The 59,828-nt window shown below is 36.5% G+C and overlaps 2 protein-coding genes and 2 pseudogenes across 2 annotated transcripts; all 4 read left to right on the top strand.

Annotated features, from left to right (window-relative positions):
* The first annotated feature begins 16,532 nt into the window (after window positions 1–16,532).
* Window positions 16,533–19,940, top strand: LOC132170049 (cysteine-rich receptor-like protein kinase 10). The gene is made up of 7 exons (XM_088518549.1): window positions 16,533–17,346; window positions 17,873–18,007; window positions 18,104–18,228; window positions 18,533–18,743; window positions 19,002–19,239; window positions 19,333–19,486; window positions 19,608–19,940. The coding sequence occupies exons 1-7, from the start codon at window positions 16,542–16,544 to the stop codon at window positions 19,938–19,940; spliced, it is 2,001 nt and encodes a 666-aa protein (XP_088374675.1). The 5' UTR covers window positions 16,533–16,541.
* A 1,496-nt stretch (window positions 19,941–21,436) lies between these two features.
* LOC132170048 (cysteine-rich receptor-like protein kinase 25) lies at window positions 21,437–29,901 on the top strand (annotated as a pseudogene).
* Window positions 29,902–32,364: 2,463 nt separating this feature from the next.
* Window positions 32,365–59,201, top strand: LOC132170065 (cysteine-rich receptor-like protein kinase 10). The gene is made up of 7 exons (XM_088515815.1): window positions 32,365–33,109; window positions 33,211–33,334; window positions 57,621–57,744; window positions 57,871–58,081; window positions 58,192–58,429; window positions 58,628–58,778; window positions 58,890–59,201. Exons 1-7 carry the CDS (start codon window positions 32,365–32,367, stop codon window positions 59,199–59,201), a joined length of 1,905 nt encoding a protein of 634 aa, XP_088371941.1.
* LOC132170045 (cysteine-rich receptor-like protein kinase 25 pseudogene) lies at window positions 36,956–37,747 on the top strand (annotated as a pseudogene).
* Window positions 59,202–59,828: the final 627 nt, after the last annotated feature.

Genomic DNA, 59,828 nt, shown 5'->3' with positions numbered 1-59,828 from the left:
CTCTAGCAAACTCAGTTTATGATTATTATTTGGTTTTCTCAATAAGAATACTCAGAGTTGAGTTTCTTCATCACTTTTCCCTTAAATTTATAGATAGCATCTATTGATTTGAGAAGGTTTCTTTGGTGCTTGTGATAGTCTCACAATCTTAGAAATATTTATCCCTTCTACTTGCTGTTTTCTTGTTCATTACTATCCTTCGCTGCATCAGTTGGTATCAGAGCCCAAGTTTCTTTCCATGGCACCAAACACAAGAGGAGGAAGGGGTAACCGCTATGCAAATTTGGAGAATGTGTATGAACGTGAGGACTCAGTTCGTGGAGAACAAGCGGCAGCACAATGGCAACTTATGGAGGACACAATCGCAGAATTGAGGGCACAACTTGCAGCCGCCAATACTCGGTTGGCCAATCCGGAGTTCCACCGTGAGCGTCGCCACCAACCCCCACCGCCTGGCTCGGATGGGGAAGACGAACAAGGTACGGAGAATGAAGCTGGGAACCCTTTTACAGGGCACCGAGTACATGGCCATCAACCCCATGTACAAGCCCATGCCAATCGATGGGAGAGTGGTTTCAAACTCAATATTCTAGAATTCCACAGGGGCCTTCAACCAGAAGAATTTTTGGACTGGATAGCAGCAGTTGGAGAAATTCTTGATTTCAAAGGGGTGCCCGAGGATCGACGAGTTTCTTTGGTCGCAACCAAATTTCGAGGAAGAGCAGCGGCATGGTGGCAACAATTGAAACAAGCAAGGGAGCGGCAGGGCAAGAAGAAAATCAACAGTTGGGATAAATTGTTGAAGCATATGCGACCGGCCTTTTTACCATACAATTACACTCGAACCATGTATCAAAAGCTGCAAAATTTGAGCCAAGGTTCGAAGTCCGTGGATGAATATATGGAAGAATTTTACAAGTACCTCACTCGCGTGGATCTAGCCGAAACAAACGACCAATTAGTGTCACGATACATTGGAGGTTTGCGCCAACAAATTCAGGATTCCCTAAACCTCTTTGATCCCCCTAACGTGTCCGAGGCCCATCAAAGAGCACTATTGCTGGAAAGGACGGCATCTAGAGGGTCCTTTGGAGGATTTGGTCGAGGGACTGGGGGCAGCACAAACCGATCAAGTGGGCCTTTCACGGCACGCAGCACCACTCCCACCCCAAACCAAGGCCGTACCCCAACCACCATGGGGCCACCGACTCGAGCTGCAACATCCAATGGGCCTAAATGTTTTAAGTGTGGAGAACCGGGCTACCGGATGGCGGATTGCCGCAAAGGAGAAAGATATGGTAAGGGGCTACTCATTGACTCGAGAGACACCTTCGGAGAACAAGGAGAGGAGGATGAGCATGAAGCGGTGTTCGACGACTATGGTAGGGTGGATGAAGAATTTGTTACCGGGGATGACAGCCCTCTATTAATGCTTCGGAGGGTGTGTTTTACACCCCGGAAGGCGGAGAGCGACGATGGCCAACGCCATAATTTGTTTCAGACAACATGCACAATTGGGGGCAAAGGGTGCAAGCTTGTCATTGATGGGGGCAGTTGTGAGAACGTAGTAGCGGAGGAAGCGGTTCGGAAATTGGGCCTTGGGACCGAGCCACACCCGGCACCGTACCGCTTGGAGTGGCTTAAGAAAGGAAACGAGGTAATAGTATCCAAACGTTGCCTTGTGAATTTTTCAATTGGCAATAAGTATAAAAATGAAACATGGTGTGATGTGGTGGCCATGGATGCATGCCATTTATTACTCGGACGGCCATGGCAATATGATCGGAGTGCTCATCATGACGGGAGGAAGAATACCTATAGTTTTTTGGTGGATAATATCAAACTTACTCTCCTTCCAAACTCGAAAGAAGATTCCAAACCTTCTAAAGGGGCGGGTCAAACATTGCTAGCTAAGCATGAGTTCATTAAGGAGATGCTCGATTCGGATTGTGTGTATCTCTTATATGGCAAGGAGTGTGGCTCTACGGAGGTAGTTCCGACTGCGGTCACGGGTTTGTTAGACGAATTTTCCGATGTGTTCCCGGTAGAGTTACCCAAGGAGCTTCCACCCCTTCTTGACATTCAACACCAAATCGACTTGGTGCCCGGTTCTAGTCTTCCCAATCGCCCACATTACAGCATGAGTCCCAAGGAGCATGAAGAATTGAGGCGACAAGTGGAAGCACTTCTCGTCAAAGGGCATATTCGGGAGAGCTTAAACCCATGTGCAGTCCCCGCCTTACTCACGCCTAAGAAGGATGGCACATGGAGGATGTGCGTAGATAGCCGAGCCATCAATAAAATCACCGTGAGGTACCGATTTCCTATCCCTCGTTTGGATGATTTATTGGATCAACTGAGTGGGGCAAGGGTTTTCACAAAGCTGGATTTGAAGAGTGGGTACCACCAAATTCGGGTGCGGGTTGGCGATGAATGAAAGACTGCGTTCAAAACGCGCGAAGGGCTCTATGAATGGTTGGTGATGCCATTTGGGTTGTCCAATGCTCCTAGCACCTTCATGAGGGTGATGAACCAAGCATTCCGCCCCTTCATCGGGAAGTTTGTAGTCGTCTACTTTGATGACATCCTCATCTATAGCTCCACCGCGGAGGAACACATTCGACATATACGGGAGGTCCTCGATGTGTTGCGCAGAGAAAAATTTTATGCGGCACCGGCTAAGTGTTCTTTCATGGCCGATTCGGTTCTTTTCCTTGGCTACGTGGTGTCCAAAGAGGGGTTGGCGGTGGATGAATCCAAGGTCGCAGCAGTTCGGGATTGGCCTCTCCCAACAACACTTCATGAGGTACGTAGCTTCCATGGGTTAGTATCTTTTTATCGGCGTTTTATTCAAAATTTTAGTACCATCTTGGCACCTTTTACGGAGTGTATGAAGGCGGGAAAATTTGTGTGGAATGACGCTGCAACTACCGCCTTTGAGTTGATCAAGGTAAAATTGACTACAGCTCCATTACTAGTCCTTCCGGACTTTGACTTACCCTTTGAGTTACATTGTGATGCCTCAAAGATCGGCATTGGGGCGGTACTCAGCCAAAAGAGCCAGCCTGTGGCTTATTTCAGTGAGAAATTGAAGAATGCACAACTTAATTATAGCACATATGATATTGAGTTTTATGCATTGGTGCAAGCACTGAAACATTGGAGCTCATACCTTGCCTATAATGACTTCATCTTGTATTCGAACCATGAGGCCCTCAAACACCTCCATAGTCAAGATAAGTTATCATCCCGACATGCTAAATGGGCTGCCTTTGTCCAACAATTCTCATTTACAATCAAGCACAAGTCGGGCACCTTGAACAAAGTGGCCGATGCCCTCAGTCGGAAATCATCTCTGTTGACCGCCATGAGTTCGGAGGTACTAGGCTTTGACTTAATGAAAGATTCTTTGTCTATTGATCCGTTTTTTGGTCCTATTGTTGGAGAGGTCTCCTCGGGGGTCAGAGACGACTTTGGTTTGTACAATGGGTTCCTTTTCAAAGGTACTCAACTGTGCATTCCTGCGGGCAGCCTGCGCTTGAAGATTATCCAAGAACGCCACAATGAGGGGCACATGGGGCGGGATAAAACACTACAACTAGTGGCGGACCAGTTCTATTGGCCGAGCATGAGGAAAGAGGTGGAAAGATTGGTGAAAAATTGCCGAATTTGTCACGTGTCCAAGGGGTCGGCTACCAATGCTGGCTTGTATATGCCCCTTCCCATTCCAGAGGGGCCATGGACCAATGTGAGCATGGACTTCGTGTTGGGCTTACCAAAGACCCAAAGAGGTAACGACTCTATCTTTGTGGTTGTTGATCGATTCTCTAAAATGGTGCATTTCATTGCTTGTAAGAAAACAGCCGATGCGGTACATGTGGCACAATTGTATTTTCGAGAGGTCTACCGCCTACATGGGCTACCATTGTCCATTGTTTCTGACCGAGACACACAGTTCCTTAGCCACTTTTGGCGATGTTTGTGGCACTTGTCTCGTACTAAGCTTGACTTTAGCAGCGCCTACCATCCACAGACGGATGGGCAGACAGAGGTCGTCAACCGCTCACTAGGAGCCTTACTTCGGAGCTTGGTAGGGGAGCACCTCAAGTCGTGGGACCAGAAATTGTTCCAAGCCGAGTTCGCCTACAACCGTTCCACTAACCGGAGTACCGGCCTTAGCCCATTCACAATCATTTATGGGAGTAATCCTCGTGCCCCATTGGATTTGGCGCCTATTCCGGATTTGAAGCGACCTCATGGTAAGGCCGGAGATTTAGTAGCCCAGATCATAGAGGGTCACCAGTTCACCATTCACAATTTACAAGCCTCCACAGCAAAGTATAAGGCGGATGCGGATAGGAAGCGCCGGGCTGTCGAATTTGAGGAGGGAGATTTCGTGTGGGCCGTGTTAGCTAAAGATAGGTTTCCGGTGGGAGAATACAACAAGTTGGCGGCTCGCAAGATTGGTCCAGTCGAGGTTGTCGAGAAAATCAATTCAAATGCTTATCGCTTGAAGTTGCCTAGCCATATTAAGACGTCTGATGTCTTTAATGTCAAACACCTTGTCCCGTTGACTGAAGATTCTTCGGACGAGGATGCGAATTCGAGGGCGAATTCTCTCCAACCTGGGGAGGATGATGTAGACCGAAGTGTATGGGACTTCATGAAGAAGACGGGAATGGATAAGTGTGTGAAGACGCCCCAGAAGATGGTGACACGATCCCAGACTCGCGCAGCAAAAGAAGTAGTCCCTGGAAGTGCGATCGATCGCACCCTGATTGCGATCGATCGCAGTTCCCCTGTGTTGGAGAATGGAGTTCCTGGAACTGCGACCGATGGCCCCTGTTTCAGTGATCGATCGCATGATTGAGCGCACCTAGCCTCTGGAAGTGCGATCGATCGCAAGTTTACCTGCGATCGAGCGCACTCGGGGCGCCTATGTTACTTTTCCGCATTTATTTCGCTGTAAAACGACTTTCTTTCCTTATTTTGTTGGGATTAGGGTTTTGAAAGTCCCTATTCCGTATTTTAGTAGTATTAGGAGTATTAGGAGTATTGGAGGCTATAAATACATGCTTATAGCCTCTAGCAAACTCAATTTATGATTATTATTTGGTTTTCTCAATAAGAATACTCAGAGTTGAGTTTCTTCATCACTTTTCCCTTAAATTTATAGATAGCATCTATTGATTTGAGAAGGTTTCTTTGGTGCTTGTGATAGTCTCACAATCTTATAAATATTTATCCCTTCTACTTGCTGTTTTCTTGTTCATTACTATCCTTCGCTGCATCACCATGTCAGTGGTTTTGGGCATGCATTTAATATGGTAGAATATTGGAGTGAAAATCACCTAGCCAAAAGAAAAACAGATGGAGCAAAATTGGATCAACCTGATGTAATGATCTCAGCAACTGAATTCATCCGGAAACCCAGGTGGATAGTGTACTTCACCCTTCAAGTTATTTAATTTTATTGTAATCTCGCAATTGAAAGAAGAGGAGTCAAGGCTGTCTAAAATATATATCTTTGAACCATAATTTTGAACTATTGTACTGGTTAGCATGTTCACGAAATTTCTTTTGTTGTTTTTGCAGGAAAAAGTACTTCAATAAAATTTATCGCCATCATCATCATCGTGGCCTCAATTGCTGTCTCTCTGGTGCTATGCACTATGATCTACTACTTGCTAAGACGGAGAACAAGAAAGAAGTACAATGCTCTGCAGACTGAAAATGGTAAGGAAATATTTGATTGAAATTTATATAATGCAATACCCTAAAGGGCCTGCAAAACTACTGTGACTGATATTCCTCAACATGTCTATAATTATTTTTGATAAGTAACATGTCTATAATTTTTTTATTATTATTTTTTTTTAATTTTTTTTTTTTTTTATAAAAAAAACATAACACAACAAAACAGCTAATAACACAATATCCAATGACGCATATATCTTGTTCTCCAAACAAAACCAATATCCATAAAACCATCGCATAATATCAAATTAACCAAATGTCTAAATAACAATACTCCATAAAATCAAATACCACAATATTAATTATAAACCAACTTTTTTTTATAAGTATTTGATTTTATGGAGTGTTTAAACATGCGAAAGAAAATAAAAATATCTAAATATAACAATTAAAGTAGCCAACAATATAACCCAATTCTAAATCATATAAAATAATAAAATACCTTAGCAAATCCTCATGAATTTGAACTTTATGATTCTCAACCACTGAATTCTTTGACTAGAACGGTCCTGAACCACTGTATTATTTGAAAAATATTAAAGAGGTTTGATGTGTCATCTTAGTCAGTTGAAAAAGTTAATCTAGCTGTGAGATCGAGCAATGTAGGACTTACCTATTTTTCTTTCATTTCCAAAAACAATTCATAATAACTTAAAAGCAGGAAATATAACATGTAAAATAATACAGTACTTATTTTCTCATATAGGTTACAAGCTACAGCAATCAATAAACTGATTCATCATAGCTAACATCACAAAACACCAACCTCAGGCCTTGGCATATTCTCATGGTCTTTTTTTGAATTAGGATACTGATCTTCATATCAGACCCTAAAACATAATGCCCTTCAAATCAAAGCATCAGTGTTCGACTCAGGCCCAAATATGCATCTTTCAAATCAGAACATTGGTCTTCAAATTAGACTAATTGTCTTTAATTACATATTACCTATAAAATAAAACTTCCAATTTAAGCCTAATCTACCCAAGACTAGATTCACTTAATACATTAAATCACTAATTAACGATCCCAATTTCATTTTCAAACTACCAGTTTGGAAATTTGACATCTCTTCGAAATACCCCAATTTCACCATAATATGAAACCCTAATTGCCCATTTTTATCAAATTTTTCATATCCCACCTAAATTAAATAGAGAAATGGATATTCATGCAAGCAATTTAATCCTCTAATAACACAATGGAAATACCAAATTGAAACAATTAACTCCAAGAGCCGAAATCCTTACATTTCCTGCATAAACAACCCTAATTCAAAAAATTCCTCAAATTTATCATAACCCAATACAATGTGAATGATCAAACATATGATTCAAACATCTATTAACATAAATCAACCATCAATTCCGATAAATTAAAGCCGAATCATAAAAAGACTAAAATTTGACCTTTTAGAACCCTAAGTTCAAAGACTTTCAAATTCACAACAAACTAAATAAAAATTTCCTTAAATTGACACCACAAAATGAAAGAACAGATCAATTTTTTGTACCTCAACATAATCAATTGAAGAAAAACATGCAATTTGAATCGGGTTGGATCACGGGTCGCCATTGGGTTTGGTAGAAAAATCATTTTTTGGCGGTTTTGGGTCGAAAGACGACGGCTTCAAGGCTAGAGAAGGCGGGCCAAGGTGTTTGGGGATTGAATCCGGCCAAAATCCCAACAATTTTGTGAGATTTGGCCAAGGAAAGATCAATCTTCTTCCTCTTTGCCGGCAACGGCGAGGGAGAGGGGCAACGACAGCTCATTCTCCGCCTCTCGCATTCTCTCTTTCTTTACTTTCTTTGATGGTGTTGCAAGCAATACATACGGGTTCCACTTGGGGCTAAACTCTCGTGCTTCCCCCATTTTTTTTTTTCCCTCTAAAATAAATATTGTTGATATCCTTCCACACGTGCGATCGAAGATAACAATCAATGTTTTTACACCATTTGTGTGCATAGCAACCAGCGGAATTACAAGCATAGAGGCCTTGAAATTTGATTTGGCTACAATAGAAGCTGCCACACACAAATTCTCAGATGACAAAAAGCTGGGTGGAGGTGGATTTGGTGTGGTTTACAAGGTATGGAATTATTGATTTACAATGAATTGAAAATCAATGCAATCACATGGATTGATTTGCATTTTTCCCTTCATTATTATTTTTTCAAGAGAATTGTATATAAATCTAATGCATGCAAAATCCAAAGAATCCAAAATTCAAAAGCTTCAAATTTATACATAAAGTAATCTGTTCGGTTGAAATATCTTCTTAGGGTATGTTACCCGATGGACAAAAAATAGCTGTGAAAAGGCTCTTGATGAATTTGGAACAAGGTCCACACACAAAGGAATCTAAGAATGAGGTTATTTTGGCAGCCAAGCTTCAACATCGAAACCTTGTGAGGCTATTGGGATTTTGCTTTGAAGAACAGGAAAAAATACTCATCTATGAATTTGTGCCCAACAAAAGCCTTGACTATTTTCTATTTGGTCAGTCCTTTCTAAGTATATGTCCATTTCATTGTTTGTCATACTAGATTAATGCATGGATCCTATTTGCAGCTCAATTTTTAGTTAACTTTTATCTTCTCTTCAGCCATCAATTCCGATTCATTTATTCTAACTAGATATTGAATTTTGATGAATGTAGACTTTGAAAAGAAAAGACTATTAGATTGGTCAACACGGCACAAGATCATTGAAGGAATTGCACGTGGAATTCTTTATCTCCATGAAGATTCTCAGCTTAGAATTATACATCGTGATGTTAAAGCTAGCAACATACTACTAGATGAGGACATGAATCCAAAAATTTCAGACTTTGGCGTGGCAAGGATTTTTGGAGTTGATCAAACTGAAGGAAATACTAGTACAATTGTTGGGACATAGTAAGTATTGGACTATATAATATCTATATATCCGTAACTAAAATCTAGGAGAAACTTCACTTACCCCTCCTTAACTTTTATTTTTTATTTTTTGCAATCACTATCCTAAAGTTTAAAAACTCTCAATTTAGTGTATCAAACTTTAAAAAGTTTGAAATGTAACCCCATCCCCCCGGGGCAAGGGTTAGGAGTTAAATGAGACAAAAAAAGGGGTGAAATGACATTTATACCCCTGTAAAATTTATTAAATTGCAAAATTACCTTTTATATATATATATATATATATATTAAAAAATGAGTGTTTTGAGAATTTCTAGGGCCTTTGTTAGGATTTAATAGAAAATTCTAACAGATGGATGATATTGCAAAGTTTTTAAAGTTGGATACACTAAATTGGGAGTTTTTAACTTTAAGAGGATAATTGAAAAGACAATGAAAGTTTAAAGAGGTTTAGTGAAGTTTCCCCTAAAATCTTAGAAAAAATGTTGTCAAGGATTACTGATCTTATTAATTTCATATTAAAAATCTAATACTAGGAAAAGAAAGAAAAACAAATGTCATTCTAACCCGAAGAAATTAACATCTTGTCATTGATGGACATAATTAATTCTAAGGTTTCATAATCGTTTAGTGACATTGCTGAGTTAATAATGCTTCTTTGCAGTGGTTACATGTCTCCAGAATACGCAATGCATGGACACTTCTCTGTGAAGTCTGATGTATACAGTTTTGGTGTCCTAATACTAGAGATTTTAAGTGGTAACAGCAGCTCTTCTTTCGATCAGTCAAACACTGCTACGGACCTATTGACCTATGTGAGTTTGAAACATATTATGATTTATTTTTTTTGGGCATTACATTTTATTTCCTCAAACTACAACCTCACTTGCATTTACACTTCTATATACGACTTATTGCAAATCAGACTAACAAACTACCAAAATATTTTGAGTGACCTTTTGTGCCAAATTTGGCCATTAGTTTGGATGGAAAAGGTTACATGTGGCTAGCACATGTGTAACCTAGTTTTGGATGACTAATTTTTCTATTATTTTGTATAGAAACAGAGAGTATTTGCAATGCCCTGTGGCGTACTTATAATGTTTACAATATCCATGTGGCGCTACGACTATTTCTTTACTAAATCTAGCTGCTTGGCCACTCCCATTTGAACATATAGGTGGTCCACACAACTACTCACATCTATTCAAAGACTGTTATAGGTGGTCGTGCAGCTACCCTCATTTGTTTTTGTGGCACTACGAGTGGCCGCACGACCCTCCATTTTTTTTTTCTTTTTTAAATCATATTTATAATACAAAACATGAGCAAAGTTGTTAAAAAAAAAAAAAAAAAAAACAACAACAACAACAACAACTTAGGCGCACTTGTTAGTTACATGTGATGTTTTTCACCCAAACTAACATCAAATCTGACACAAATGATTGTTCAGAATACTTTGGTAATTTGTAGATCATAGTTTGAAAGTATAAATACAAAGTGGATAAGAGTTTGACATGATAAAGTATAATTTACCTTCTTTTTCTTTTGTAACATCACCTCCAAGTGAAACATGCATACAGAAGGGTGACACTATAAGAATATTGACCAATTGATGCAGGCTTGGAATCATTGGATCAATGGAACATTCTTGGAGTTGTTGGATCCGAGTTTGAGAGATTCTCACTCAATAAATGAAGTCATCCGCTGTATCCATATTGGCTTACTATGTGTTCAAGAAAATCCATCTGACAGACCAACAATGGCAGTAATAAATCTCATGCTTAACAGTGACACTGTTACTCTGTCATCACCTCAAAAGCCTGCATTTTTTTGTCATAGAGGAACAGAGCCAAACATGCCATAAAGAAGCAGGAGTCAGCTCAATCTACAAGTACGTCAATGCCATTGTCTGCCAATGAAGCATCAATTACTGAAGTATACCTTTGATAGTGTCAGTAGCAAGGGCTTCTTAAAAGTTAAGTATCTTTTTAATTTGTCATGAAACTCAAACGTTATGCTCTATACGACTGGTCGAAAATTTGTCATGCATGAACCAGACAAGAAAGAAAAATAATGGGGAAACTACACCCCAATGCATTCCATCATGAGCTTGGTTGTTGATACTCAAAAATTAAGTATCAATTTCAATTTCAATGCATTCATTGATATTGATCAATGGGACTTGCCGGATCTATCCTTGTACACGTCTCCAAATCATAACCGTATATGTGACAATCTAAACATTTTAAAGTTGGATACGATAAATTAAATTTTTTTAAAGTTTAAATGATGATTGTAAAAACACAGAAAGTTTAAGGGAGATATAAGGGACATTTCACCTATACTTTACCAAATATTTTTATATCAAAAACATAATTCTAGTTGTAAGATCTTGCCCATAACGTCTTTGTGTTTTTCTCCCACTCAACCCGCTTCTTATGTTGGGAATTGGATCCTCTCCAATTGATTTGAACTTAAGAATATCCAGTTAGTTATATTTGTTGGGTGGTTTTGGACATCTCTCAACCCCAAAAGCTAACTCAAGAGGTGAGACTTTTTTTTTTTTTTCACACTTATAAAGTGGCCACCAGCCATTTCCACAACCAATGTTGGATAATCCCAACAATCTCCCCCTCATACATCGGGCTTTAGGTCGAAGCAGTGATAACCCGTTTCTCCCGTGGACTATTGAGCTGAGACATGTTGGTTGAACCTGGGCTCTAATACCCCGTGTTGGATGGTCTTAGGCCTCTCTCAACCCCAAAAGCTAGTTCAAGAGATGATGTTTTCCTTCACACTTACAAAGTGACCACCAGCCCATTCCACAACCGATGTGGGATAGCCCCAACAATCTCCTCCTTACATATGGGGCCCTAGATTGAAGCAGAGATAACTCATTTCTCCTGTGGACTATTAGGTTGAGACTTGTTGGTTGAACTTGAGCTTTGATACCCAGTGACCAGTGTTAGGTGGTCTTGGGTCTCTTTCAACTCCAAAAGCTAGCTTAAGCGGTGAGATTTTTCCTCACACTTATAAACTGTCAGCCCCGATAACCCCAACAATGTCCCCCTCACACATCGGGCTCTGGGTCAAAGCAGACTTGTTAGTTGAACCTAGGCTTTGATACCCAGTGTTGGGTGGTCTTGGGGCTTTCTCAACCCCAAGTGAAGGAAAACATAATAAAAAGAGAGACAATTTTGTTTTAAGGTTTACATTTTTTTTTTTATTGATTTAATAAGATTTATAATAGAAAACAATCCTTTGTTGAACAACCACTTTGGTAAATTTCATAAATGGATTATTGACAGAGCAATAGAGCAATAAAATATCTCTGATACAAAAAGGACACTCCTCTAACCATACGGTATCATTCACCTATTTTAAGGCCAGTTTTGCTAGTCTATGTGCCACCTTATTCGCCTCACGATACACATGGTTTACTTGCCACCTTGAGAAAGTATTTAGACTTTGCCTAACGTCATCAATCAAGTGGCCAATCATGCTAGCATTTCTGTCCTTGTCTTGGATGGCATCAAAAATTTGCTTTGCATCCCCTTCCAGTATCATTTGTTGCACACCCATTTCTTGGCCAAAGACGACCCCGAAATAGGTAGCCATGGCCTCTGCAGCTAATGAATCCCACTACCCCATTCTTATGATACTTTTCGCCGCTAGGAATTTGCCTGGCGTGATCATGCAGAAAACAATCCTATTTATAGAAAAACTACGTAAAAAAGAATAATACAAATATAAAAATAGTATGATTACCTAAAAGGTAGGAGATCCAATAAAATCAGATTTGAATATAAAAATATATTCTAACATTCTCTCAATTCTTCAAAAAAAGGTAAAAAAATTAATTAAATTTTGAGTTTGATTTTTGAATTTTTTTTTTCATAGAGATGGTATGGGTTGACCGCATAGGCGGAGAGGGTGGCTGGAAACTCCCTAGAGTTGGTGGGTGGCAAGTTGCCAACCGATGGCAGTCACGTATCAACAATATGCCAAAATAGGTCAAACATTATTGCAACAATAGGCCAAAGTTCAAATATTTTGGCATTTTAATTTTTTTTTTTTTTTAAAAAAAGAAAGTGGATGTGAACGTGCCACAAATAAAAAAAATGCTAAGATGTCACTTGAAAATGTTGAGTAACATTTCTCGGGACAGTTAAGGTGGTATAAGAGCATTCACAATAGTTTTTCAATATATAACTTTTGTTTTTTTTTTTTTTCTTCTTAAATATTGGATAATACTAAAAATCTAATACTAGGAAAAGAAAGAAAAACAAATGGCATTCTAACCTGAAGAAATTAACATCTTGTCATTGATGGATATAATTAATTCTAAGGTTTCATAATGGTTTAGTGACATTCTTGAGTTGATAATGCTTCTTTGTAGTGGTTACATGTCTCCAAAATATGCAATGCATGGACAATTCTTTGTGAAGTCCAATGTATATAGTTTTGGTGTCCTAATACTAGAGATTTTAAGTGGCAACAACAATTCTTCTTTTGATCAATCAGACACTGCTACGGACCTATATTGACCTCTGTGAGTATGAAAAACATGTTATGATATTTTCTTCTTTTGGATATTCATTTTTTTTTCCTAATAGAAAGAGGGAAAAATGGTTACAAGGAAGGATCTTTCCCACTTCTGATTTAACCTTTTTTTCTCAAACTACAACCTCATTTGCTTTTTTACCTCTAAATACGACGTTTTGCAAATTGGACTTATAAACTACCAAAATATTCAGAGTAACCTTTAGTGCCAAATTTGGCCATTAATTTGGATGGAAAAGGTTACATGTGACTAGCATATGCATCTAACCGATTTTTGGATTACTAATTTTCTATTATTTTGTATAGAAACCTACTGTATTTTGAATCACCAAGCAGGATATTCATAATAGTTTGGTAGGATAAAGTATAATTTGCCTTCTTTTTCTTTTGTAACATCACCTCCAAGTGAAATAGGGCTGACAAAACATGTACCTGGCAAATAAATAGATATCCGTTTATCTTATGCATGTAACTATTTTTTATGACGCCTATATGAACCTTATTATAAAAAAAAAAACACGCATAAAATAAACGGGTCGTAAATAGGTTATATCAGGTACCTATTTTGCCAGCCCGAAAGTGAAACATGCATTCAGAAGGGTGACACTATAAGAACTTTGACCAATTGATGCAGGCTTGGAACCATTGAATCAATGGAACATTCTTGAAGTTGTTGGATCCAAGTTTGAGAGATTCTTACTCAACAAATGAAGTCATCCGCTGTATCCATATTGGCTTACTGTGTGTTTAGGAAAATCTAGCCGACAGACTCACAATGGCATCAATAAATCTCACGCTTAGCAGTAACACTGTTACTCTTTCATCACCTCAAAAGCCAGTGTTTTTCGGTCATAGAAAATCAGAGCCAAACATGCCATAAAGGAGCAGGAGTCAATGTATTTGGGAGTTTTAGGCGAAATTTTGAAGTTCAACCTTATTTTTTTAATATTTAAATATTAATTAAATAATATTTATTTTAATAATATTATTATATTTTTATAATATTATTATTATTTTCATTCTCATTGTTGTTTCATGACTTTTAAGTTTAACTTTTAACTAGTTGCCCAAAAAAATTGATATGGCACGTTTGTTTTTTTAGGTTAATTGGTCTTATTTTACAATTGGCTTATTATATTGGAGCCTTATTTTAGAGGCATTAAATTTTTATGGGAAAAAATTTTGGGCCTTATTTAAAAAAAATTAAGCCTTAAGTTCAAATAAAATTTTAAATTTTTTTGGGTCTTATTAAAAATTTTTTTGAGCCTTCCTAACTGGGAGCCCTAGGCGACTGCCTCAGTGGCCTAGCCATTGAGCCGGCCTAAGGCAATGCCATTGCCAGTAGCAAGGTCTTCTTAAAAATTTGTCATGTCATGAACCAGACAAGAAAGAAAATAATGGGGAAAATATGCCCCAATGCATTTACATAAGCTTGGATGTTTGACATCTTCAGAGTATTTTACTCATCAAATTGTTTGATTTAACGTTAAATTTTGATAAAAAGGTTGGCATTACAAACTTTTAAAAGATGCAACATTCATGGAGTTGTCATGCTAAGCAGTTTACTCTGTTACTTGATTGATCATCACCTCAACGGCCAGAGTTTTTCCTTCGTAGAATAACAGAGTCAAATGCGCCAACAAATGGGCTGGAAGCAATTCAATCTACAAGCAATTCAGGGCCATTGTCTGATCATATTTTTCTCCTTTCTCTTGGGCCTGATACAAAGGGCTTGCAACTCACTCATATGGGCCTGGGAGACTCACGAACCTGCAATGGGCCCCAAGATCAACATAGCCAATTACAGCCCTCGTAATGAGTTTGACTTTTTTTATCCAAACTTTTTCAATGTACTTCATTTTGGGTGAGGCTTACATGCGCTACTTCCAAACTACCGCAATCTACGGTAGTTTGGATGGAAGGCTGAGATTTTCTAATGGATTTAAATATTAATTTTTTAAATAAATAATATAAAATTCAATATTTAATTTAAAATATTAAAATATTAAAAAATTAAAACTAATAAAAAAGAAAATAAAAAATGAAACCCCTTGGTCTCTCTCTCTCTCTCTCTCTCTTCCCTGAAATTCTTCCTCTCTCGTCAAATCTCCCTCTCTCTTTGTTTCTGAAATCTGTTAAGGAGAGGGCGATTAAATAACGAACATAGGAGGAGAAGAAAGGAGGTGTAGATGACAGAGAAGGTGAAAACAGAGAAAAAGAAAGAGGAAAGAGTTAGGAAGCCGGTGGATTGGGAGCAGGTGGCGTCAGCGTGAAGAATAGAGAGGAAGAGAGAAAAAGAAGAAAAGAAAACAAAGGGGTGGCCGAAACCAACCACAGGCCTTGGGGTGGTCTGCCACCCCCAAAATCCAAACCATTTTTTTTTGAAGTTTTTTTTTTTTTTTTTTTTTTTAGGGGGTGGCCGTACCACGCCTTTGGCCATGGGGTGATTCGTCCATCCCAGACCAACCATTCTTGGTCAAAATGGGGTGGTTGGAACCACCCCTCGACCAAAATTGTGCACCAAAAAAAAAAAAAAACACAAACAATCAGAGCATAATTTTACCAAACACTTTCGGAAATCATATACACAAAAAAAATTTTCAATCTTTGCCTAAATTTTCTGCAATTATAGGCCAATAATATGGTACCCACAATCAAACATCACAAACTTCAGATCTGAACTTGTGAGAGAGAGAGGGAGTCGCCAAGCATAATGACGGGGAGAAACTGCAGAGGATTATGGATTTTTCTTTTTCTAATTATTGAATATTTTAATATTTAACGAATTTTATATTATTACTTTTAAGAAAATAATTTTCTAATACCCCTCAATAGATCTCAGCAGTCCAACTAAACTACTGTAGATTGCGGTAGTTTAGTTGGACCGCACCTAAGCCTTGCCCATTCATTTTATCATGGACAGTCCTAAACTAATTACTTATTTTCCACACATTGACCAAGTTCGGGCAAGAGTTTAGTAATTATTAAAAATAGTTAAAAAAATAATTTTTATTGCCACGTCATTTTAATTAAATAATAACAGTATATCTTTCAAAGGCCACTGGCCCAGTCTACTCGGATGGACGATGCTTTGGGGCACAAATTTGCGTTATTTATTTATTTTTTTCCGAAGTATTTTCCCAACTTTGACTGAGATCTGCGTTACGAATTCGGTGGTTTGACTTTGCTAGCGTCACGTCAATGAGCCCTTAAATTGCCGCCACCATGGGCATGCACATGCTGCTCGTATATATCTGAGTTAAATATTATTACAAAATCAATCCTAGAGTCGCCGAGAGCAAGTGGTTGGTGGTGAGGATCATGGGCTTCAACCTCTGCATAACCCTTGTGTTCTTCTCCATGCTGATCACCTACCATAGCCAAATCGGAACTGAAGCTGCTCTAACTTACTTCGACCATTTCTGCCCCAACACAACTACATCCACCGCCAACAGCACCTATCGATCCAACCTCAATCACCTCTTCGCTTACCTTTCCTCCAACGCCACCAGCAACTTGGAATTCTACAACGCCTCCGCCGGAAACTCCATCGACATGGCCTACGGCCTCTTCCTGTGCCGTGGCGACCTCCTTGCCGGAGCGTGTCGAGACTGTGTTGCTGGGGCAATCGAAGAGATAGTCGTCCGCTGCCCCGACGAGAAAGTGGTTGTGGCTTGGTACGATGAGTGCATGTTACACTACTCTAACCGGTATATCTTCTCCACCATGGTCCCCGACCCTACCTCTTACCTTTCGAGCTCACAGAGTGTTTCGGAGGTGAATCGGTTTGACGAGCTAGTGAGGGCGACAATGAATGATTTGGCAATCGGCGTTTCAAATGTTGTGTCTGGAGCCAAGAAGTTTGGGACTAAAGAAGCGAAATTCACGGCGTCACAAACGCTGTACACCCTCGTGCAGTGCACGCCGGACCTGTCGGGTTACGATTGCAATAGATGTCTTGAGATAGCAATGACATATTTGCCGGGTTGCTGTAGTGGAAAGAAATGGGTCATAGTTCTGTTTCCGAGTTGCATTCTTAGGTATGATGTGTACCCGTTTTACTTGATGGTAAACACATCGGCGCCAACGCCAAATCCAGAACTTGCTCCTCCACTTCCTAGGCATGGTAAGTTTCTCTCTCTCCGGTCTCCATCCAAAATACCATATTCCTGCAATTTACAATTCACATGGTTTAGAATTGTTAAATTGGCATTAGCAATTTCGGGTTGAGATAAGTAACTTCATAGGATTTTAAAAGTGATGAATAATTTCATGTGATATGCTTATGCGTAACAAATAACTTATTGGGGAACTCTATAAGAGGCTCTAATATTATGTTAAAAATTAAAAAGATAAAAAATGGTAAATTTAATAATTTAATCTTGAGCCAAAATCTCGGCTCTAATACTAAATGTAACAAAACTTAGTTAGAACTCACTTATGAAAATTGGCTTGCTTGATGTAGGGTATTTAAGAGCTTTATATATGTATATATATATATTAAGAATATGAAACACCTAAGATCGTAACATATGTGATTGCACAATAGCATAAGGTTTTGTCACGACTACTAGTCAATAAAAAATTATTGTTATTGTTATTTAAAAAAACACCTCTAATTCAATGAAATGGGAATAATATTATTTATGCAGGAAAAGGTCAAATCTCATTGGTTGCAATTGTTGCCATTATTGCTGCAATTTTTGTGTGTTCGATGCTATTCGTTATGGGCTGCTTCCTTACCAGGAGAGCAAGAAGGAAGTACAATGCCATACAGGAAGGTGATGGTAAATAATAAATTATATCATTTTATGCATTCCTATATATATATATTTGCTAATGTTACACTTGTTGTTACTTACATTTCTTGTTTTCTTTTGCAGCTGCTAATGATATTACAAGAACTGTAGAGTCATTGCAATTTGATTTTGCTACAATTGAAGCTGCCACCAACAACTTCTCAAATGATAACAAGCTAGGTGAGGGTGGATTTGGTGCAGTTTACAAGGTAAATACTATTTTCAAGTCAAAGACATTGACAAACAATTCATAAATAAAGAACACTCCTCAAAACACAAAATTGTTTCATATTTATATCACATCATAATACATTTTCAAATTAATAATAATAAAAAAAAAACACCCAAAATACATTAACAGACATACCCTAATGATTTTCGTTATTTGTTTACTTTTTGGTAGGGTAGTATTTCTAGTAATGCAAAATTTGACAATGCTTAAGCTTTTGTTGTTGGGACTATAAGAATTGTAAATAGTAATTTGTTCAAACAACTTCTTAATGTACATTGCAGGGAATACTTTTTAATGGACAAGAAATAGCTGTAAAGAGGTTATCAAAAAGTTCTGGACAAGGAGCAGGAGAATTTAAAAATGAGGTTGTAGTAGTTGCTAAACTTCAACACAGAAATCTTGTAAGGCTGTTGGGATTTTGCTTGGAACGAGAAGAAAAGATACTTGTCTATGAATTTGTGCAAAACAAAAGTCTCGACTACTTTCTATATGGTTTGTCTCTTATAGGCACATGTCTAATTTTCTTGTATGGCATATGAAATCAGGTCTGAGTTTTCATTTTAAAGCAGATCAAATTAATTATTTCAAGAAGGGCTCATTTTACAATTCGTTTAACTATATATTAACAGATTCATTGAGCATTGTGCAGCTTAATTACAAGAGTTGAAGAGATATCTTTATTTTTTTTTTTCTATAATTAATTTGATATATCATCCTAATTGAATGTTGAATCTTGGTGAATATATATAGACATTGAAAGACAAAGACAACTGGATTGGTCAACACGTTACAAAATTATTGAAGGGATTGCTCGAGGGATTCTTTATCTTCACCAAGATTCTCGGCTTAGAATTATACATCGTGATCTTAAAGCTAGTAATGTTTTGTTAGATGAGGATATGAATCCAAAAGTTTCAGACTTTGGCATGGCAAAGATTTTTGGAGTTGATCAAACTCGAGGAAGCACTCGTAGGATTGCTGGCACATTGTAAGTAATTTTAGCATTGCATTGTTTATGTAACACAAGTGAGCATGCATGTTTTGTAGCTAACATTAATGTATCAATGATTTTGGTTTGTAGTGGTTACATTTCTCCAGAGTATGCCATGCATGGACAATTTTCTATAAAGTCAGATATATATAGTTTTGGTGTCCTAATTCTTGAGATTATAAGTGGAAAGAAGATTAGTTCTTTCAATCAATCAGATGGTACTACTAGACACCTTTTGAGCTATGTGAGTAGTATGAACCAACCATTCTAATTTTGTTTTCGATGTTGCTACAAACATCATCACATTCGTGTGGAGGGAATTAAGATAATTGATTTTTGTAATATTACTTAACCAATTGATGTAGGCTTGGAAACTTTGGGGGGATGGAACGCCTTTGGATTTGATGGATCCAACATTGGGAAACTCCTACTCGAGAAGTGAAGTCATTAGATGTCTCCATATTGGCTTACTATGTGTACAGAATGATCCAGTTGATAGGCCAACCACAGCATCCATAGTTCTCATGCTAAACAGTTACTCAGTTCCTCTGCTGTCACCTCAGCAACCGGCATATTTCTTCAGTAGTGGTGCAGAGCAAAACATGCAATTAAGGGAGCCAGGCTCAAATCAATCTGGAAGCAAATCACTACACTGGTCAGTTGATAAAGCATCTATTACTCAAGTATACCCTCGGTAATGTGTGTGGGAAACGCTTCACTAGAAGACGAATATTGTTTTGTAAAGTTTAAAAGCCACCTACTACTTTTAGTGTTAGAATATATACTATGAGATTGATTTTAATGTTTACTGTAATTGATTGTAATTTCCTATAATCATATTTGATTGTATCTAAATCTAAATTATTCTTTACACTTACTATTTTGTATTCTCTTCACCTCGCAATAAATAAAAACATTTTTATTTTTTTATTTTTGGTATTGTAATCTTAATCAAGTGAATTAGAGGAAAAATGTAATCTTTAGAAGTTTATCATGTGAACGTATGAACTGCCTCAACCATGCACGGGACAAAAGTATTTAATTTGGTCATCGAAACCAAAACACTTCCTAAATTCGTTCAGTTTGCCAAGACGGCTAAAGTTGGGCCAAAAATAATGACTTTTAGTAGGTTGAGAGAGTACACAATTTCGGGTGCGAAAAGCAAGTAAGAAAGGAACTAGGGATGGACCTACGACAGTAGTGATTTCACTTGATGAAAGCCAACACATTCACGTCAGAGGACCAAGAATCTTTGGCAACTCAAAAAGTCTCCAGTGGTGCTCTTCAATTTGGAGGAAGATTCTAAATTTGAGGTCTATCCCACACGAGAAATTTAGATACATATCTCCTCCATTTCTTAGTGGTTTGATAATTGACACCTTTTTCGTCCCTTTAGTTGACAAATTTGGTTCATGATCAGGGCTTACGAAGGCATGCCATGGCGAGGCCTATTATTGATGGTGTTGTACTGTTTTTAACCTCGATCGCTCTCATAGGAAAGCTGCTCAATCTATGGAATGGAGGGAGATCAAGATCGCTATTCCTGAGTACTTTAAGCAATCCCACGAGAGATATTATCAATTGCAATGGATGGGGATCCTTCTACTAGTTTTTCCTCCGCTAGGAGGACATTTGGGTTCCAGGATCTGTGGCGGAGTGGCACAATTTAGTTTGGCATTAAAAAAACAAAACAACAAGAAAAAAAAACAACTTAGACCAAACTACGTACGTACATGTTTACCAAGCCATTCAACATATTAGGTGAATCTTTTTGTGTTAGGGATGAAAGACTTTGGTTTATCTTTACTTCTCGCCTTTTCTAACCGCATTTGACACGCTCTCCTCCCCCCTCCCCCCTAAAAAAAAGAAAATAAAAAAATAAAAAAAATTCCACACGCTTTGCTTTTCCAATTCTGTACGCTTCAGATCAATGACTTTTCCCTTGCCTTATTTTCTACAGCTATGACGGGAATCCTGCCGACATATTCTTTGGCAGGGGCATAGAAGAAATAATGAAGATGTTTGCCCTGGTCCGGGTTCCTTTTCTAATTTATTTTATTTTTTTTCTAATCTGGTCCGGGTTCCTTTGATCTCGTTAATGACAGACTTTTTCCAAGAACAATAGGAAAATTATAAAAGTTTATAAACTGATGCTCTTCCAATATACCATTGATGAAAGAGAAAAAGAAAAAAAGGGCATGCCTTCTTTCAATGTCTCCATGATCCTAGTAATTCTTTCCTCGCTTAGCTTCCTTAGCCTCACCAGTGCACAAGTCCCAAATTACCGCTACCATTTCTGCTCAAATGAATCCACTTTCACCCCCAACAGCACCTACCAGTTTAACCTCAACCACCTGCTCTCTTCCCTTTCCTCCAATGCCACGCGTGAAAGTGGTTTCTACAACGCCACTGCCGGCCAAACCTGTTGGGAAAATTGATAATTAATTGGTTACCAATTTCCCACCAGCCCTTTATGCGAAAGACAAGTTTGGAAGGAAAACACACGAGAACACACACCAATCACACATGTACACAAATAGTTTACGTGGTTCGGCAATATGCCTACGTCCACGGGGCGTGATCCGGTCTCCTTCTTTACTATTGAGAAATATTGAGTACAATGGTACAAGCCTGAACCGCTCAAGTTTAATATCCCAAACCCAAGCCCTTAACCCCTTGTACACCCCACTCAACTGTCCTTCTCAAATACCAAGTAAAGAAAAACTCTCTACACTTTGTAAATGTCACAAAGTGCTCTCACCAATTTGAATTTTCGGATCCCCACTTAACCAAGGACTACATGTCCTTTTATAATGGCTAATCACAAAAATAGGAGAACAATTTTAATCCAATTGCTACTGGGAAAACGAAACCATCATGAATACAAAGTCTTTTCATGATGAAGATAAGCATTGCAACCCACATGTTTATCCACACACGTTTTCTCCAAAAATCAAATTCCAGTTGTTCTTTGACTCCTTTTAAAACTAACCTTATCCTCTTATAGATAAATATGACTTGAGCCAACTAACTTGAATATTGATATTTTCCAGCAATTATCTTCACACTTATTGACAATTTGAGCCATTATCAACAATCTCCACCTTGGCGAAAATTTGGCAACCTCCACTTGAGACCTCAAGTCCGCATCTTGACCGATGCCCATCCCCACGCCCTAGGATGTCTTGCAAAACACTGTCTACACCAACAGTAATAATTCCACAAGAATTATCATGCTCCACCATAAAGAGCACATGCACTTAGAATTAAACCATTCCAAGAATTTTCATTTTTGGCACATGTCGAAAAAATCCTGCTGAAAAATATGGTGCAACTTCCATGTTTGGTTCCCCCGGAAGTTCATCAGCCATCGACACCCTTTTCCACCACATACCTGACATCAAAAAAACCAAACCAATGTCTCGTATGCAAATGTGGACCCGCTAATAAAACACATCCATTATCCTGACATTTTTAGCGGTCATGCCAGAGGATGTACATGCCCTTATCAAAGAACATCATCATCTCTCTCTGTAACGAAAGAAACAATATTAGCGTTTTTGGAGCAATCTGCCGAATCCGCTCCTCTTTTTGGACAATTTCTTTTAAGGTGTCCAGATTTCCCGCAACCCCAGCATACAAGATTTCCCTTCATAGGGTTCTTTTTCTTCCAGTTTGCAACTACCAACGCCGAGTTCTCAGGCGTAGAATTCTGTCCACCACTCAGCCTTCTTTCCTCTGACAAAAGTTTGCTGGTAACTTCTGAGAAGAAAATCTTCTCCTTCCCATGAATCAAAATTGGCTTCATATGTTCATAGGAAGACGGAAGAGACAAGATAAGCCTCAAGGCCTTATCTTCATCGTCCATTTTAACTCCTAGAGCTTCGAGTTCAGAGACGATTCCATTGAGAACACTCAAATGGTCTGAAATAGTCGCACCCTCAGCCATTCGCAGTGTATGAAACTGCTCCTTCAGGTACACCCGGTTAGAGATTCCCTTCGTCTGATACATCTCCTCAAGCTTCTCCCAAAGCTCCTTTGCCGTTGACGTCCCTTGCACGTTAGCAAGGACGTTCTTAGCCAGACACAACCGAATAGAACTCGCAGCCCTCAGATCCAAATCTTCCCAATCCACGTCGCTAGTGCCTGATTTTCCGGCACCATCACTGGAACTAGACGTGGGTATACCTTTCAACGTTTTGTGTAGCCCAGATTGGATTAGGATGTCCTTGACTTGTATTTGCCACAAGCCAAAGTTCATTCTCCCGTCGAACCTTTCAATCCCAAACTTCAAGGACTGCATTTCTTCTTAACGAGTAGAAATCCGCAACCAAGCTCTGATACCAATTGTTGGGAAAATTGATAATTAATTGGTTACCAATTTCCCACCAGCCCTTTATGCGAAAGACAAGTTTGGAAGGAAAACACACGAGAACACACACCAATCACACATGTACACAAATAGTTTACGTGGTTCGGCAATATGCCTACGTCCACGGGGCGTGATCCGGTCTCCTTCTTTACTATTGAGAAATATTGAGTACAATGGTACAAGCCTGAACCGCTCAAGTTTAATATCCCAAACCCAAGCCCTTAACCCCTTGTACACCCCACTCAACTGTCCTTCTCAAATACCAAGTAAAGAAAAACTCTCTACACTTTGTAAATGTCACAAAGTGCTCTCACCAATTTGAATTTTCGGATCCCCACTTAGCCAAGGACTACATGTCCTTTTATAATGGCTAATCACAAAAATAGGAGAACAATTTTAATCCAATTGCTACTGGGAAAACGAAACCATCATGAATACAAAGTCTTTTCATGATGAAGATAAGCATTGCAACCCACATGTTTATCCACACACGTTTTCTCCAAAAATCAAATTCCAGTTGTTCTTTGACTCCTTTTAAAACTAACCTTATCCTCTTATAGATAAATATGACTTGAGCCCACTAACTTGAATATTGATATTTTCCAGCAATTATCTTCACACTTATTGACAATTTGAGCCATTATCAACAAAACCCCCACCGCCGCCACACTTTACGGCCTCTTCCTCTGCCGTGGCGACCTCACCACCGATGCCTGCCAAGACTGCGTGGCAACTGCAACCACAGAGATAGTTCAGCAGTACTGCCCTACAGGAAAAGTGGCCGTGATATGGTACGACGAATGCATGCTACGCTACTCGAACCGGTCATTCTTTTCCACCATGCAGGAAGAGCCCAGCAAATTTCTGTGGAACGTGAGGAATATTACAGAGCAAGACCGCTTCCGGAAGCTGGTGGAAGCCACGTTGAATGACTTGGTGCTAATTGCAGCAAATGCTCCTTCCGGTGCTAAAAAGTTTGCTGCTAAAGAAGTGAGTTTTACGGAATTCCAAACGCTCTACAGCCTTGTCCAGTGCAGCCCTGACATATCCGGCTCTGATTGCAATATGTGTCTTCGGGGAGCCATGGCAAACCTACCGATGTGTTGTGATGGAAAGCAGGGGGGTAGAGTTCTGTTTCCAAGTTGTAATCTTAGGTACGAAACATACCCGTTTTACCAGATACAATCCGTCCTCACACCGTCACCGCCGTCACCAACACCAACACCAATGCTTCTTACTCCTCCAGCTCCAGGACATGTCACCAGACCAAAAGGTAAAGTCAAAGCTTACTGGTCACAAATAATTCATGTCAATAATTTGTTTCATTTTTTTAATATTTTCTTATAAATTCAATAAATCAATCAATAGATTTGTAGGGTTTATAATTGACATATGTAAAATTTACATAAGTTGACAAATTTAATGATTGATTTATAAGATAATATAAAAAAAAATATAAATAAAATATATTGACACCAATTATTTCTTTTCACGATAAAAGGTACAATAAAGCATTCAGTGGTGGAGCCACGTTGTGGCCTGTGGGGGCTGAGGCCCCCACAAGCTTTAATTTATTTTTTTTTTTATTTAAAGAAAAATTTTGAAAATAGCTCCTATATATTTGTCATTTTTTTTAAAAAAAAATTGAAAGAGAGGCTTGCTTGCTCTTTTGAAAATCAGTGTCTTTTTTGTTTTTAATCACTCTAAAGCTTTTTATTGAATTATTGATAACCATTTTCTTTTATCTATTGAGTAAATAAGGCAAAAATAATATTTTTTTTGGTATATATATATGTGTGTGTTTGTTTCTAGTCTATGATTGTTTATCAATTTGGTTATCTCTTATGTAATTATAATTTAACTTCAAAAATTTAGGTTCATGAATCACAACATTAAAATTAAAAATTATTTACTCAAAAGAAAAGAAGTTGACATTCTAAATAGAAATACACCGTTAAAATTTTATGACGAAACTTCAAATCTCAAAGAGTTGCAGCTAAAGAACATCATTCTAAGATTCTAGTTGTGGGACCTAAGGGTTACAAGTGAAAAATATTTATTTTCGATTTTAAATTGTGCTTATTATATTTTTAATTTAGCCGCTACGATTGTAAATTTTTGGCTCCGCCATTAAAAGTATTATAAAAAACTAGACTTGCATTAATCTTTTGCCATGTCATGCATTCAATATATTAGTCAACACTATCTAAGATATATCTTTGAAACATAGTTTTGAACTATTGTATGCTTAGCATGTTCACGATTTTTTCTTTTTTGGTGGTTTCTGCAGGGAAAAGTGCTTCAATAAAAATGATCGCCATCGCCATCGTTGCTGCAATTGCTGTCTCTCTGGTGTTATGCGCTATGATCTACTACTCGCTAATATGGAGAGCAAGAAAGAAGTACAATGCTCTACCGGATGAAAGTGGTAAAGAAATATTTGATTCAATTTTATATAATGCCAAACCCTAAACAGGCATGGTAACGACTGTGACTATGATATTCATCAACATGTCTATAATTAAAAATAACGTAACACAACAAAAATATCCAAGAAAACATTTATCTTGTTGTCCAAATAAAACCAATATCCATAAAACCATCACATAATATCAAATTAACCAAATGCTTGAATAACAATAGTCCATAAAATCAAATACCACAATATTAATTAAAACCAATAATTACAATATATACTCCATCAACGACAGCTCATTAATTAGATTCCACTTGGGCTAAACAGCCTAAACAGTGCTGCTTCTCTCTCTCTCTCTCTCTCTCTTAATCTCAATTGTCACAAATATTTTTCTAATCTCAATTTCTCTGAATCTCTTAATCTCACAACTATCTTAATCTCAAATATGACCCTTTTTATCTTAATTATCAATCAATTCATGAATAAAATATGAGAAGAAAGTTTAGAGTTTTTTTTTTTTTTTTTTTTTTTGGGGGGGGTGTCAAGTTTGATTTCATTAATAAAACAAAGAAACATATATACAAAAGGAGGGGGTGGGATATCCCAACAAAAAAACCGAGTACAAACATTAGAGTATGAGAAGAAAGTTTGGGGATTTTACAGTAAATTTTAGTTTTTGAGTAAATGTTATATGTTACATTTTTATCTCATAATGCTCATGATGTGGCAATTCCAACCAATCTTTGAATTTTTTATGTATTATTATTATTTATTTATTTTATTTTATTTTTTTTATCAATGACTAATATAAGGGTTAATTAAAATTGTCACATCAACATTATAAAATATTTGTGAGATAAAAAATGATTTTTAGCATTATTCGTAGTTTTCTCATGTTTGCTAACAGTTCTTGTGGTATAATCCTTATGAGTTATGTCTTGTAAGTAACTGTAAACCATAACTTTGGTGTAATCCAAGCACCCACAGTACACAAAAAAATATAAATATTGTTGATATGCTTCTACATGTGCGATCGAAGATTTCAATCAATGTTTACACCATTTGTGTGCGCAGCCAGAGCAATTACAACCATAGAATCCTTGAAATTTGATTTGGCTACTATAGAAACTGCCACACACAAATTCTCATATGACAAAAAGCTTGGTGGAGGTGGATTTGGGGAGGTTTACAAGGTATAAAATTAGTATTTATTGTTTACTGTATTTTTGTTTTTTGTTTTTTGTTTTTTAATGTAACATCAATATTTGTTGTTGCACAAAATCACCCTCGGTCACCCTTAAGGCCTATGGAGGTGGTTTTGGGCACTACAATTTTACTTTTGGGGTGGCCAAATCGCCTACAAAGGCCTTGGGGTGATTCGATCACCCCTAAATAGATCAAAAGAGGTGGTTTCACCCCTGGCCAAACAGGAGTGGCCAAGCCACCCCCAAGGTCAATGGGAATAATTTTCATTTTGCTTTTTGGGGTCGCCGAACCACTCCCTAAACAGGTCGAAGGGGGTGGCCAAAACCACGCCTTGCCTAAACGGGGTTAACGAGCTACCCCCACTGCCTATGAGAGTGGTTTCGACCATGGAGGTGGCTCGTGAACCTTGTTTTTGAAGAGAATAGTACTCATATAAGCATATTGAATCGAGGAATGATAGGCTTACAAAGAAATTTTTTACAAAAAAACTTTTACAACATGATTGAAACTGAAATAAATTCAACTTTTAAGAAACCCAATCATATTGCGTCACATCATGTTGTAAAAATTTTTTTGTAAAATTTTTTTGTAAGCCTATCATTTTTCTGTTGGATTTAATGCATGCAAAATTTGAAGAACTCAAAATTTAGAAGTTTCAAATTTATATACAAATTGTTCTAACTATGGGATGAAATACCTTCCTAGGGTATCTTACCCAATGGACAAGAAATAGCCGTGAAAAGGCTCTCGATGAAGTCTAGACAAGGTCCAAACTCAGACGAATTTAAGAACGAGGTTATTTTGGCAGCAAGGCTTCAACATCGAAACCTTGTAAGACTATTGGGATTTTGCTTCGAAGGAGAGGAAAAAATACTTGTCTATGAATTTGTGCCCAACAAAAGCCTCGACTATTTTCTATTTGGTTTGTCCTTTCTAACCATATATATGTCCATTTCATTGTTTGTCATACAAAATTAATGCATGGATCCTGTTTGCGGCTCAAATTTTAGTCAACTTTTGTCATCTCTTCAACCATCTAATTATAATTCATTTATTCTAACTAGATATTGAATTTTGATGAATGTGTAGACATTGAAAAGCAAAGACTATTAGATTGGTCAAAACGACACAAGATTATTGAAGGAATTGCTAGAGGAATCCTTTATCTTCATGAAGATTCTTAGCTTAGAGTTATACATCGTGATCTTAAAGCTAGCAACATATTACTAGATGAGGATATGAATCCAAAAATTTCAGATTTTGGTGTGGCAAGAATTTTTGAAGTTGATCAAACTGAAGGAAATACTAGTACAATTGTTGGGACATAGTAAGTATGTACTAGATTATATAATATATATACATCAATAACTAATCTAAGAAAAATGTTATTAAGGATTAATGATATTATTAATTTTTTCATACTAAAAATATGACCCTAGGAAATGAAGGAAATTCAAATATATATCATTCTTACCTGAAGAAATTAACATCTTGTCATTGATTGATTTAATTAATTCCAAGGTTTTATAATTGTTCAATGACATTGCTGTATTGATAATGGTGCTTTGCAGTGGTTATATGTCTCCAGAATATGCAATGCATGGACAGTTTTCTGTGAAGTCCGATATATACAGTTTTGGTGTCCTAATATTAGAGATTTTAAGTGGACACAACAACTCTTCTTTCCATCAATTAGACACCGCTGCGGACCTATTGATATATGTGAGTATGAAAAACATATTATGATATTTTTTTTTTTATTTTTTTTTGGGTATGACATTTTATCCCCTCAAACTAAACCCCATTTGTAGTTGCACCTCCAAATACGACTTGCTACAAATTGGACTTACAAACTACCAAAATATTATGAGCTACCTTATGTGACAAATTTGGTTGTTAGTTTGGATAGAAAAGGTTTTATGTGACTAGCACGTGCCTAAATTAACCCATTTTTGGATGAATAATTTTCTATTATTTTTTTTATAGAAACACACCATTCTTGTAATGCCCCGTGGGTTATTTATAATGTTTACAATATCCACGTGGCGCTACTACTATTTTATTTACTAAAAACTAGCCGCTAAATTAATTGGCCAGGACCCCCATTTTAATCATCTTTATAATTCAAACCAAGAGTACTAAAGTCTAAAGTAGTCGCACGAAAACAACTCAGGTGTACATGCTAGTCGCGTGTAATGTTTCCCATCCAAACTAACATCAAATCTAACACAAATAATTGTTCATAATACTTTGGTAATTTGTAGGTCATAGTTTGAAAGTATAAATACAATCTGGTAATAGTTTGGCAGGTTAAAGCATAATTTATATATCTTCTTTTTCTTTTGTAACATCACCTCCAAGTGAAACATGCATACAGAAAGGGTGACACTAAAAGAATATTGACCAACCGATGCAGGCTTGGAAACATTGGAGCAATGGAACATCCTTGAAGTTGTTGGATCCGAGTTTGAGAGATTCATACTCAACAAATGAAGTCATGATCCGCTGTATCCATATCGGCTTACTATGTATTCAGGAAAATCCAGCCAACAGACCCACAATAGCATCAATAAATCTCATGCTTAATAGTGATACTGTTACTCTATCATGACCTCAAAAGCCAGCGTTTTTCCGTCAAAGAACAACAGAGCCAAACATGCCATAAAGGAGCCGGAGTCAGCTCAATGTCTGAAGCATCCCCATCGACAGTGTCAGTATCAAGGGCTTCTTAAAAATTTGTTATGTCATGAACCAAAAATAATGGGGAAAATACTCCCCAATGCATTTTCCATGAGCTTGGTCATTATGTTTTTTTTTTTTTTTTTTTTTTTGAGAAAAGCTTGGTCATTATGTGGGGTGTGTATATATATATATATATATATATATATATATATATGCATTAAAAGAATTCACTGTTTTCTATTTATATGAACTTAAGAAACAGTTATATAATATAAGAAGGAGCGAGGAAACAGGATTAATGTTTCATATACTGAACCTCCCAAAGGAAGAGCAACACTGCAAGAGATCGATAGATCGATCATCAAATGGGCATGCCTTCCTTCCATGTCTCCATGATCCTCGTATCCTTACCTTGTGTTAGAGTATATTTGAATGACCATAAAGTTAAAGATTTGATAAAAATTATATTAGCCTAATTTAGGAATTTGATTATAATTTCATCACCCTAAATTAGAGGATTTGATTAAGATTGCATTTATGTGTAAGCTCTATAAATAGAGCATTTTGTAAACAAAACAATTCAATAAGAGCTTAATGTAGCCTTATGAGCTTTATCTGTGGATGTAGGTTGTTGACCGAACCACGTAAAAATCTTTGTGTATATTTTATTTTTATTTCTCTATAAATTTTTTCATGGTATCAGAGCAATCGGTTTACGCCAGTGATCGATCCAAATGGTCATGTGAACTTTATTTTGTTTAGTTTGTTTTTCTTTAAAAAAAAAAAAAAAAAAAAAAAAAAAAAAAAAAAACTCATCACAGATGTTGGTTGCCATTCTCCGCCTCGATCCGGTGACCTTCACGTCACCCATTACCAGCCCAGTCCCGGCACCTTCCACCGCCCAGCAATGGTGATTCAAATCTATTGAGATTCAATCTATTTCCTTGTTTTAATACCAGATGCCAGAAGGAGCAGCCACAAAAGTGATGGAAGGCACAATCGATCCTTCTCACCCCAGTTATATTCATCATTCAGATAACACGAGGATGCTCCAATGGTGATCATCATTCATCACAGTACTTGAGTTGTGCTACGAGTTTATCCCTTCATTGATGGTTCAATCCTAAAACCATCGTCGCCACGAAAACCTTCAGGGTCAGATCCACACCGCGAACCTCAACACCGCCCAACCTCCGCATTGCCCCTACGCGCCGTAGCCATCGTCTTCTGCGCCATCCTGTCCGGCAAGGCGAACTGTCCACCATCACAACCCCGCTGCCACCGTCTCTCCGACTCAGTCCAGCGCCATTCCACCATTTCAACGGCCAGTTTTTATTTTTTTATTTTAAGAAAAAACAAGAAAAACAAACTAAACAAAATAAAGTTCACAAGACCATTGGATCAATCACCTGCGTAAACCGATTGCTATGATACCATAAATAAATTTATAAAGAAATAAAAGTAAAAGCAGAAATAAAAATAAAATAGACACAAAAATTTTTACGTGGTTGGGTCAACGACCTACATCTACAGATAAAGCCCATAGAGCTACATTAAACTCTTATTAAATTGATTTGTTTACAATACAAAATGCTCTATTTATAGAGTTTACACATAAATGCAATCTTAATCAAATCCCCTAATTTAGGGTGATGAAATCATAATCGAATATCTAAATTAGGCTAATCTAATCTTCATGAAATCCCGCGAAATTTCTTGACTGACATGGGGTTTACCCTAGTTCAAAAAAAGTCTTTTAAATTAAATATTTGTCTATAATCTCTTGGGTTTTTCTCAAAGCTAGTCAACCAGCTCCTTATGTTGGGTATTCACGTATAATAAAATCACAAATTAATTAGTAATAGCCCAAGTGAACGATTGATATAATTTTACTCAGACTCAAATTTATTTGTTAAGCTTCTAGCTAGGTTGATTAGTGACCCAAAAACAATTGTATTAAAGTTTCAGTCAAACAACTTTTCAAGTGTAGGAGTAGTCCATTAAAGACTTTACTACTCTATTCCATTTTTTTTTTTTTTCAATTCAACAGGAATCATTTCCACCTGCTTATTCCTCTTCTAATGCGGACAAACAAAATACAAGTTTTTTTTGTCAGGTCAACAAAATCATTTTAAAAAATAAATTTATAAGCATCATATTTTTAATAGTGTTGGAACTTTCTAAATTAAAATAAAAAATAATCTCTAAAAGCATCAGTTTGTTATATTCTAAAAGGAAGCTGCTGTGTTAGAAAAATTGTGAAAAATTAAATTCTAAAAATATTATTGGTAAGGTATACTTTCCCTGTTTTTTATTTATATGAATTTAAGATACAATTTTTTTAATATAAGAACAAGCTGGAAACAGGATTAAATGTTCATATACGTACACTGAACCTCCCAAAGGAAGATTTTACAAAAAAAGCTGCAAGAGATTGATGATCAAAATGGGCATGGCTTCCTTCAATGTCTCCATGACTCTGGTGCTCTTTGCCTTGCTCTGCCTCAGAGAAGCTGCCGCAAGTGAGTATATATACCATTCCTGTTCAGACAAAACCACTTTCACTCCCAACAGCACCTTCCAGTCCAATCTACACCATCTCCTCTCTTCCCTTTCCTCCAACGCAACACGTGAAGATGGTTTCTACAGCACCACCGTCAGCCAAAGCGCTTCTGATGCTGTCTACGGCCTCTTCCTCTGCCGCGGCGACCTTACCGTCCAAGACTGCCAAGAGTGCGTGGGCAATGCAACCCCAGATCTGATCTGGCAGTACCGCCCCTTAGGAAAAGAGGGCGTGATCTGGTACGAGGAGTGCATGTTACGCTACTCAGACCACTATTTCTTCTTCAACATGAGCATGCAGCCTAGCGTTTACGTTCCAAGTAGGCGCAAAGTTCATGATCCAGATCGCTTTAACCATTTATTGATGGCAACGATGAAAGGCTTGGTAAGCCAGGTTGCAAATGTAGAAATCGGTGCCAAAAAGTACGCAACAAAAGAAGCAAATTTTATGGGGTCTCAAATACTCTACACGCTTGAGCAGTGTATACAGCAAGCGATAGCGCTATGGCCGAATTGTTGTAGTGGAATCGAAGGGGCAAGAGTTATGTTTCCTAGCTGTAGAATTAGGTACGAAATCTACCAGTTTTACCTGATGTCTATGCCACCAATTCTTCCTCCTCGACCTCCGGGTTCGTCAAAAAGAGATTTCGCTATTTCAAAATTAATGATTATATTATATTATTTGGAACGCACCATTAAGTACTGATCATGTATCCTTTATCTTATGCAGGAAAAAGAAAAATCTTAATGCACACAATTCTTCTTATTGTTGCTCTGATTTCTGTCTCTGCGGTGCTCTTCATTATGAGCTACTACTTCCGTTGTAGGAGAGCAAACATTGAGTACAATGCCATGGATGAAGGGGCGTTGCAACTTGATGTTGCTACAATTGAATTGCTGCCACTGAAACTTCTCAGATGATAACAAGCTATAGGTGGAGGTGGATGGATTTGTACCCAACAAAAGCCTTGACTAGCTACTTTCTATATTGTTTGTCCCTTGATTATATGCCATAGGAATGCTGGATTAAGTTTTTACTTCAAATTAAAGAGGATCTATCCATTTAAGGAGTCTTCTGTTTGCAGTTTGCAGTTTGCTCAACTACAACTAAATTCAAATTGTGTGGAACTTACAAGAGATGAATAGAGTAAATTTCCTTTCTATATAATTAGTCTTAAGGTTTTTTTTTTTTTTTTTTTTTTTGAAGTAAATGGAATGATCAGTTGAATACTTATTTTCTTTAGTCTATTAATATAATCTGAATATTTAATTCTGATGAATTTATAGACCCTCAAGATGTTACAAAATTATTAAAGGGACTGCTCATGGAGTTCTTTATCTTCATGAGAATCCTCAACTAAGAATTACATATCGTGATTCTAAAACCAACTATGTTTTGTTAGAGCATGTGTAATGAATTGATCATATTCTCGACTACGAATTATTTTTCGAGAAGTGATTCACATTAATATTTTTCTCATCTTTTTTGCATCTCATCGTACAAATTCAATAGATCAAGCATTAAATTTTTAGACTTATATGAACTTCAGATAAATTCAATGGCCAGTGAATTCATCAATTTAATATGAAGATAATTAAAATATGGTAGAATGAATTCTATCATTACTCTTATTTTCCATCTTCCTTAAGTTGCTTGGTTTAAGAAAAGAGACTCGGTGTATTGGATTGCTCATTATAGTACATGTAATATAAACAGTTCATTGCATTCTATTTCCACTTAAAGCAAAGCTATCTCATTAAAGTTTCCCACTTAGTGGGGGGTTTAACAGCTTCACTATAATTTGCATCTATTTGGATTGGGATTCCCTACATACACTTTGTATGTCCAAAATTTTATTGACATTTGTGTAACTCTAGAAAGAGAAGTTAGTTGTCAGGGCAGGTGGGCTTCATAACCTTCTTTTTATGGAGGTTATGGAGCCCAAAAATTAATTGCTTAGTCATGGAACTTGAATAGTGAGGCACATATTAGCTAAATAATAAGACAAAATCCAGTATGTACAATTAACTAAATAATAAGACAAAATAATCAAAATACGGAATTTGTTCTATAATGTGGTTTTCCTTCGCGTCCTAAGAGCATCTCCAACAGAAATAGCCAAAATGTTTATTAAAAAAGTACAAATCTTTATTTCAACTATTGCTTTTTTTATACATACTTCAATAGATTGTTAGATTCTATATTATACCCCCTATTTTATTTAAGTATTATTTTTAATTTAAAACACGGTTAACGAAAATACTATTTTTAAAAACCCAATTTAACCTTTAAAATCAATGTGTTTTTAAAATACATCCCCATTCATATTTTCAACTTACTATTAAAAAAAAAAAAAAAAAAAAAACCAAAAACACACTCTCAAGCAGAACACTTTCCGTGATTTGGTTTAAAAATGAATTTTTGGCCTACGAAATTAGGGCCAAATGAACTAAAAATATTATCTTGGCGAAATAGAATGAAACCGGGGGGGGGGGGGGGGGGGGGGGGGGGGGCGGGGGGGTTGGGTGTGGGGGAAGAAGAAAAAGTAGACGAAAGAGATTCTTCTATATCTCCTTCCTTCTCTAACCCTAGTCAATAGAATTTCGAAGCCTTATAAAAACTACATTGTTTAATATCAAATAGGGCTTTAATTAAAAAAAATAAAAAAATAAGGCTTTAATTTGAGTTGTCGAGTCGAGTATTAAATATTTAAGCTTGGTTTATTTATTTATTTTTTTAATACAAGCTGAACTTTAGTTTGTCACCGAAGTAGATAATCTAATTAAAATATTTTTATTTATTTTTCGAATGGAATTGAGTTTGTTCACAAACTACTCAATTAACTTATTCATTGCATAGATATAGTAAATGTCATGAATATTTATTTATTTTTCATAAATTCATACTAATTATTATTAATATTTTATTATTTAAGTTAATTAGATAAATTACTCGAATTATAAACAATCTAATCTCGAGCCTATATATATGTTTGTCTTATATATATATATATATATTAGACAAACTCAGTCATATACACATATTTATATCAAGACTTAAAATTACAATAATTCAAGCACTACCTATTACATTAAAATATATATATATATATATATATACTTCAAATGTTATCATTACAACAGTAAAGTGTTAAACGTCTTTAGAAAAATATAAAGTATTTGTGAAAGACATTTATTGCAAAGGGAATTATTGTTTGGTTTGATCATGACTAGGGATTATAGCTTCATATATGTAACATGTATGCGCATTTAGACGGCGCGTTATGTGCAACCTTTTGTGAGGTATTAACATGTAAATTTTGGCTAGACTTGGCATGTAAATAAGTTATAAATTATGGCTAGACTTGGCGATGTCTTATGTTGACGATTACTGTTTCAGAAAAAAAAATTATAGCAAAATTTCGTTTGCATGGAAGATATTTAATTTTGATGTGTTATTTCAACTGAAAAAAGTGAGCTAGCTAGTATTTGTGACGTCTCACATAGTTTGGATATGGGAATGAGGGTTGCTTATATGTATACTCACACCATTCTTGACAGCAACATGTTTTAAAGTCGTGATGACTATGAACCAATCAAAATTTCGTAGTTAACCATGCTTCTACGAAAGTAGTACCAAGTTCAATATATATATATTATGCAAGACAAATTAAATATAGGGCATTCAAGCAGCAAATGATGATCACTAGTTTTTAGCTATCCATAAAATGATGGTAAAAATCTTTTCAACGAATTGAACCAAGGATCTATAATGTATAATATATATTAGAAAGTCTTTTAAGAACGGCACACCAATATTGTGGCGAAAAGTCATCTTGCCTCCCATAAAATATTTGACCTTCATGATGAGGAGGATGTGACAAATGTTTGGCTGTTTTATTTGTAGTAATTAATGATAATAATAAATGAAAAACAAGTAAGTTTCCCACTACCATTTCCATCAATCCAATGGCAATATATGACTTACAAACTTTATCCTTATTTTTTTCAACTGCATGGAATCTTTTCCACCTTATTCCTCTTCTGAACCCGACATAGATATATAAGACAAGGTTTTTTTTTTTTTTTTTTGTCCTGTTATCAAAATATTTTTTTTGTATATAAAAAGTTTATTAGCATGATATTTACAAGACTTTTATTGTTTTCTAAGTTAAAAAACAGATAAAAGTGCTTTTTTTTTTTTAAGAAAAGAAAAGAAAAGAATTGTAGTTGTCTAATAATAAGCAATCTATTCTGAAGAACAATTCTATAATAATATGTTCTGAAAATATAATATTGATAGTGCATTTTTACATTGTTTTTTAAATTTTATGAATTTGGATAACAGTTTTTAAAGATAAGATGGAGAACGTATAGGATCATGGTTACATACCCAAAGGAAGAGCAAATCTGCCAGAGATCGATTTTGGCAAAAGCAAACAAGTACACTAGAAGAAATTGCTCATCAAAATGAAATGGGCATGCGCATGCCTTCCTTCGAAGTCTCCATGATCCTCGTCATCCTTACCTTTTTAAGCCTCAACAAAGAAGTTGGCAGTAGTGCAACTTTCCTGAATTATTACTGCTCAAACACGGTGAAACACCCCTACTTTCACTCCCAACAGCACCTTCCAATCCAATCTCGCTCAACTCCTCTCTTCCCTTTCCTCCAACGCCAGACGCGAAGACGGTTTCTACAACAACACTGTCGGCGAAAACACCGCCGACGCTGTCTACGGCCTCTTCGTCTGCCGCGGTGACCTCACCGTCCAAGACTGCGTAGATTGCGAGGCAGGTGGAACCCAAGATCTGAGTCTGCAGACTGCGTTAGAGGAAAACAGGCCGTGATCTCGTACGAGGAGTGCATGTTGCGCTACTCAGACCAATATTTCTTCTCCAACATGAACACGCAGCCAAGCCTTTACCAACTGACTAAGTACAATGTTTCTGATCCAGCTCGCTTTAACCAGTTGTTGATGGCAACGATGAATGGCTTGGTAAGCCGGGTTTCAAATGCTGGAATCAGTGGTGCCAAAAAGTTTGCCACAAAAGAAGCAAATTTTACGGGGTCTCAAATACTCTACACACTTTAGCAGTGTACGCCTGACATATCCAGCTCTGATTGCAGTAAGTGTATACAGGAAGGGATAACGTTAATGCAGGAATGTTGTAGTGGATACCAAGGGGCAAGAATTATGTTTCCTAGCTGTAGAATCAGGTTTGAACTGTACCAGTTTTACCGAATGCTTAAAATTGTTACAAATTAATGTGCTTTGACTTGTCAATTTTTACTTTTGGTTGTGTTTATTAAACTCTAGTTTGTAGTAAGTGAAAATGTGTGTTTGTTGTGAAGCCACGTGTGGTTCTAGAGCTCTTTTTGTAAAAAGTTTCTCTTGTCTTTTGTATTGTGTAGCAGCAGAAAATTGTAATAAGAAGAAGAAAAATAGAAGAAAGAGCCGAGTCCCTTGCACAAAATTGTTCTTCCTCTCCCTATTTTTTTCCTATGTTTTTTCCCCTGTTTTTCTCTTGCCTTTTACTCATTTTCCGCAGAATTTCTGTAGCAAGTTGTTCTTATTCTCTTGTGTTTTCCTTGTTTAATCTACTGCCCTTGGAGTGTGTCTTGCTGGAAAATCCAGCCAACATAATTTGGTATCAGAGTTTGGTTTTAAGAAGAGCTTTGGGCAGAAATTTGAAGAGAAAGAAGAGGATAAGTTGAAGGAGAATCCATGGCCAGCACAAGCATGAATTGGAGCAATGTCCAAGTACCGATTTTCTCGAGTGAAAATTATGATTTATGGTCTATAAAGATGAAAACCTTATTTGTCTCCATAGATTTATGGGAGATAGTAGAATCAGGATATGAAATACCTGAATCTACATCAACCTTGACCGAAGCTCAAAAAAGGGAATTGAAGGAAAACAAAAGCAAAGATGCTGGAGCTCTTTGGGATGATTCAAAGGGGAGTTTCAAAAACTATTTTTTCAAGGATTATGGGAGCAACAAGAGCTAAGGAGGCTTGGGACATTCTCCAAGAAGAATTTCAAGGAGATAAAAAGGTAAGAGCCATCAAACTCCAAACTCTTAGAAGAGATTTTGAAAATATGAGAATGAAAGAAAATGAAAGTGTGAAAGATTATTTCACTAGATTTTTGGAATTGGTAAATCAAATGAAAGCTTATGGTGAAAATATGATTGATCGTAGAATTGTGGAAAAAATATTGATAAGCTTGCATGAAAAATTTGATCATATGGTGGCTGTAATTGAAGAAACAAAAGACCTATCTAGTTTAGGTGTTCAAGAGTTGTTGAGTTCATTGAAATCTCATGAGCAAAGGTTGGAACGACACTCCGAAAAGTCGATAGAGAATGCATTTCAATCTAAACTCACTGTTAATTCAAAAAATTATGAAAAGAGAGCATTAAGTCATGAACACAGCAAAGGAGACTCAACTAGAGGAGGTAGAAGTTTTAGAGCAAGAGGAAGAGGAAGAAGTTCAAGAGGAAGAGGTAGAGGCAGCTATGAATGAAAATCAAGTGTGGAAGGCTCTTCACAAAGATGTAATATTTGCAAGAAAAGTAGCCATGTTGAAAAAGTATTGGTGTGTTAATTTTAGAGAGTCTGAGTGGCCAAAAGTTGTTGTTTCCGTAATGGTGAGAATGTAGAGTATTTTCCAAGCTATGTGAGTACGAATCTCATTGGATAAATTCTGGTTTTACTTGAAACAATGCAGATGAAGTTGGAAAGTAATTGGAGTATAACTCTGTTTCTTTAATGTTGTTGTGCAGGGATGGAAATATTGGATGGAGGGGATGTGTGAAATCTTATAGATCCCACACTGAGGGACAGTTCAATGATAAAAATATGGAGATGCATCCACATTGGATTACTTTGTCTATCTTCAAGAAAGCGTGGTTGATAGACCAACCATGGCTTATGTGGTTTCCATACTCAATAGGCACTCTCTCACTCTTCCCATACCCTCCCGACCAGTATTTTTTATGCATAGCACTATTAAAGCAAGCACATCATCACAACAGGAGTATAGTACGTTCAGGGGTAATCCTAGTGGCAGCAAATGAAATTATTCACAAAGTGCAAGAAAATACAAAACTACAGGCTGCTGCGGCGCTGTCTGCTAGAACTACACGGTTCACATTGAAAATTCTAAATTACAACTCCAATTAACACCTACTCACACGTCTAGGATTTTTGCAGAAAATATCCAGAAAATAGATCTAACTTAGCAGTTAAAAGATCAACCAAATACTGATATGAAATATGCAATCAAGAACACAGAAATTTGGTTACGAAGAGGAAACCATTTAGAGAACTCTCTAAAATGTAAAACCTCTCCGGGGCAGCCAAACCCAGGAAATCAATCAACTATAAAAGAATAAGGATTACAAGAAGTTCACACTTACAAAACCTTTGCAATTGACACTTCTTATATAAGACAAGCGACCCACTTGACTTCTACCGCAGTAGCCCTTTCCAGAACATCTGGCACAATCCTTCTACTTGATCTCCTTTACCGGAACTCCGGTAGACTTCGGTTGTATATGATCTGTGATGAAGACACAACCTTTAACTCTAAGAGAGACTAACCCTAACGCTCAATATCTTAAACGCTCTCTTAGCACATGGAATTCTTATGTGGAATTCCTTACAATTTCGTGCATAACAGCTCTCTATATATAGACTACAAGAAAACCTAGTACTAGTTGAAATGGAAAGAAAAACTAGTTCTAGTTGGAATAGGATTCATCCAAATTTTCTTCCTTATCTTGCGAGGCGATTTTGGCATAGCTAACTTTCGAATTTTGAAAATCTTATTTCACAAAGATTTGTATAATTTTGTGTTAGCTTTCCAATGCCGCTGGTTTCAGTTCAATCCGATTCTCGAGCCAAAAGTTATGGTCCGAATACTAATACATGTGCAGGATACGAAATTTAAACAAATCCTATTTTAACTCTAATTAAAGAATTCCGATTTGATTAAATTTAACCATATCATATCGATCTTCTAGGTCTTCTCTTGACACAACACCTCGTGTATGCATTGCTGACGGGATTGCAGATGAATGTATTTTGTCAATGAATTTGGCAATTCAAAACCCAACAAACTCCCCCTTTGACAATTCTGTGACAAAATTTACAAGTTACATCTGAATAGATAACTCCTGTTTCCTGAAACACTCACAAAACATATTAAACGTATGTGGAATAGAAATACCCAATGTACCAATAATATAACAGATTTGAATAGAATATAATCATGAATAGCTCACCAAATCTGTTAAAACACAAAAACAAATATCATTCATAGATGCAACAAGTATATCAAAATCAAAATCATCTATGGTGTTCTATCTATTCCCAGTCTGCACTCTCTAAAACTTTCTCTCCCCCTTTTTGTCATGAATGGACAAAGGGCAGTAAAACACCAATAAGCCCAAGGAAAGTCAGAGAAACATAAACATGATCAAAACTATGAATGCATAATGAGTGAAATGCAAGAGCTGATAAAAAAATTCTCCCCCTCAGTGAATGACATAAAAAAAAATGAAGAAAAAAAGTCATAATTTTTTTTTTTTCTCCCCCTCAATATAAGACTCGTTATGTCAAATACACTCACATGATAAAACATAAAAGACTCATGTATTAAGCAATGATTATCCGGTAATATCTCAAAATGTCCAAAATATACATGAGAATAAAAAAATATGAAACAAAAGTTTCTTCAACACAAGCAAAGCAACATGTTCCACTCGACCCATGCTTGTGTGTTGTGTGTGAAAGCTAACCATCAAGTAAGTTTAAGAACTTACAAGGTGAGGGGATAGGCCAGCAAGCAAAAACGTAAATTACCTCATGGAAAGATTGACATGTATATCTAAACAAAAGTCAAACCTTGCTAGGGCCGTGTCACCCTCATCCAATACAGTTCCCATGTAGTAATAGCACATACTCAAACATTGTCCGGTAGTGACCGTCTCTTTCCACAATGAATATGGTCACGACTATTTCTATAGGGACAAGTTGAGCACAAATAAGACATAGTGAAATAGATTCCTTTTGGAATATGTTCATTTGTTTTCTTGTTTCACTATTTTTCTCTTTGAGAATGTGTCTTTAATCATTTAGTGCTTAAACCAAATTAGAGGAATGCTGGAATTTTTAGGTCCTAGGTTCAACTAGCATTTGGTCAATTTGATAGACATAACTAGTCAATCTTTCTCATATGGTTGCCTAACATAACTCACCCTTAAGGCCAAATTCATACTCAATTTAAGCATAAATGTGCACAAGAGTTCAAGCATAGGTAAAATGTACCATAGAAGCATAAGCTTAGGCCAAAAAAAAATCAGTCCATTAATAAATATTCATCCCATTTATAGTAAGCACATTTTGAGATATAAGGAATTGGATCCATGAAGTATACATGAGCAATTTATGGACTATCAAGGTGCATATGACAAAAATAAGGAGACAACCTAAAAAATATATTTTTGTCTTTTGGAATTTTTTAAAATAAAATGCACAAAATTAATGCAATGCATATATATGCAAAACTGAAATTAAAAAAAAAACAAAAAACAAAAAAACAAAAAAAAAAAAAAACAATAAATGCAATGCAATGAATGCTACATGTTCTAGGATATGAAGAAATATGCAAGACAACCAATCCTAGGCATGTTATGGACCACCTTACTCTAGGTGAGTTCACCACCACTCCCCCTCAAAAGGTGAATGGTATAGACCTTTCTAACCCAAACCTTCTTAACCCTAGGTACAGATTTGTGACTCTTGTCAAACTCATCTAACCTAGATAACACTCCCTTCATCATTATGCATAGCCCCTCAAAACCTTTCCTAGAATATGAATTCTCACTCTTATGCCCACGAGGTCTCAACTTAAAACAGTTAGGTCGAATATGACCAACTTTGCCACAATGATGGCAGGTAGGGACAAATTTCGGAGAAGCTTGTCTCATATGAGGAGGGATATACATATACTTAGATCTAGACAAACATGACTCTACACCACCTTTTTCTTTCTTAGGAGCAGCCTTTTTATTCCAAGGTCTTTGGGATTTCAACTTAGAACAATTTGGTCTAATATGTCCAATAATCCCACAATGGTGGCATGTAGGAACAAACTTTGCATGAGTTTGTTTCCTTGAAAGAGCCTTGAATTCGGGCTTCACACAAGTATTCATACAAGAAGTTTTGCCCTTATCCAAGCAAGCTATATTGGCTTTAACTTCTTCAACTTTCACATGCTTAACAAACAAAGTTTTTCTTTCAGAATTAGAAGCATGTGAAGTAGAGGCATCTAATTTATCAATAAGCATAGTATTTTCAGATTTCAAAAAGTCAATTAAGGCATGTGATTTAGATAATTTAATAACCAAAGACTCTTTCTCATGCTCAACATCATTAAGCTTTTTAAGGGAAATTTGATGATGATGAGTCAATTTAACAAATTTATTAAAGAGCTTGTTATAGGCCATCTGAAGGTCAATCTCCTCATCAGAATCCATGCTAAGGGACTGAGGAGTATTCATAGCAAAGAAGTCAAGGATCTCACTCAGGAATTTAATCCAAACAAAGTGAACCTGCTCTGATACCAATTGAAAATTCTAAATTACGACTCCAATTAACACCTACTCACACGTCTAGGATTTTTGCAGAAAATATCCAGAAAATAGATCTAACTTAGCAGTTAAAAGATCAACCAAATACTGATATGAAATATGCAATCAAGAACACAGAAATTTGGTTACGAAGAGGAAACCATTTAGAGAACTCTCTAAAATGTAAAACCTCTCCGGGGTAGCCAAACCCAGGAAATCAATCAACTATAAAAGAATAAGGATTACAAGAAGTTCACACTTACAAAACCTTTGCAATTGACACTTCCTATATAAGACAAGCGACCCACTTGACTTCTACCGCAGTAGCCCTTTCCAGAACATCTGGCACAATCCTTCTACTTGATCTCCTTTACCAGAACTCCGGTAGACTTCGGTTGTATATGATCTGTGATGAAGACACAACCTTTAACTCTAAGAGAGACTAACCCTAACGCTCAATATCTTAAACGCTCTCTTAGCACATGGAATTCTTATGTGGAATTCCTTACAATTTCGTGCATAACAGCTCTCTATATATAGACTACAAGAAAACCTAGTACTAGTTGAAATGGAAAGAACAACTAGTTCTAGTTGGAATAGGATTCATCCAAATTTTCTTCCTTATCTTGCGAGGCGATTTTGGCATAGCTAACTTTCGAATTTTGAAAATCTTATTTCACAAAGATTTGTATAATTTTGTGTTAGCTTTCCAATGCCACTGGTTTCAGTTCAATCCGATTCTCGAGCCAAAAGTTATGGTCCGAATACTAATACATGTGCAGGATACGAAATTTAAACAAATCCTATTTTAACTCTAATTAAAGAATTCCGATTTGATTAAATTTAACCATATCATATCGATCTTCTAGGTCTTCTCTTGACACAACACCTCGTGTATGCATTGCTGACGGGATTGCAGATGAATGTATTTTGTCAATGAATTTGGCAATTCAAAACCCAACACACATAATATACAACCAAGCATTACAAGAGATTGAGAGTCAAGGGCAATCCTGAACTGCACATGGACTCACAAATTCTCATTTTGCAGCAGAATCTCCAAATCTTCCACATCTAGAGATGGGGTCACAATTGATTTTTGCGTGTCAAATTCATATCGTATCAAAATATGAGCATATATAAAACTATATAAATCAATTATAATTCAACTCATTTAACTAAACAAGCCATACCCTTTAATCCTAACTCACTAATTTTAAATTGAATAAGTGTCGGGTTCGTTGTCTGCCCTAAATGTAGAGGTATTCACAACTCCTAAAGTATTATTCAAGCTTTTGATCCTCCTAGGTACGTAGTTGCAGAGATCCTTGTAATCATTCCGCACCAGATATGATAGATGTGGGCTTACCCTGCCATTTTCAGTAACATTGGGCTCGGCCCAACTATTAACTTGGCTTTACCAAATTAGACCTTTACAGGCTTACTTTAGACTTGAATCAAAATTCAAGCACCATTGAACTTGTTGGGCTTTTCTACGTGACATTTACTCAATTTGCACTAATATTGATGAATAAAATCTTAATTCATAAATTGTTCATTACTTCTCCTAAGTATCACAGGGAGATTTATAATTAGCACTCTAAACAAGTTTGATGTATTAGTTCCATTAAACCAATTAGGGAGACATGCATGCATTAGCCCAGAAGGAATGGCACCACAGACGCAGCGATTGGAGCAACAATGGCGACTATCGTTACCGTTAAGATTTTGCTTTTACCTGCACAAACAATATCAAGGCTCACTTAGATGTTGAACCGTAACAAAAGTGATTTTCTGCATAATTGATCTAATAATTCGAGTTTCATACATTGGTATAGCTGTAATTTTTGACATGTCGGCACAGGAGGGAGGAAAGAGATTCGAACTAGTGACCTCTGCTTTATTAGGCGTGGTCCCAGTCGATTGAGCTACCTCTTGGGAACAATTCAAATATTTATTCTAACGTAACAAAGAAGTATGTAAAATTAGACAAAAGTGCAGCACACATAAAACACAAACAGGTCAATATGCCATATTGAGTTGTTTTCCACTTAAAGTAGTGCCTTATTGTGATGGAACGTAGTACGTACAAGTCTTTAGTTGTTTTTCATCTAAATTTATTCTGATTCTCACAGGAAGGGGCAATTGCTTCCCCAAATGAAAGCAATGGGGAACGTTTAACTCTCATAATAAAAAATAGCGTATGCACCAGAAGACTTCACTTGAAAACAAACAAGATAGCAACTAATTAACCCACAATAGATAATCACCGAAGTGTAAACTATAGCATCCAAAGATAATATAAACATAAAATATTCATCCAGTGTTTCCGTATGAAACCGGACATCAAAGTGTTAAAAGATAAAAACATGGATTAAATACCTAATACCCCTTGTTTTTTTTTTTTTTTTTTTTCTTAGGGTTTGATTACTACTTAAAAAATAAAAAAAGGAAACTCCAGGGGTATTAGCTAGGTATTTAACCCTAAAAACATTAAGCATAATCAACTAGACCAAAAGTTAAGCTCGTCAAGATCCTTATTTTTGTCTCACAAAAGTCAATCACTTCTTATTACTACTTAAATCACAAAAAAAAAAGAACAAAACAAAAACAAAAACAAAAACAAAAAACAAAAACAAAAACAAAAAAAAAAAAAACAACCATTTGCCAAGCGGAACCAGAAGTATTTTCTCATTTCCATTTTTAGTTTCCTCGTTGTATCACATACACGTGGGTTTCCTTTTGTGTTTTACCGTATCTAAATCATGACCTTGTAAACTACTCTCTGGTTCTCCGGTTATATATAAGAACGTCACCTCTATTTTGGTTGCATAATAAGAAACATCACCTCTGTTTTGGTTATGCAACCAAAACAGCTTCTCCTCAAACTCTTTCACGAATTGGTTCAAGACTCCAAGTCCTGTTACCGTGCTACTTAGAATCTAAGACTTGACAATCAATTATGGAACAATAATTTGTTTTGTTGCTTGTGTGATCGTGTTCCTTTGATGCCTGCGCTTGTAAATCGGTTTTGATGTTAAAAACAAAAACAAAACATACACAGGTTCAGATCAGATAACATCAATTAGAGAAGGATTTTTCCCCGACAAACTCTTGAGAGATTCATGGTTCCTCCCTCATAAAACATTAATATTAAACGAGGTCACCGCACATGCATTAGATATTATTCATGAGTAAATATGATTAACAGAGTCATTGATATATTCTCTGAAGACTGAAGCCATGAGCTTACCTCTGTTTTTGGTCAATGAAGCTGAGGAAGTAGCTGGTACTGTAGCAGCCCTGGACTGGTAGAAAGGGTATATTTCGTACCTAACATTGCAGCTTGGCCTGAGAACTCTTCCTCCTTGCTTTCCATCAAAGAGAGAAAGTATATCAACAACAGACACATGTAAGCAAGTGTTGCAATCAACTGGAGAAATGTCCGGGGTGCACTGCACCAGACCATATATCCTACTCAAGGATGTATAATTCACATCTCCAGCAGCAAACAAATCACTAGAAGAAGTAGCTTTCATAACAAGGCCATCCATCAAACCCGCCAAAGTCGCATTAAATTGGTCTGAGACGTCTGTGCTAAGATTGTAGAAGCCAAAGTACATGATTTTTGGAGATATCTCCATAACAGAGAATATAGATCGATTCGAGTACCGTAACATACACTCATCGTACATTATATAAGCTTCTTCCTGATTTGTACAAATCTTCTTTATGACTTCGCTGGCGTTCATAATGCAATTCTGGCATAACTCGGGGAAGATATCTGCTCTGCATAGAAAGAGACTGTACACCTTCGCCGGAATCTGGCCAGTGCTGGTATTGTAAAACCCGTTGCTTTGCGCTTTAGCTTTTAAGTAAGCAAAGGAAATGTTGAGATTTACTGGGAATGCGCTATTGGAAGTGTAATTTGCTTTGTAGTTACAATAATGACGAGCGTATCTAGGTTGGGCAGTGGTTAGAAGAAAATATTGCATGAGTAAGACACAAAAGAAGAAGAGCAAGCCAGAGCTGCAGGCCATTGTCTTGATCGTTGCGAGGACGAAGTTTCAGCTGGTTACGACTTTGCACCATCTAACACCCCATAAAAATGAACGATGGAAGGATGATTAATCCGCGTAAATCTCGTAATATAGGTAAATCAAATGTCTTTAAATTCTTTTAATAAAACAAAAAAATCCCTATAAATTTCAAAGAAAAGGAAAAATGCAGTCTGTGACCCGAAGTCAGTTTGACGCTAATCTTTTTTTTTTTTTTTTGAAGTAAATCTAAAAATTCAATTCTTATACAACTCATGTGCAACTGATGTAGAGTAACCATAAATTATTGAATTTACAGCACTTTTTTAATAAAGGTTGATCTAATGATTTATGATCGCTCTACATCAACACAATTATATAAGAGTTAAATTTGTAAGATTGCTTTTTTTGTTTTTTTGTTTTTTTTTTTTTAGTAAATTGATTTCTATTAAGGGTATTTTGTCATTTGAAAGACATTGTAAATTTTTTAATAATTTGAAAAGACATTGAACAAATCTTTTTGTTTGGAGTTATTACAAATTAATTGTTAGTTTGAGAGGGACATGTACTTTAAATAATAATAAAAATAATAATAATTAAAAAAAAAAAGGAAGCAGCTTTTATTATTATTATTTTTTATTTTTTTGTAATAATAAGCTTTTATTCTAGAACATGAGAAAGCTGCGATCTCATGTGGCCGGCGAAATGTATGCTATGGGAAGGAGCCAGGGCCGGCTCAAAGCTAGGCCACTGAGGCGGTCGCCTAGGGTCCCCAGTTAGTAAGGTTCAAAAAAAAATTTTAATAAGGCCCAAAAAATTTTTAATTTTATTTTAACTTAAGGCCTAATTTTTTTATTTTTTTATTTTTTTAAATAAGGCCCAAAATTTTTTCCATAAAAATTAAAGACCTCTAAAATAAGGCCCAAATATAATAAGCCAATTGTAAAATAAGACCAATTAACCCCAAAAAACAAATATGCCACATCACTTTTTTTGGATAACTAGTTAAAAGTTTAACTTAAAAGTCATGAAACAACAATGAGAATGAAAATAATAATAATATTATAAAAATATAATAATATTATTAAAATTAATATTTAAATATTAAAAAAAATAAGGTCCAACTTCAAATTTTGCCTAAAGCCCCCAAATATATTGAGCCGGCCCTGAAAGGAGCTAGCCAAATTCCGAAAGTCGTCCACCGAAGGAAATTCCAAGTCCACCACCTTTTTGGCTGGGCCATCAATATGGCCCTACACAACTCAATATGAAATATCTCATTTAAAGAGATATTGTTGAATATATGTAATTGACAGCTCATAAATAATCTGTAAATTCACGCATAGTAAGTCTATATATTGACTTGTGCAATGCCTTATAAATTCATTCAAGAATAAAGTATCTTTCTACATTATTTCTTTTATATTTAATTTTTCAAGAAAATATTGTATGAGTCAGGATTCGTTTGTTTCGGCGTAAAATATTTTTCGTCTAAAATATTTTTAGGAAAATCATTTTACAGTAAAATATTTTACGATGAAAACATTTTTCGGCGTTTGGTGCTCGCACGAAAAATTACAAATATTTTTTATATTCACAACATAAAAATACTAAAATACAATAATTTAAGAAATAAAATATAAAAATACCCACCTAGGACTTGACCAGGACCCGCCCGAGACTTGACCGGAAGCTGCCCGGGACCTCGCCGGGAGCTGCCCGAGACTTGATCGAGACTCTCCCAGGACCCTGCCGAGACCCGACTGGACCCGCCCCGGACTTGACCGGCACTTGCCCGGGAATTGATTGGGACCCTCCTTGGACCTATAGAGACCCGACCGGACCAACTCGGGACCCCGCCGAGACCTGATTAGGACTCGACCGAGCAGGTCACCGGCTGGTCCCGGGCAAGTTCCGGCAGGGTCCCAAACAGGTCCCATGCAGGTTCAATAGGGTCCCGGTCAACTCCTGGGCGAGTCCTGACCAAGTCCTGGTGGGTTCCAGGCAGGTCCGGGTGAGTTCCTGTGAAGTCTTAGGCGGGTCCCAATCAGGTCTTGGGCAGGCCTCGGGCAAGTCCCGGGCAGGTCCTATGTAGGTCCCAGGCAGGTCCGGTCTAGTCTTGGGTGGGTCCCAATCAAATCCCGGCGGGATCCTAGGCAAGGTCCCGGAGGGATCCTAGGCGGGGCCCGATCAAGTCTCGGGTGAGTTCTGTTAGGTCCCAGCGAGGTCTCGATCAAGTCCCGGGCGGGTCCCGGTCAAGTTCTGGTTAGGTTCCGGTGGGGTTCAGGGCAGGTTCCGATCAAGTCCCAGGCAGGTCTCGGTCAGGTCCTGGTGAGGTCCCGGGCGAGCCCCAGGCAAGTCTTGGGCAAGTCTCGGACAAGTCCCAAGCGGGTCCTGGTGGGGCCCTGGGTGGGTCTCAGGAAGGTCTTGGGCAGGTCCCAGGCAAGTCCGGTTAGGTCCCGATGAGGTCTCGGGCGGGTCCCGGTCAGGTCCTTGGCAGGTCGCAGTCAAGTCCTGGGCGGGTCCAGGGCAAATCTCGAGTGGGTCTTAGCATGGTCGATTGATTCTAAAATGAGATACTCAAAGTCGAAAAATAGTTTATGGTTTTCATAAAATTAAAGAAAAATTTTCGGTCAAATGGAAAATAGTTTCCGTTGACTATTATTTTATGTCACGTCAAACACCTGAAAATACGTAAAACATTTTCCGTAAATCATTTTACGGCAAAACAAACGGAGCCTAAGACAGAAAAGAAGAAGAGCAAGCCAGAGTAGGCCATTGTTTTGATCATGCATCAACCTTACAAACAAGATTAAAATTTGTGAGGACGAAGTTTCAGCTGATTACGACTTTGCACCATCTAACACACCCCCATAAAAATGAATGATGGAAGGATAATTCCGCTTAAATCTCATAATATATTTTAACATCTATTCAAACTCCTAGAAGCTTGAGTTGATTTTTGTTTTTTTGTTTTTTTGTTTTTATTGGAGATAGTAGCTTTAGACATACCTGACATTAAAGAAACTACTTAAATCTTGATGTTATTTTGTGTGTGTTAGTTTTTACCTTATTTACCGTAATTGTGATATTTTTGAACAACATATTCAATTGATGAATGTACAATACAAGGAAATTATTTATAAGAAGGTGGAATTTTTGTTTAATATGCGCCAGCCCTTGAGAGAAAACATCTGACCTCTCTCTAGTTTTCCTCTACAGTGAGTTCCTTTAGGGAGGATGGATGGTTTTCCATGCTTCCTCCCCCCACCCCACCCCCTCTTCTTTTGCTTTTATGCACTTGTTTTTTTTCTTGTCTCCTGTTTTTGGTCCCATCACCGGTTTTAGTAGCAATCACGCCACCCCCTAGCCACCACCTTGTCAACTCGCCGCCTTATCCGGTCGTCACATTTTCCATTGTTATGGTCGCCTTGGGAGTTTTAGATCCGGTCTGATCAAATCTAGATATATTCCTTTTGAGCTTGTTAGGTCAATGACGCACCTCGCCCCTGCCTTCTCTTGCCTCTCTGCCACCTGTCGCCACCTTCTTCGTCGTAACACTGCCACCACGCACCAGTGCGTGACCTACATGCGCTTACGGGGGAACTTCACTCTCCTACGCGTGTTGCTTCCTCTCCACATATGCGCATGTCTACTGATTTTGTGTTCTTTTTTTTGTAATTTCTTTGTAACTTGTTTGAATAAGAATTGTCCAGACCCTTGGGTTGTGGATATGAACAGTTTCCTGGCTTTTGGGTTAAGGAGGATGAGTTTCGGCATTTGGTTTTTTACTCCCCAGGGCCAAGCAATATGAGCTACCTATGCATTAAGTTTAATCTGTCTTGAACAAATCTATTGTTACCACTGAAGATTAGTCATGGGTAGCTGATATTGATGTCATAGATAAGTCTTGAATATCAAATTGTTATGTATGTATCTAAGACTTGTAACCTTGTAGCTTCGGCTATGATTTTTGAATAGCTTTTGCTATGTGATGTAAAAGCTTTATGCTCGCGATCCTTCATCAATTAATGAGACTGGAATGATTTTTCCTTCAAAAAAAAAAAAAAATTATAAGAAGGTGGAGAGAATACAAAAAGACATGACATATCAAATCAGATTTAAATATATTTAAATATGATTTGATTTAATTACAATTAATGCTAAAATCTAATTCCATTATATAAAATTAAATATCGTAATATACTCTAGAAAAAGGTTGCTCTAGAGTAAATACCCATCTATAGCGATCAAGTCACGGAAACATTAAAAATTCAAATATTTTATACTCTTGACCGGCCCCGGCCTTGAAAGCTTTGAAGTTTCATTCTAATATTTTAAGTAATTCTAAAAGTCCTTCTTGTGTTCCTCTAAAATAATGTGGCTTTTAAAATTACATTTGATCAAAATTCAATAATGATCAATCACAAGCTCAATGGTGATTTTAAGAGCCACGTTATTCTTGAAGGGGCACAAGAGTTTCTTGTAGCATTACTTTTTACACTATCCTCAACAAATTTACTAGTCAAAATAGTTTTTTTTTTTTTTTTTAACTCAAATCAGTTGTTCGAATCGGTCATGCAGATGTCAACCAGGATGCCCTTCTTATGGGATCTAGATCCCCTGGAATTCTAAGAGAATTCTAGATTCTAGAATTAGAAGATTAAAGGTCCAAAATGTGCCACGTGGTTAAAACCACTTTCCTCCCAAAACACCAAAACCCACTTCTTCTTCATCACGTCTGAAAAAACAAAATTTCAGCTTTACCCTTCTTCTTCCTCTTGCCTCTTCTTCCTCTGCTTTCTTCTTCCTCAGACATCCCTCCCAAAACCCACTTCTTCTTCACGTCTAAAAGAAAATTGCAGCTTTACCCTTCTTCTTCCTCTGCCTTTTCTTCCTCTTCTTCTGAAAACCTAAAGAAAAAATGCATTCGCTGCTGCATCTAGGCTAAAAAAAAATTTGAGGTGGAGGCCTTGCTTGAATCGCGCGGGGGCTTTCCGCCGCCTTTGGTGGACTGTCGCTTGTCGGTTTTTCGTCGCCGGTTCGTCTTTGTCTGCGTCTGGGCCAAAAAAAAAAATTGAGGCAGAGTCAAATCCACACTCAAAATCCAATGCCAAACACCAATATCAAATATCCTTTCAGGGTGGGTTCTCTGATTTGGGTTATTGTGTGCTTTTTTGGATTATAAGTTTTGTGAGTCTTTTTGTATTGAGGGAATTTTATTTTATTTTATTTTTTCGCTACTATGAATTTTTTTTTTTTTTGACATTCAGATTCAATACTTGGTATTTTAGTTGTGTGAATTGAGTGACATTTTTTTTTTCAGACGTGATGGAGAAGTGAGTTTTGGGAGGGAAAGTGTTTTAGTATCTAAAAACAGTGGGTTTGGGAGGAAAGTGGTTTTAACCACGTGGCACATTTTGAACCTTTAATCTTCTAATTCTAGAATTTAGAATTCCCCTGGAATTCCAGGGGATCCAGGTCCCTTCTTATGGTCGTCAAGGTGGGGCCCATGGAATCTCCACGATAACTTTCTTTATCAATATTTCCTCATACAATTTAATTATTCTTTCAATAAATGTTAGGAAAAGAGAGAGAAAAAAGAAAATCCTTTAAAATTATATCAAATAAATGCTAGAGAACAAAAAGAGGAAAAATAAAACCTTTTTATATTAAAATAATATTAAGGAAAGCAAAAGTGTTATCATAGATTCACGAAATATGTTCCCTAGTTTAACCGAGACTAAGGAAATTTGTTGCAGGTGATTTTTTAGAGCCCTAGCAGCAATTTTCTTGAAATCTCATTCTATTTTCTAAATGTAAGAGAAAGTTCTAAAAAATTCACTAAGTAGTAAGAGTACTAGCAACAGCTTTCATTTAATTTTTCCTAAATTTAAGCAATAAATTACTTTTTACTTCTCTATTTAAATACATTTCACAATAGCTTTTTTTACCTTTCTCTATATCATCAAAATATTATTTTTTCACAAAATATAAGTTTTATACTGATCCTCATATTTTTTACAAAATCTTAACATAATTTTTAATGAAATTCAAAAAAAAAAAAAAAAATGAAAGATAAATATTTATATTAAAATAATGTATAAAAAAACTCTTCTGATTCCCTAAATATTGAGTACAACTGTTGCATGCGACTTTTCTATTTTTTTTATTTATGGATAAGGAAGATAATTAATTACAGAGTGCATGTTCCTAGTGTTTCCTAAATAAATCAAAGCGACACCGATTAAATAAAAAATGCAAACCGAGAAACAAGGACCGGAAGCCAAGGTTTGGACCAAATGACCAATTATACTTTTCGGAATGAATGCAGATGTTACTCAAAATCTTATCGCGGTTTAATTATGACTCGGATACTTTAATAAAGGAGTGACACTTTAGTCAAAGCGAGAGAGATTTTCATTTCCCAGTTTTCTTTTGTGATGCTGACTGAAGACCATGTAGTCATCGATGAGAATGACGTGCATAAGCATATAAATAATTGAACTTTTGGATCAACCTTGGACTGCCTTTAACATATGTAGTCAACATTTTAACCAAGTTATAGTTTTTTCCTTTCTGAGCTAATTAATTAGCAGGCTACAAAGCTTGTGATACGTACCTATCAATTAAATGAAACGTAAAGATAAATATGGTATTCCTTATTTTGTGTTATTTCTAATAACAATTAACACGCTGTTGATGAAGTTTTTCAGAATTTACAGACAAACATGTTTATTAATTATTATAGCCCCCTTTACCCCCCAAAAAAAACTACCTAGGAGATAACGGTGATAACCTAGCAATTGAAGCCTTGTAATTAGTTACCCGGCAATTGATGGATTAGGATTTTCTAGAATTCTTTCGCTTGACCGTTCATTGTATCTTAAGGGTTCAAAATCAAATGCTCTTCAATTTTTAAAATTTAAAAAATCAAAATGTGTTTTTGACTTTAAGAAGGAAATGAAGATGAGTTTTTTGGAACGGGGCGATTCGGTCCACACGTTACAAGAAAAAATCTTCACGTTTACATGGAAAATTCAATGCGCGTGGACCGCCAGGAAGCAACCTTTTGGTTTCGTGGGTTTTTGTTTATCACTTCTCTCTCAATCAACCTTTCCTTTTATCTCAAGAGACTCAAGCATTAACCAAAGAGGCAAAGAATGTGAAACCGCTTGGTCAATTTGGACGTGGAAGTATTCAGCTTCGATGAAATTAACTATTAAGCACACTACTATCAGAAATGTTGAGATAACAAATTCATCATTAAATCTATGAAACTACCGCTTGGTCAATTTGGACGTGGAAGTATTCAGCTTCGATGAAACTAACTATTAAGCACACTACTATGAGAAATGTTGAGATAACAAATTCATCATTAAATCTATGAAACTTTTATATATATATATATATATCCAATTTTTAGTATTTATATTATATTAATTATAGCATTTCCAGCTATTTTCCTTTTTAAAAAAAAATGAAAAATTAGGAAATAAAACTATTTTTTGTTCCATATCCAAATACAATCTGCAATATCTTCCATTATCTTTTTTATATATCAATTAAATATTCGTTTTTTACAAAATATAAGTTCCTACTTACCCTCAACATTTTTACAAAATTTTAACGCAATCTCCAATAAATAACAAAGAGATGATAAGCTCTTTTAGTTTCCTACACATTTATTAGAACGGTAGCATTTTCAATGTTTAGAGAACCGACATAAGTGATTTTTTGTATTATTATTATTATTATTTTTTTTTTTTTTACACTTTCCCTATATGTAGTAGGGAAGGAAATGAAATGAGTTATAGGAAAGCTGCAGGGGAATGCTTTTAGATTTTTTTTTTTTTCTTAGTCCTCCAAGGTAAAATTCCTGTACATTTTTGTTTTAGGGAAATTTTCAAGCTTCCATTAACTCAATTTTTTTTTTAATTATTATTATTTTTTAGAGAACCTCCTGTAGTAATGTTGTGCCACATCATTTTGTAGAAGCTTTTTTTTTTTTAGAACTTTTTGTAAGCCCATCATTTCTCTTTTACTATTAGTTGAAATTGTTATCGTGGTCTTTTATTTGATGAAGTTCTTGTTATTTACTTCTTAAGTTTGGTTTTTGATGGTATTTGGATACCAATTTACATCGACATTGGAATTGTGTTGATGAATTTTTAGTTCTTCTGATTGTATTGTTTCAATTTTCGAATTATTGTAGTGACAGTTATCATGCCTTTGGGATTTGGAACGTGACAAACCATCTCAAAAAGGAGAAATGTTGATCATATTTCCAGTAATTAACCAACCAATTCCATATGTATGCAGCATACATAAAGGAAACCTGATGATAAAGTTCATTCGGTTAAGTGAGCTTGAGCAAAGATGATGAGGAGCTCTAGTACTATTCAAATTGTCCTTGGCATTTAGGCCCAAAAAGAACCTATAAAAACAAAAAAAAAAAAAAGAAGTCATTTTCATACAAAACCCAACATCATATGAAAAAGAATGCAGACAGCCAAAAATTAATGAAAAGTATAATGGGAGTTTATGATGTGTCTTGTAATTTGCATGATTATAGGAGGACGGAAATAGTTAGAAAATTATTCTTGCTCTAATAAACACGTACAGGTCATATTCCGTGACAATATACATCAGAAATCATGCATTATATCTAGACTACAATTCCCAGAACAAAACCCAAGTCTGAGGGTTTTTGGCCGCCTATAATTGGTTCACTTAGGACTTTCAGTCGATCGGTTGAGGGGTTGTCCTAGAGATACTTTCAACTTGAGGTCAATGAGGTGTCAACCAACCAAACTAATAATTCGGTAGAAACATTGCCAATGAGGAGTTAGTTTAAGGTAGTTGATCTTGGGGCATCAGATGTTCATGGGAAGTGAAATTTACATACAAACATGGGTATTATAGCCCCCCTTCCACAAAACACTACCTAGGATATAACTCACTGATTGAAACTTCGCAATTAGTAATTCCTCCGCAATTGATGTCCAATACTTGCAGTGATGTGGCCGACTGAACATTGCTCTGCATAAAGCTTGCAGGTTGTGTAGGTACAGGGAGAGCCACAGAATCGCTATTAAGCATGAGAAGAATTGAAGTCATTTCTGGTCTGTCAGCTACATTTTGTTGAACGCATAGCAAACCAATGTGAATACATCTCATCATTTCAGTTATTGGACCACTCTTCATTAGTGTGGGATCTATGAGATTCGAATTTGTCCCTTCCCTCCAATTTCTCCATGCCTACATAATTATATCAATGCGTCACATCCATGTTAAACAAAAGGCTGTATATTAATTTTCAACTTTATTTTTTATTTATCAATCTTTATTTTTTATTTTTTATTTTTTTGAGCAAATGGCATATGCCATATATTTATTGCATAGCTTGCAAAGCAGAGATGTCTGCTTGCAAAAATTCACTAATACATTCCGGTGGATTATATAACCACACCATGTGTACATTGTCCTTAATTGCCATCCTAGCTAAGGCATGAGCCACCTTGTTCCCATCTCGACGTACATATCTCATCTCCCACTCCCGAATTGGACGTAAATAAGAATGTATGTCCGCTGTCAACTGTCCCCTGCTACTATCATCAGTATTTTCGGAATTTATTGCCTCAATCACATTTTTGGCATCACCTTCCAGCTGAACACGTTGCAGGCCCAATTCCTTGCACAGCTGCACTGCCAGTATAGCTCCCATGGCTTCTGCCGCTGATGGATCCAGGGGTCCCTGTCTTATCTGGCAGCTAGCCGCCCACATCTTCCCCTGATGATCACGTACAACAGCCCCCAAGCCCACGCATCCCTGCTTTAAACCAGCCAGCTGGCGGCGCTGTCCACGCACTCATACTCGTCAAGATAGATTCGGTTGTTATCAATCTTTATGCAACATGCGTTCGACAACTAAAATTTCTTGAGCCCTATCACAATAAAGTATCTGGTATCGTGTATTAATAATGCTATAATCCTTTAAAATTGTCTCAGTTGCTATATCTCAATTGTCCCAATATGTTGAAGTAGATGTGTACAGAAAAAGCGGTAGCTAAAGTGAAAGTTTGCACTTTTCGATTAAATGTTTTATCTATTATTGCTCGAGATATGCTCTCAAATAGTTATAAGGTGTAATTTGGGTGTCAATGAGGGCAATTGAACCTTACTGACTAGTTCATGTTCAGCAGCTGACATGTGTTCATATATATGACGAAACGACGTATTTTTGGTTTTCGCAGGAAAGGAAGCAAACGCTCGAACTGCCATCATCATTGTTGTTCCAACTGCTATTATTGTTATGCTTCTTGTTCTCAGTGTTTGCATCTTTTTAAGAATAAGGAAGCCGAAAAACAATTTTGAGAGTAAGTCGGATTTTGTTAACGTATTTTGGAGGTTTTATTTTTTATTTTTTATTTTAAAATGTATTAACTTGTTCTTCTTCTTTGAAGCTGCGGATGAAATAACAAGTGCTGAATCCTTGCAATTCAATTTCGACACTATTAAAGCTGCCACAAACAACTTTTCTGACGCGAATAAGCTTGGGAAAGGTGGATTTGGGATAGTTTACAGGGTAAGAAAACATTATGATAAGAAAAAAATATATATCATTAATTAATAATTACCTGCTAACCAGTATATTTAAGTCTCTGAAGTTGACTTGAATCATTTTATTTATTCCTTATTTTCATATATTTAGGGAAGGCTTTTAAACGGACAAGAGATAGCTGTAAAAAGACTATCAAAAAACTCTGGACAAGGAGACATGGAGTTTAAGAATGAGGTCCTACTAGTAGCCCAACTCCAACACCGAAATTTGGTTAGGCTTCTTGGATTTTGCTTGGAAGGAATTGAAAGACTTCTTATCTATGAGTTTGTGCCTAAGACAAGCCTTGATCACTATATATTTGGTACTACTGAACTTCTACTCGTACATTATGATCAAAATACTTTCATTTGAGTACGAAAAAGAGCAAATTATAAATATTTGACTAAATAATATGATTTCATGAATATATAGATCCCATTAAGCGTAAAGATCTAGATTGGGGAATGCGGTATAAAATTATAGGTGGCATTGCTCGAGGGCTTTTATATCTTCACGAGGATTCTCGACTTCGGATTATTCATCGTGACCTCAAAACTGGCAACATTCTATTAGATGGAATAATGACTCCTAAAATTTCAGATTTTGGCATGGCAAGATTATTTGTATTGGATGAAACTGAAGGCAGTACAAAAAGAATTGTTGGGACCTAGTAAGTATCAAAACAAGTTATAGCTAATGAGTACAACTAAGCATGCTTGTATATATAATTGATTCATACAAGTAAATTGCATCAGATTAACATGCCAAGATAGCCATAGAAAATATTGTCATTAAATGATTTTACAAAGTAATTAGCAACTCAATTACCATTCAAACTAAAGCAAAGTTTATTGATATTGATATGTAGTGGATATATGGCTCCAGAATATGCAATGTTTGGACAATTTTCGACAAAGTCAGATGTCTTTAGCTTTGGAGTCGTAATTCTGGAGATCGTAAGTGGTCAAAAAATTACTAGTTTTTGTGACACAGAGAATACGGAGTATTTGCTCAGCTATGTATGTATATTAATTGGAACATTCTTAACTTTTAGTAAAGAAGTTGAAAATTAATTATAGAGCCTTAAGTTTAACATGCATGTGATATGGTGAGTTGATATATTTCTGCAGGCATGGAGAAATTGGAGGGAGGGGACGACTTCAAATTTCATAGATCCCACGTTAATGAAGGACGATCCAGAAGCTGAAATGATGAAATGTATTCACATCGGTTTATTATGCGTTCAACAAAATGTAGCAGACAGACCAGATATGACTTCAGTTGTTTTCATGCTTAATAGCGATTCCGTGACTTTGCCTGTACCTAAACAACCTGCATGCTTTATGCGGAGCAATGTTCAATCAACCACATTGCCGCAACTGGACACCAATTGCAGGGTAACTAATTATGAGGCTTCAATTACTGAGTTATCTCCTAGGTAGTTGCTTCTTCTTTTCTTTTTTTTTTTTTTGAGCTATAATAAGCATGTTTGTATGTAAATTTCACTTGCAATGGTTCGTCTGATGCCCTAAGATCAAATACTTTTTCTCTTCTTGATTCAGTGTCAGCTACAATTCATCTAATGGCCCATGACCATAAACATATATCCACCCAAATATATATATAATTGAACGGGAAGTCATTCTAGCTTATATATAATTTGAAAATATTTGTAGGATTAATACCAGTCAGAAGTGTTAAATTTTAAAGTGTATTTTGTAGTGAGGAACTTTTGTAAGTTTAAATGTATGTAGGGAGACTCATTTACACATGATAGATGACAAATGTCATTCTCTCATTGTTTAGTTTTTCCACCTTACCGCCTTCTATCTTAGTCATCTGACTATCACTACCCTCATTCAACCCACTTCATCTTTCAATACAATCTTACACATTCCCATGAAACATTATTATCATTTCTTATACAAATTTGTTATACTTCCTTGGTCACATGACAAGTCATACTTATCCTGTTTATACCCTAGCTAGGTATGCTTCCATGCCTATCATTTGCATCATATCTCACCAAAACCTTCTACTATCTTGTGCAAATGTATAGTCCAACCCAA

Source organism: Corylus avellana, chromosome 1 (assembly GCF_965113065.1).
Source record: "Corylus avellana chromosome 1, dhCorAvel1.hap1.2, whole genome shotgun sequence".
Lineage (NCBI taxonomy): Eukaryota > Viridiplantae > Streptophyta > Magnoliopsida > Fagales > Betulaceae > Corylus > Corylus avellana.
This window is presented reverse-complemented; position numbering and strand designations above follow the sequence as displayed.

What these genes read in the sequence shown, in the direction of transcription:
- LOC132170049 (XM_088518549.1), top strand. Translation starts at nt 16,542, where the DNA reads ATGGGCTTCAACCTCTGCATAACCCTTGTGTTCTTCTCCATGCTGATC. An exon ending in TCCTCCACTTCCTAGGCATG is followed by an intron (nt 17,347 to 17,872) that starts GTAAGTTTCTCT and finishes TTATTTATGCAG; the next exon opens with GAAAAGGTCAAATCTCATTG. An exon ending in CTAGACACCTTTTGAGCTAT is followed by an intron (nt 19,487 to 19,607) that starts GTGAGTAGTATG and finishes CAATTGATGTAG; the next exon opens with GCTTGGAAACTTTGGGGGGA.
- LOC132170065 (XM_088515815.1), top strand. Translation starts at nt 32,365, where the DNA reads ATGGGCATGGCTTCCTTCAATGTCTCCATGACTCTGGTGCTCTTTGCC. An exon ending in GATTTGGGATAGTTTACAGG is followed by an intron (nt 57,745 to 57,870) that starts GTAAGAAAACAT and finishes TCATATATTTAG; the next exon opens with GGAAGGCTTTTAAACGGACA. An exon ending in AAAAGAATTGTTGGGACCTA is followed by an intron (nt 58,430 to 58,627) that starts GTAAGTATCAAA and finishes ATTGATATGTAG; the next exon opens with TGGATATATGGCTCCAGAAT.